General features: G+C 43.4%; 1 protein-coding gene across 2 annotated transcripts; it reads left to right on the top strand.

The window, feature by feature from the left end:
• Window positions 1-11,879: 11,879 nt before the first annotated feature.
• Window positions 11,880-15,104, top strand: LOC123771403 (uncharacterized). 2 transcript variants are annotated; one of them, XM_069305097.1, is made up of 4 exons: window positions 11,880-11,963; window positions 12,364-12,441; window positions 14,202-14,692; window positions 14,910-15,104. In XM_069305097.1, exons 2-4 carry the CDS (start codon window positions 12,364-12,366, stop codon window positions 15,034-15,036), a joined length of 696 nt encoding a protein of 231 aa, XP_069161198.1. In that variant the 5' UTR covers window positions 11,880-11,963; the 3' UTR covers window positions 15,037-15,104. The 2 variants fall into 2 exon arrangements, with proteins under 2 accessions (XP_069161198.1, XP_069161199.1); XM_069305098.1 differs by having other exon boundaries at window positions 11,884-11,963; window positions 14,202-14,681; window positions 14,759-15,104.
• The last annotated feature ends 56,985 nt before the right edge of the window (window positions 15,105-72,089 follow it).

Below are 72,089 nucleotides of genomic sequence, written 5' to 3'. Positions count from 1 at the left end.
ATGAAATGATAAAGCTACCCATTTCATTATGTATGAGGTCAATTTTTTTTTATTGGAGTTAAAATTAACGTAGATATATGACCTAACCTAACCAACCCTACCTAACGTAACCTAACCTATCTTTATAGGTTAGGTTAGGTTAGGTAACCGAAAAAGTTAGGTTAGGTTAGGTTAGGTAGGTTAGGTCGTCGAAAAACAATTAATGAAAACTTGGCTTATTCATATTATTTGATTATTCATATTATTTTGAAAGATTGATTTTATGATACGAATTTTATGTCCATTTTATTCATGTTTTGCTTTTCTAACGTAATTAAAATCTCATTGTTAAATTTACTTGTGTTTTGTGTGTCTTCCCATTACCTTACCACAGACGAAGTTCCAGATTTTCTCTTTTTGTTTCTGTATGTGACGAGGCCATACCCCTAGCTTTTGAAACAGCCGAACACCAACGCGTCACCGTCACAATATATATATATATATAATATATATATATATATATATATATATATATATATATATATATTATATATAAACATATATATATGTATATTTTGGTAGCAGTCATTCCTGTAGACATATATTATTAAATATGACCGAAAAAGTAAGATTAATAATTCTAACACAAATTTTCTGTATCTTTCTTACGTTCTTTTCACTGTTGATGGTAATTCAAAGATCAATTCTCCAAAATTAATTTTTTATTTCTAGACTGACGCGACACTTGAGCGCGTTTCGTAAAACTTATTACATTTTCAAAGACTTTAGTTTACAAACACACAACTGAAACTGAATAGAGCTTACACATCTTTCGAGTTTATATCTACATTTGGGTGAGGTGGATGAGGTGAAAACGAACTTTCAACAATGGGTATTGAATGGGTATTAAATTCCAACACAAGACAGAACACGAAACAATGGGAATTGAATGGAAGTAATTGTAGAAAGCCTATTGGTCCATATTTCTTGATGCTTCTATATTGGAGCGGAGTCTTGAAGTGGGTAAAATATAGTTGTGCATTAATTGGCTGTTGACTGCTGGTGTTGACTTCTTGATGTGTAGTGCCTCGCAGACGTCAAGCCACCTGCTATCGCTGTATCTATTGATGATTTCTGTGTTGTTTGCTAAGATTTCTCTGGTGATGGTTTGTTTGTGGGAAGAGATTATATGTTCCTTAATGGAGCCCTGTTACTTATGCATCGTTAAACGCCTGGAAATAGATGTTATTGTCTTGCCTATATACTGGTTTTTTTGAGGCTTACTGTCCTCAAGAGGGCATTTGAAGGCATAGACGACGTTGGTCTCTTTTAAAGCGTTCTGCTTTGTGGTCTGGAGTGTTTCTTATGAGTAGGCTGGCCGTTTTTCTGGTTTTATAGTAAATCGTCAGTTGTATCTTCTGATTTTTGTCTGTAGGGATAACGTTTCTACTGACAATATCTTTCAGGACCCTTTCCTCCGTTTTATGGGCTGTGGAAAAGAAGTTCCTGTAAAATAGTCTAATAGGGGGTATAGGTGTTGTGTTAGTTGTCTCTTCAGAGGTTGCATGGCGTTTCACTTTCTTTCTTATGATGTCTTCCACGAAACCATTGGAGAAGCCGTTGTTGACTAGGACCTACCTTACCGTACAGAGTTCTTCGTCGACTTGCTTCCATTCTGAGCTGTGGCTGAGGGCACGGTCGACATAAGCGTTAACAACACTCCTCTTGTACCTGTCCGGGCAGTCACTGTTGGCATTCAGGCACATTCCTATGTTTGTTTCCTTAGTGTAGACTGCAGAGTGGAAAACTCCGCTCCTTTCCATGACTGTTACATCTAGAAAGGGCAGCTTCCCATCCTTCTCCATCTCGTAAGTGAAACGCAACACAGAATTCTGCTCAAATGCCTCCTTCAGCTCCTGCAGATGTCTGACATCAGGTACCTGTGTCAAAATGTCGTCAACATACCTGCAGTATATGGCCGGTTTCAAGTTCAAGTCGACTAAGACTTTTTGCTCGATGGTACCCATGTAGAAGTTTGCAAACAGGACACCTAGGGGAGAACCCATGGCGACCCCATCTACTTGCTTATACATGTGTCCATCCGGGCTCAAGAAGGGTGCCTCTTTAGTACAAGCTTGGAGTAGTTTCCTTAGACTGTTTTATGGTATGTCAAGAGGAGTACAGGCCGGATCACGGTACACTCTGTCGGCTATCATCCCGATTGTTTCATCCTAAATGAAACAATGAAAGTGATTGTTTCATGTTTCATCCTGAATGAAACAATCGGGATGATAGCCGACAGAGTGTACCGTGATCCGGCCTGTACTCGTCTTGACATACCAGAAAACAGTCTAAAGAAACTACTCCAAGCTTGTACTAAAGAGGCACCCTTCTTGAGCCCGGATGGACACATGTATAAGCAAGTAGATGGGTTCTCCCCTAGGTGTCCTGTTTGCAAACTTCTACATGGGTACCATCGAGCAAAAAGTCTTAGTCGACATGAACTTGAAACCGGCTATATACTGCAGGTATGTTGACGACATTTTGACACAGGTACCTGATGTCAGACATCTGCAGGAGCTGAAGGAGGCATTTGAGCAGAATTCTGTGTTGCGTTTCACTTACGAGATGGAGAAGGATGGGAAGCTGCCCTTTCTAGATGTAACAGTCATGGAAAGGAGCGGAGTTTTCCACACTGCAGTCTACACTAAGGAAACAAACATAGGAATGTGCCTGAATGCCAACAGTGACTGCCTAGACAGGTACAAGAGGAGTGTCTTTAACGCTTATGTCGACCGTGCTCTAAGCAACAGCTCAGGATGGAAGCAAGTCGATGAAGAACTCTGAAGGGTAAGGCAGGTCCTAGTCAACAACGGCTTCTCCAATGGTTTCGTTGAAGACATGATAAGAAGGAAGGTGAAACGCCTTGCAACCTCTGAAGAGACAACTAACTCAACACCTGTACCCCTTATTAGACTATTTTAGAGGAACTTCTTTTCCACAGCTCATAAAACGGAGAAAAGTGTCCTGAAAGATATTGTTAATAAAAACGTTATCCCTACTGTCACGTGGGGGGTGGTGGGCCAGGGCTCTGCTAACACTTAGCTGCTAGGGGCTCAAAAGGCCCAAATACTCAGCCCCTCCGAACTCCCTGGATTCACCGGAGTCTCCTTGGTCACACAGGAGAGGACCAACAATGCCCACCTCCGCAGGTCTTTGCTTCCACCACAAAAAGGGTGCCACTGATTCACCCTGGAAGCCCTTCAGTCAAACATGGGGAAACTGCTGCTAACAGTTCCGGCCTAGACCCGTGGGGGAGTGAAGGAAGACTCAGGCTTACCTTATAACCATAACCTCCCTGAGTCTTGCCTGCCAGACAAAAAGGTTGCAGGAACTCCTTTCCCGCCTGTCTTCTCTATCTTCTTCTTAGCAAGGTCGCCAGCTGGGTTATTATATCTGCACCCCAGCAATGCAGTTCAGTGGGTGTATTATATATTGTTTGTAGCCAGAAGATTGCTACTCCCATAGATCTGCTACTAGACTGTTGGCCCAGGGTACTCTCCCAGGAAGGTCTGTGTGGCTTTACCTCTCTCTAGCCACTACGTTAATAGTTGCCACCATTCAGGCACCGATACTGATCGGATGGCTAAGGGTACACTTTTATGTAAGTCTGTGCTGTCTTTACCACTCTCCAGGCAATAAGAACTGCTATAGAGAACGTAGTGTTCCCTAGGTGGTACTATGATAACCTTCGTGTATGCTCATAGAGAAAATATCATAATGGAGGCACACTTAAACACAGTGATAAAATGTGTGAATTTACTGATGCAAATTACATGAACACACACACAATCACAAGTAATACATGAATATGGAAATAAGGATAATAAGTCTGGAGATCGTCAGCCTCTTCTTCCACGACCTCCAACACTCCTTCAGCTGGGCAGAAAAACAGGAGTCCCACACTCTCTCACAGGAGGGCCTCTTCACCACGTCGGCACCTCTTCTTCACTGTCCTGCCATCCATACACACTGTCCTCTCTGACAGTCCTGGACACAATCTGCCTTGCAGCCTATTCTACTACTAAAGTATTAAAGTCCTGCTGCCACATACATAAGTAACTATTGTGGCCTAACTAGCCTACTCACACAAGGGGTAATTGGAGGGAAAATGATCTACCTTACATTCCTGGCTCACAACGCCTGTCCGTCGATGGTGTGAGGTTCCCACGCTTCCTTGGGTCGATCCTTGACGATCCAGGACGTTCCACAGGTCCTCAGGTGTCGTGGAGCCTTCGCGTCGTCGCCGTTCCAATCCCTGAGATTCAGCTGCCCCAATCCTGGTTCATCGATGGGTGCTGAGCTAATCACTATTTTTCCCACACTCGCCCCTTCCTCAAGGCGTTGCTCCTTGTCCTAGGCACGGTGTCGTCCTTCCAAAATTCTCAGTGGATGTGACCTGGTCACAGCTAGGCTTGCCCGCCACACCTTTCCAGGCCCCCCAACGTCCAGCGTCGCCGCCCAGCGTCGTCGCCGAATATTTTCCAAGTTTGGCACTCTTTCGCTCAATAAACTTGGTTCCTTTTCGCTTCCCAGAAGCGCGGGGTCTCCAATATGTGAGATGGGCTGCGAGAGCCTGCACTATTCCACCGAGAAAGGCTTGTAGAGCCTCAAATCCTTGAGAGCAGACCGAGGCGCGTCCTCTCGCTTCCGAGGTTAGGTCAACTCTGACGTTGGCGCCGCCCGGGGCACTCGGTGACGTCATGGCGGGCCCTGATTTGTCGTCTGCGACCTAAGTCGGCAAATCCGCGATCGGCTAGTGTCCCTTCCAAAAGGTCATATCTGCATTAGGGGATACTCTTTCATTTTATAACAGGGCGCCAATTTCCCTTTATTTACAACTTGTAATGTAACTTCCTTCCCTTAACTGGCAGCCAGTCTGGTCGCCACATATATCATTAGACTCCCTGAACCTCAGAGAATCAGTAGGGAGAGCTGATATGACTCTTTAAGCCGGCAAACGAAAGAAATAGGAGAGGGCACCGTAACATACCCCTTCCCTTAAAATAAGAGTCATATCGGAAGAGCAGCACTCAAGAGGGCAACCTATACTCTTGCTCCCTCCGTTCCTGAAGTGTCACTCCTCCAGTTGGTGACGTGGCTCGTACCACCTTGCCAGTCACTTGCCTCATTATATGTCCACCTCGCATAGGAACGGGTGTGATGAGTGTTCCCTGAACACCTACAAGAAATCCTCTCTCCGTGGCTAAGAGTGTACTCCCACGGCTCGTTACCACTGTAAGATTCAGTGCATGCAGTGCCTCCACCGCGTCGTGCACTCCGAGATAGTCTTGCACTTCCACTGCGTCCTACAGGTACTCCACGTTTCCTCTCATGATCTCCTCTTCGCCAATCTTCTCTCTCCTCGGTTCCTCTTCTCCCATAGGTGCGTTGTCTCCTCATAGTGGCACTTGTCACCTGTACTCCATCCAGCAGCTTCCCCTTTTCCACACTAGGCTTTTGCGATGGCCCAATGCCCCTCTGGTTAGGCTGGCGCCTACCCTGGGTGTACCTATTCCCTGCTTTCTTCGTATTGCCTTTCCTATACCATTCGCTCCTTCGTTCCCGACGAACATCTTCACTCCTCCATGAGATTCTCTTCCCTGCAGACGTCTTCTTCGGTTCGTGGTTGGGCTCATCCACCTCCCTGTGGCTCACCTCACCACGGTGGTTCATCTTGCACCTATCACTATTCATCTGGCCGGCATAGGGTGCACTGTGTCGTGGCTCCTCCACTCTGCCCCTCACTGCCGTTCGCCCATCCATTGAGCTTACTTTATTCACGTTTCTGTATGGAGGGAGTGCGGTCTGCAGCCTCTTCACCGCCCGAGGCGTTTGTACAGCTGCTCCTCGCCACTCCTCCACACGCATAATCAGGTTTAGTCGGAGGTCCTCGTCGGGGTTCTCCACGACCTCCGACGACCTCTCTGCACTCTCGCCCTCGTTGTCGTCGTCTCTGGCGACGTTTCCCCTGGCGAAGTCGGCTTCCTCACTACCATCCGGAACGACCGATACCTCACCTGGCAGGGTTGTACCGCTGCTTGCAACATAGGCACTCCTGGCCCAATCGGGTTGTATTCTGCCTCCTCCGAGGTCATTACCCAGCACCATCTGTACATGCTCTAGGGGTAACTTAGGGGCTACAGCTACTATAGCTTTCTCGACTCCGCAGTCGGCAATCAGCTGTACTTCGTGAAGTGGCAACCTGTATTCCTCCCCCACACTGCGTATCCTCACCACTCCCATAGGTGAATCATTAAATTCCTTGGGGAGAATACTCCTGGTTACCATACTTATGTCAGCACCCATATCTCGAAGAACGGCAACCTCCACTGGGTCTGACTTTCCAAACTTCACGTTTGCCCCGAAAACGAAGGGATGTTCACCCAACTTCATTTCCCAACCATTCACGTTGGGTCCACTATAATATGGGGTGTGAACAAACATTCTCTCCTCTTCCAACATTAGTCCTATATTCCCTTGGTGCTCCTCACACTCGCGGGCATAATGTCCTCTCACACCACAGTTGAAACATCGGCTGCCTCCCCTAGGCGGCCACTCGCTAGTCCCCCTGGCAGTACCACTTGCAGACGTCCCCTGGGTCCTCCTTGGACTCCCTGTCGTCGTGTCCGGGACTGCAGCACTTGCTCCCGAGCTAGGTCCACTGCTCACAGCTTGGGGCTTCCTCCCCGCGTCCCTTGAGCTCTTGAACTGGGTTACTTCATAGGGCACATTACTCTTGGGAGAGTCCCCACCCGTCCTCGCTCCTCCTGAACTCCTAAGGTTCCCTCCCGACCTGGGGTAAGGCGATTGTCTGGGTGGCCCCTCCCTCCTGAGACGTAGGGCCTCCTCCAGCATATCGGCTCAATCCGCTGCAGCCTTCAGGTCCTTAATACCTGCTTCTCTCAACCTTACTCGCAACTCAGGATGGAGCACTGACATAAACTTCTCCATCACTATCAGTCGTTTGATATCATCCGCCGACTCCGCTTCCTCCGCCTTCAACCATCATAGGAATTTCCGTTCCATATCCCTGGCGGTCTCGGCGTAAGTCTTTCCCAACGCTCTTGTACACTCTCTGAACCGCTTCCGGTACATCTCCGGAGTCAGCCGGAATGAGTGGAGCACCGCATTCTTAATCGCGTCGTAACTAGTACACTCCTCTAGGTCCAGCATGTTGTATGCTTCCCGGGCCTCACCAGTCAACCTGCCCTGGACCAGAGCAGCCCAATCATCTTCCGGCCACTCCTTCAGAGTTGCTATCCGTTCAAAGTGTTCGAAGAACGCCTCAGCTTCTTGTGGTTCGAACGTAGATAAGTCACGTTCCCTTACCTTGAGGTCACCTCGCCGTGCAGGTAGTGAGAGCAGACCACGTTCAACGCGACACAATTCGACTTCTTTCTTCACCTTTATCTCCTCCAGTTGCAGCTGTCTCTCTCCTTCTTCCCGCTGCAGCCGAGCTTCTCGCTCACGCTCCTCTCGCTGCAGCTCAGCTGCACGTTCCTCTCGCTGCAGCTGCAGCCGTGCTTCTCTCTCCTCTCGTCGCAGCTGGGCTTCCAGTTGCATCTTCATTATTTCCAGTTGCAGGCTTCTCTTACTACAGCTGGACCTTCCACTGCTTCCATGTTCACTGTGAATTCTCTCCAAACTGGTAGGCGCTTGGGGTGGCTCTAGTCGGGACGGTTCACCTTGCGACGGCTCTCCTCGGGACGGCTCCTCTTGAGATGGCTCCTCTCCCGTCGCCTCCTCTCGAGCTGTGAGCTGTGCCATGATCTCTATCCTTCGCTCCGTTACCTTAGTCGTCCTCAACCTGATCTCAAAGTGGTTTGCCACTTGTTGGAGCTGGGCCTTGGTACACTCTTCCAAAATTCTCTCGTCCCTTGTGTCAATAAATTTCTTTACTTTGTCCTCCTCCATCTCTATATCATTGAGCATACACGACAACACAGACAAGTTAGTAGGTACTAATTTCACCGTTTCAGTCCCTTAGCTAGTTGAGTAACAGTACCACTGAATTTACTGGCCACACTGTATTAGTACCCTGGCAACACTTGTCTTGCAATTTGGGCAACACTGTAGCTTGATCCACGCTTCCTGGCGAAGTTCCCAGTTCTTGGCTACCGGGGTTCGAATCCTGGCAAGGTCGCCAGTTCCCTGTCACGTGGGGGGTGGTGGGCCAGGGCTCTGCTAACACTTAGCTGCTAGGGGCTCAAAAGGCCCAAATACTCAGCCCCTCCGACTCCCGGGATTCACCGGAGTCTCCTTGGTCACACAGGAGAGGACCAACAATGCCCACCTCCGCAGGTCTTTGCTTCCACCACAAAAAGGGTGCCACTGATTCACCCTGGAAGCCCTTCAGTCAAACACGGGGAAACTGCTGCTAACAGTTCCGGCCTAGACCCGTGGGGGAGTGAAGGAAGACTCAGGCTTACCTTATAACCATAACCTCCCTGAGTCTTGCCTGCCAGACAAAAAGGTTGCAGGAACTCCTTTCCCGCCTGTCTTCTCTATCTTCTTCTTAGCAAGGTCGCCAGCTGGGTTATTATATCTGCACCCCAGCAATGCAGTTCAGTGGGTGTATTATATATTGTTTGTAGCCAGAAGATTGCTACTCCCATAGATCTGCTACTAGACTGTTGGCCCAGGGTACTCTCCCAGGAAGGTCTGTGTGGCTTTACCTCTCTCTAGCAACTACGTTAATAGTTGCCACCATTCAGGCACCGATACTGATCGGATGGCTAAGGGTACACTTTTATGTAAGTCTGTGCTGTCTTTACCACTCTCCAGGCAATAAGAACTGCTATAGAGAACGTAGTGTTCCCTAGGTGGTACTATGATAACCTTCGTGTATGCTCATAGAGAAAATATCATAATGGAGGCACACTTAAACACAGTGATAAAATGTGTGAATTTACTGATGCAAATTACATGGACACACACACAATCACAAGTAATACATGAATATGGAAATAAGGAAAATAAGTCTGGAGATCGTCAGCCTCTTCTTCCACGACCTCCAACACTCCTTCAGCTGGGCAGAAAAACAGGAGTCCCACACTCTCTCACAGGAGGGCCTCTTCACCACGTCGGCACCTCTTCTTCACTGTCCTGCCATCCATACACACTGTCCTCTCTGACAGTCCTGGACACAATCTGCCTTGCAGCCTATTCTACTACTAAAGTATTAAAGTCCTGCTGCCACATACATAAGTAACCATTGTGGCCTAACTAGCCTACTCACACAAGGGGTAATGGGAGGGAAAATGATCTACCTTACATTCCTGGCTCACGACGCCTGTCCCTCGTTGGTGTGAGGTTCCCACGCTTCCTTGGGTCGATCCTTTACGATCCAGGACGTTCCACAGGTCCTCAGGTGTCGTGGAGCCTTCGCGTCGTCGCCGTTCCAATCCCTGAGATTCAGCTGCCCCAATCCTGGTTCATCGATGGGCGCTGAGCTAATCACTATTTTTCCCACACTCGCCCCTTCCACAAGGCGTTGCTCCTTGTCCTAGGCACGGTGTCGTCCTTCCAAAATTCTCAGTGGATGTGACCCGGTCACAGCTAGGCTTGCCCGCCACACCTTTCCAGGCCCCCCAACGTCCAGCGTCGCCGCCCAGCGTCGTCGCCGAATATTTTCCAAGTTTAGCACTCTTTTGCTCAATAAACTTGGTTCCTTTTCGCTTCCCAGAAGCGCGGGGTCTCCAATACGTGAGATGGGCTGCGAGAGCCTGCACTATTCCACTGAGAAAGGCTTGTAGAGCCTCAAATCCTTGAGAGCAGACCGAGGCGCGTCCTCTCGCTTCCGAGGTTAGGTCAACTCTGACGTTGGCGCCGCCCGGGGCACTCGGTGACGTCATGGCGGGCCCTGATTTGTCGCCCGCGACCTAAGTCGGCCAATCCGCGATCGGCTAGTGTCCCTTCCAAAAGGTCATATCTGCATTAGGGGATACTCTTTCATTTTATAACAGGGCGCCAATTTCCCTTTATTTACAACTTATAATGTAACTTCCTTCCCTTAACTGGCAGCCGGTCTGGTCGCCACTTATATCATTAGACTCCCTGAACCTCAGAGAATCAGTAGGGAGAGCTGATATGACTCTTTAAGCCGGCAAACGAAAGAAATAGGAGAGGGCACCGTAACACTACAGACAAAAATCAAAAGATACAATTGATGATTTACTATTAAACCAAGAAAACGGCCAACCTACTCATGAGAAACTCTCCAGACACAAAGCAGAACGCTTTAAAAGAGACCAATATCGTCTTTGCCTTCAAATGCCCACTTGGGGACTGTAAGCCTCAAAGAATTCAGCGTATAGGGAAGACAACAACATCTCTTTCCAGGCGATTAACGATGCATAAGCAACAGGCCTCCATTAAGGAACATGTAATCTCTTCCCACAACCAGACCATCACCAGAGAAGTCTTAACAAAAAATACGGAAATCATCGATAGATACAGCGATAGCAGGCGGCTTAATATCTGTGAGGCACTACACATTAAGAAGTCGACACCAGCAATCAACAGCCAATTAATACACAACTATATTCTACCCACTTCAAGACTCCGCACCAATATAGAAGCATCAAGAAATATGGGCCAATAGGCACTTTGCAGTTACTTCCATTCTTCCCTTTAACTTACAAAATATTATACCCATTGTTTCGTGTTCTGTCTTGTGTTGAAAGTCTGTTTTCACCTCATCCAAAACTGTTGTAACATATCACCTCACCCAAATGCAGGAATAAAATCGAAGCTGTTTAAACTGTGTTTAGTTATAGTTGTGTGTGTGTAAACTAGTCTTTGAAAATGTAATAAGTTTTACGAAACGCGGTCAAGTGTCGCGTCAGACTAGAAATAAAAGTGAATTTTGGAGAATTGATTTTTCAGTTATCATCAACAGTGAAAAGAAATATAAGAAACATTGAGAAAATTCGTGTTAGAATTATTAATCTTACTTTTTCGTTCATATTTAATAATATATGTCTACAGGAAAGACTGCTACCAAAATATACTAATATATATATATATATATATATATATATATATATATATATATATATATATATATATATATATATATATTATATATATATATATATATATATATGTATATATATATATATATATATATATATATATATATATATATATATATATATATATATATATATATATATATATATATATATATATATATATATACCCACACATACAAAAAGAATAGGGGTGGTAGGAGAATTCAGTGAGGATCCAAGAGGCCTTCGCTGAGTACTCTTTATTTTCTTTTCCGAGGCTATGGGTCCCTGCAATTTGACCAGAGGTGATACCCCCTTTTAGGTTATAAATACATATGTATAAATGTGTACATGATATATGTCAGTGGGTCGGGAGGTTATTGCATAACATTAAACTGGTTTACGAACGAAAAAGAACGAAGCGCCGTCTAGAAGGACTGAGGTCAGTCCCGCGAGACTCGTTATTGGTTTCACTACATTGTGGACTCATTTATGTTTAATTTGCTTCTATATAAGAGCTTAATCATGGTAAAAAAAGTAAAACTTTGTAATTAGTGAAGTTATTAACAAACTATTTAGCACGACATAATTAAGAAACAAAGAACTTTTACAATAATTCAAGAAAGTTAGTGATATAATGTTAATGGGAAGGGAATGAAACAGTACCACTTTCTCCTGTTGTTGGCGCACTCGTCAATAGATGGAGTTGTTAGGCAGGGCGAGCGTCGGGTTGGGTGATACAAGATCTATATATTTTATAGAGAGCTTTCCTATCCTTCTTCTATAGTCTCTTGTTAGTGCGAGTGTTTATAGTGTGTGGGGAAGGCAACGAGTCGGGCCACCTTCCTGCACTTGACATTCAATCCCTAACTTCCTGTGGTGATAACACTCTCTTTGACCTTCAAGGTTTGTGTGTAAATAGATTAGTTTATTGTTATTTGTTTAGGTTTAATAGTGTTATGAAAGTGGCGTTGGATAACGTTTCTTGGTATTTACTTTTTTTTTTTTTAACACTGAAGCTGGTATATGGGTGTTAATGTTCTATCCTGCTAATTTGCCAGACTTCCCGTCGTCAGTACTCTAGTTATTTACGAAGATGATAAATTTCTGCTTATGACTAATGCCTGCGAAAAAGAAACTAGTAAAATTATCTTCATTGTCTTGCTACATTCATTTTCGGTAAACATCCACCCTCCAGCACTTTGTGCAACTTGCCAAGCTTTCTTGTATACCAATGTTAACTAGAACGGTTTTGCCGCATTGGGGACGTAGTTATTGATTTAACATAAACTACATTATTTGTCAGATGACCAATAGTTCCTGGCTAATATTGTGGACAACCCTGGTAGTCTCCCAGGTGCTTGTCGTTGCCCAAGTTGTTAACGTGAGTAAACGTGTTTTTATTTTCCTAAATATTTTGGTAAAATATTTTATTTTTCCTATAAATATGTAATTATTGTTAAACACTAGTTGTACCCTGCCATGTTTTGCCGAGCCACAGCCTCGTTTTCCCCACCATTCTACTCTCGTCCCCCAAACTTCCCCTCCCACCCCCCTCCCTTCCCATTCCCGTTCTTCCAACCATTTCCCTGGTCCGATGCGTTCCCAAATAATTTGTTCCCATCAGGAAAATTGGAACGGTAAAGAAAAGGTAAAAGAAATGGTTAATACGGAAGAGAAGTACTCGCCAAATGTGGCGTGTTAAACATCACAGCTCGCTTCAAAATGCCATGTCGGACAATAATTAAGTCTTGCTTCCATGAAAATTAATTTCATCGATGCAGTCCGTAACATTGAAATCGAATTGTAATAATTAGTATAGTGTTGCAATTACCTACAACAGGTAGCACATTATATATATATATATATATATATATATATATATATATATATATATATATATATATAAAATAATTGTCACAAATGGGGCTGGCATATAAAAAAAAACCTCTTACATATTACAATGGAACGTAGTCAAAATTTCAAACCAATCGTTGAACTTTCAGATAAGGAAATTTGAACATAACTTACATTTATACTATAAAATCTATATAGCATGTCACGCAGGCGCTGTTGGACGACCTTGGCGAGTCTCGAAGTGTTTAGTTGTGTATATGCTAGTTTTTCTAACTATACATAAAAGTTTAAACTTCCTTGTTGGGCTTAGCTGAAATTAATGAGATCGAATATCAGATTCTAAATATTTAAGGGAAAGTAGCACTTGTATGAAAGATTACAATATAGCATGACTTCAGTCTGTCGTAACCCTTAATTGTCTAATTATTAAATACTATTCTGGTCTTGGGATCCTTACCAGCCGTCATTTAATGGGTACGGACTGACCTTTTAATTGTAAGATTACAAAAGATAAACCAAACGCTGGAATTTAGTAAACTAGCCTTGCTATTTTGAGGATGCCCTAAAGCTTACAGCTTTAGACCTTATTTTAACAATGGAACCATTTTAAATTATCTTTAGCTTTTACATGTAAAGGGTCTAAGTTTGTATAGCATTTTACACTATTCGTCAATGGGTTTCCCTAGAGTTTCTTGTTTACAGTAAAGTTGACCTGATTCTACCAGAGAGTTGATGAGACTAAACGTTGATCTTGGTTACTGTATTGGGGCTCTACAGAGTGGGTTAAAACGCCAATAAACCTTTTGGTTATTTAATAATTTTGTTAACTGCAGATTCTTAACTGATACTTTTATCTAAATTTAAAGTTAATAGATCTTGATGGCGGTAGCTTGGATACTTGGATGTCATCACTTCTCAAAGAACACATCGGGAATGTGGGGTTCTGTTTCCCCTAAAGTTTCTTGAACTCTATTAAAGTTGAAAAATTACCTGGTTGACTGTTTGGTACCTGTGACATTTAGTAATCATTATTACATCATATCTTGCACAACCTCTTAAACCCACTAATCTTCACTTACTAATAAAAAAGTTCTAGCGCAGTTTTCTGGTTTATTGCCATACTATAAAACTTAGTGCCCCTTCATAGTTAATTCTAACTTTTCAAATGCTTAATAATGTATTTAGTGTAGGTGCCTCAGACTTGAATTTTAAGTATTTTACAAATTTAAGTTTTCTAATGGCTCTTAAATATGCACTTCAAACTGTTTTCTTCATCCAACCCATCAGCCTGCCTCTCCTTATGGCAGTCAGACCAGAGGACCAGGAGGTGCGGGTAGTGCCAGCTCTCAGGGGTCATCAGGTCAACATGGCAGCGGTTCAGTAGTACGTGGCGGCCTGGGCAGCGGTCCAGTTCTGGGTGCTGGAATAGGACTTGGCAGCAGTCAAGGAGTAGGTATTAACCTTGGCCAAGGAATCGGCAGCGGCCCAGCTGGCAGTTCTGGTCAAGGAATTGGCGGGAGTGGTGACAGGCCTGGACAGGTTAGCAGTGGACCTCTCGCTTCCTCTAGCAGTAGCGGTCCGGCTCCTTACGCTGGAGCTAGGTATGGCAGTCCACAAGTGAGCAGAGTTGACGCAGTATTTAACCCCACTGTCACCCAGCTCTTCACCATCGACCGCTTCGTCACCCTCACTGATCAGGCTTTCCAGAGTGTGGCTGTCACCCTCACTTCACTCACCGTTCAGACTGTCAGCACTGGAACACGCGCGGTGAGAACTTGGTATGTATTGTGACAAACGATGGTCTGGAGGCTGAGCTTAGACTAGCTAATTGTTGTCTTACACAGGTGGTACAGACGCCGGTGGATGACCGTGTCGCCCTCCAGACAACGGTAGTTGTCAGACCTTCAACATTAACGGTCACGTACGTGCAGTCAGACTTAACATAAACTGATTTATGTAAAGGTACTGGCTAATTGACAACTTTACTCCCCACAGGCTGTCGTACACGACAACGCTGGTGAGAACAAACATAAATACTAAGAGCACAGTATTCACGGACTACCGCACAGTCACAGACACGGTCCTCGTCCCCGGAGCTCGCTACGGTTATAGACAGCTTTAGCACGTCCATCCATGCCAAGATTTTAAAGAACGAAATATAAAGTATATTCAATAAAATGGCTTCTGGGTGATCATATTTTTTTCCCCCTTAAATGGCTAGATTAGTAGTCGTCGATAAAGATTTGCAAACATTATTGCAAAACGGTTCAATTCAGCAACAGCTGGTGGTCCAGAAGTTAAGCATTGTCAACCTGACTGACAGGTTCAGGTTGAATAAACTGAGGCATTGGGTTAATTATCTTGCAACCTCCTAACCAAATTTATTAACCAAGAAGTGTTGTCCTGGTCAGCACAACTCTCATAGGTTAATAAGCACTTCAATTAAATCTTGGTTCTATAATTGAAAATGTTGTGGGTGTGAAGTCTAAAACCCTTGCTGCTCATGCTCTCAAAGCATGAGTCGGTACGTGTCTTCTCGGCGACGCGACATTATTGGATGCAAAATGTGAAAGAATTGCAAACTAGAGTGTAACCAACGATATTCGGAGGCAAAGTTGCCTGTGACGAAGTGTTAATTCGTAGTGAATAGTGACCCCTAGAGTGAAAGGGGGGGTTAGACTTGTAAACCGTTGTCGGTAGACATTGATAGATAATTATTTAATTATCTATCAGAGAATCTTGAACCAGTTGCATGAAGTACCCTAGTTTACCTGGCTTGCTCAGGAGTACTCGGACAGCTGAAAGCACAACGAAGACTCGTTCCATAAGACTGAGACGAATAAGACGCAGGATAAAATGGTTCAGAGGGTCAAGAGTGCATCTCTTCCACCCGACAGTAGAAGATTGCGTGGAGTGGGTCTAAATGGTGTGGTAAATATGATTATTACTATCATCCATACGTGAGTACTTTTTAAAGTTAGCCCCCTCCCCGCTCAGCTCGTTGTCGCCGTGTGGGGGCTTCGTGGGCGGCTGCCGGAGTGTGATGCTCCTTAGGACAGTCCTGTCCTTTTCTAGCCTTGTGCTCCTGCTGCCGTCCTCTCCAATTCTGCTGGGCACCTTTTCCTTTTCCTCCTCCTCCCCTTCCGGCCCGTTGGCGTCGTGAGGGGGCTTGGTGGACGGCTGCCGGAGTGTGATGCTCCGTTGGGCAGTCCTCTGTCCTTTTCTGGCCTTGCACTCCTGCTGCTGTCTTCTCCAATTGTGCCGGATCGCTTTTCCTTTTCCTTATGTTTCGTTTTTCTCCCCCCTCTTCTCCTATCTGCTTGTCGTTTCCTGCTGACCTTTTGCTTGTTTTGGATTATTTCTTTGGACTTCTTCTATTTTGACGCCCGGGTGCTTGAGGAGGCATACTCTTGCACCCGTAGAACTGTAGTACCCGACGTCTCGAGCGAGGGGAACCTTTTATTGTCAATCCCCCTTTCGTCGCTGAACCCGATCTCGACGGACTGACGGTTCTTAAGGTGGCGTTTGTGGGGCGTATACTCACGACGCACCCCTAGGGGGCCCCGGCATGATCGGCGATAGCTTCCTGTTGGGTGTCCTGCCTCTAATTGTGGCTCCATGGTGGGTATGGGGGCACATTCGTGGATGAATTTGTCACTTTTCGTCTCTGTCGTTGAATGTTTCCGTTGTACCCTCTCAGGCTCGTGGGGTGGGCGACCAAGCCCCAGAGTCGGCCTGTATTGGAAGACCAGGCTCTGTAGCTCCCGCTGCGTTGGGCCCCGACCTTGCTCCTCCTTTGACCGTCCTGACTTCTTCCCCCAGCTCCCCTCCCTCCTCTGAGGTTGGGTCGAGCCTCCAGCCCCCGGTGGTGACCACTTCGTCCCCTGGTGTGGCTAAGTCTTTCGTTGTGACTACTGCGCCTTTTGACCCCTCTCTCTCTAGGGGTTCTCAACGCCGTTCGCACCCCAACCGCACTCGCTCGATTCCTTCCCGTGCTGATGCGTATCAGGCCTTGTTTGGTCCTGCTTCATGGGCCAAATACTTTGATCTCCTCCCTCTTGATTCTGCGCCTCCTGACGATTTCTCCCTCCATCGGCATCTTGTAGATTCCGTGGATGCGTGTGTTACTTTCAACCCCACTCGTCTCGGTACACGTGTCGTTGCTGCTCCTTCTCAGGATGCGGCTTCCCGCTTGGCTGCCTTATCTTGCCTTGGCGAGATCCCTGTTCGGGTCTCCAAGAATGTTCAGATGAATGCCAGTGTTGGCACTATTCTCGTCCCGCCCCATGTTGCAAACCGGTGTTCGGAATCTGCAGATTGCCACGATGATATTCGGCATATCCTTGATGCCAAAGGCCATTCTGTCCTCCAGGTTGACTCGTTTACTCGTCCCCCTCGTGGTCGTCGCCGTCAACCCCTTCGTATTGTCGAAGATCACCTTGATGGTAGGACCCTTCCATCCTCTGTCATTCTTGCTGGTGCTAGGTACTCTGTCCAGGAGTATATTCCTTCTCCTTGGCTTTGTAACAAGTGCTGGAGGCTTGGGCATGGTGCCCTCCGCTGCTCTGGGACTGTCTCTCTGTCCTTTGTGTGGGGGTGAAGGTCACTAAGTCGGAGTGCACTTCTCCCCAAGCTCGCTGCCTCAACTGCGGTGAGGCCCATCCTACCTTCTCCCGTGCCTGTATCCATTACAAGCTTGAGGTGGCCGTCCTCAACTGAAGCACCGGGAGCGTTTATCTTTTCCTGAGGCGAGGCGCTAGGTTCGCCGGCTCCCGCCTTATGCTAACGTCTCTTACGCTCGCGTGTTGCGCTCTTCCTCTCCTCGTCCTTCCCTCCTTCCTCAGACTCGCAACCGTTTCCGGGCCTTGGACCCCTGATACACCCACTGCCCCCTCCTCTGTTCCTTTGATTTCTGTCCCGAAGGGTTCCCATCCTGGTCCTCTGTCTGGGGTTCCCCTTCTTTCTACCCGGTCTGTCGTGTCTCCTGTGTCTAGTCCCCTCGTCTCCCTCCGATCGTCCTTCCCATCCTCTTCCTCCATCTATTGGCTTTCCCCGCCGCCTGTCGGTGCAGGCGAATGTCCATCGCTCTCCTAACGGCCGTCGTGTGTGCTCTCATTCAGCTTCTCCTGTTGAGACACTGGAATCCGTTGCCTGGTATGTAGTTGCTGTGACACCGGTCTCTTTAAGTCAGAAGCGTAAGCCTGGCTCCTCTCCTTCCTCCTCCCTGGCAGGTAAGAAGGCTTCGCTTTCTTCCTTGGCCCCTACTTCTGGCTCTGTTGCTCCTTCCCCTCCCATTTCTGTGCTTCCGCCCCCTGTTCCTGCTATGGAGGTTTCTTTGGCCCCTGCTTCCGTTTCAGTTGCTGCCCATGCTGCGGTGCGCTCCCCTCTTTCTACTCCCCCTCTGCCTGCTGCTGTCCTTGACTGCTCCTCTCCGTTGTCTCCTCCTCTTCCTCCTCCTCCGGACCCCGCCCGCCGGCTACCTCTGGTCTGTTGTCCCGCTTCCTTCCCTCCGTCTTTGCTCAGTTTACCCATGCCCCCTAACCCTGACATTGCTGACCCTGATATTCTTTAACGTGCTGTGTTGCTCTTTCACCTTTGTTTCTTCCTTGTTCTCTGTTGTTGTCCTTTCCCTTCTCGTCGATGTCTATTCTTCAATGGAACGTTCGAGGTTACTACGCCAGTTTCCTCGAACTCCAACTTCTGATTTCGCGGTTTTCGCCCCTTTGTGTCTGTCTCCAGGAGCCGATGCTTGGTGCTCGTCCTGGTCGTTTTCGTGGCTATTCCTTTCTCTCTTCCCCCCCCCCCCCCAGCCGTTGCTGGGGCTCCAAATTCTTCTGCTCTCTTGATCCCCGCTGATGTTCCCTTTGTTCCTTTGTCTCTCCATTGTTCTGCTGCTCGTATCGTTGTGAGGAAATGGTACACAGTTTGTTCCATTTATCTCCCCCCCAAGTGTCCCGCTTTCTCTTCCTGATTTGAAACACCTCTTGGTCTCCTTACCGGAGCCTGTGCACCTGCTGGGTGACTTCAATTGTCGTCATTATCTTTGGGGTGATGTTCTGACGAATACGCGGGGTCGCCTACTTGAGCCGTTTCTCCTCTCTTCTTCCCTGTCTCTTCTGAATTCTGGTGAGCCCACTCATTTGGACTCTCGGACTCGCACCCTTTCCTGTATTGATCTTTCTCTCTGCTCTTCTTCTCTTTACTTAGATTTCACGTGGCAGGTTCTTGATGACCTCCATGGCAGTGATCATTTCCCTCTCCTTGTTTCCTTTTTCTCGTTTTGCCCTTCCCTCTCTTTTCCTAGGTGGCAGTTTACTAAAGCGGAATGGAACCTATTTACCCTCAGTGCTGCTCTCTCTGACCTCTCCCTTCGGCCTCTCATCCTTTTTCATGACACTGTCTTCGACGCTGCCCTCCGCTCTATTCCTCGCTCTTCCTCTCGGGGTCCACGGAAGTGCGTTTCCTGGTGGAATGCGGACTGTGCTCGGGCTGTCTGCTGTAAGCGTTCAGCCTGGAAGAGGCACCGCCGTCGGCAGAAGACCGATTCTTTTCTTTTCTTTCGGAAAGCGAGTGTGGTGGCCCATAGGGCCGTCCGTACGTCTAAACGTGAATGTTGGACTTCTTATGTCTCCACAATTACGTCCGAAACTCCCCTGCCACAGATCTGGAGGCGTATCCGCAAGATTGCGGGTAAGATCGTTCCCGATGTTTCCCCGGTCCTTCACCTCCGTGGTACTCTTGTGGCGGACCCGTTGCAGGTCGCTACCGAACTGGGTTCTCACTTTTCTTCTGTTAGCTCTGGTCTTCATCTTCCCCAATCTTTCCTTCTTCGTAAACCTGTCCTTGAGTCTCGTCCTTTAGATTTCTTACTGCTTTTGCTACGAAGACCTCCGTTGTTGCCGTCCTTTTTGACCTGGAAAAGGCTTACGACACCACTTGGCGGTATCATATTTTATCTCAACTTCATTCTTTTGGCCTTCGTGGTCATCTCCCACTCTTTCTCCGCAGCTTCCTCTCTCGTCGTTCCTTTCGGGTGCGCCTTGGTGCCGCTCTCTCTGCCTCTTTTCAGCAATACGAAGGTGTGCCCCAGGGTAGTGTTCTGAGCACTACTCTTTTTCTGGTTGGCCTCAATGGTCTTCTTTCCTCTCTTCCTTCAGGTGTCTTCTCTGCTCTCTTATGTCGATGATCTTACCCTTTGCTGTCATGGTGATGATTCGCCTCTCCTTCAGCGCCGGCTTCAACTTGCAATTGATGCAGTGTCGTCTTGGGCCACTGATCATGGCTTCAAGTTCTCTACTTCTAAGACTTGTGTAATGACTTTTACTCGGAAACGGGTCGTTCTTCGTCCCTCTTTGTCACTTCATGGTCATCCCCTTGAATACAAAGATTCCGCGAAGCTTTTGGGGTTATTCCTTGACACTCGTTTGTCTTGGTCTCCCCATATCTCTTACCTCCGTGTTGAGTGCTCTAAGGCCCTTACCCTCCTTCGGGTCTTGTCCCATACATCTTGGGGGGCAGATAGGCGCACTCTCCTTGCTTTACATTCCTCTCTCGTCCTGTCTAAGCTCGATTATGGTTGCCCTGCTTACTCGTCTGCTTCTCCTTCTACTCTTCGCCGTCTTGATGCTTTGCACCATACTGGGCTGCGCCTCAGTTCTGGTGCCTTTCGTTCGACTCCCGTCCTTAGCTTGTATGTTGACACTGGCTTCCTGTCTCTCCAAGACCGCCGTGATCGCTACTGTCTTCGATATCTTGCGCTGTCCATACAACATCCTTCCTCTCGCCTCTGTCGTTCTTTAACATTTACCCCTCCTGCGGTTCCTGTTCCTCTTCACCACCTCCCTCTTTCTGTCCGGTTATCTCGCCTACAGGATTCTCTTTCCGTTCATATTTCTAATGTTTCTCCTCATGTTATTCCTTCTTTGCCCCCGTGGAGATTCCCTCTTCCGCGGTTTTGTACTTCCTTGACCCGTATCACTAAAGCTTTTACCCCTCCTACGGTTCTAAAACGCCTTTTCCATGAGCACTTTTCTTCTCACTCCCGCTCCGTTTCTGTCTTCACTGATGGGTCTAAGTCTGCGGACGGTGTTGGCTACTCTGTTGTTTTTCCTGATCACACTTATATGTGTCACTTACCTCCGGAGACTAGCATCTTTACAGCGGAGCTTTATGCTATTCTCTATGCTCTTCGTCTCCTGCTTTCTCGTTGTCAGTCTTCCTTTGTAGTTGTTGTTGACTCTCGTAGTGCCCTCATGGCTCTTGGGTCCTTTAATCCAGTTCATCCAGTAGTTGTCGAGATCCAGCATTGGCTGTTTCTTGTTCACAGTAAATTTAAGTCGGTTGAGTTTTGTTGGGTTCCCTGCCATATTGGTGTGTCTTTAAATGAGCGTGCGGATGCTGCTGCCAAGGAAGCTGTCCGCTCTTGTCCCATCTCTCGTAAAGGCATTCCGTATTCCGACTTTTACCCGGTTATCCATTCCTCAGTCCTTACCCGTTGGCAGGCTTCTTGGTTGTCTCTTACTGGTAACAAGCTACGTACTCTTAAATGTTGTTTCCACGTGGCCGTCCTCCTTCCACCGTAACCGGCGGTGGGAAACAGCTCTGGCGAGATTGCGTATTGGCCATACTCGCTTAACCCATGGTCACTTGATGGAGCGCCGCCCGGCTCCTTATTGTCCTAGTTGCATTGTCCCTCTTACGGTTGTGCATGTCCTTCTTGAATGTCCTGACTTCCAGGACGAGCGTGTGTCTTGCTTTCCGACCGCCCCTCGCGGTCACCTGTCCCTCAATAGAATTCTTGGTGACTCGGATACTTTTGATATCGTTCGCCTTATGCGTTTTTGTTCTCGTATTGGCATCCTAGGTGATATTTAGCGCCCTCTGATTATTCTGTGCATTTGATGGTGCTACATAGTCTTCCTGGTTTGGTGCCTTCTTTTGATAATTACTTACTTACTCACGACGCACCCCTAGGGGGCCCCGGCATGATGTGCAATGACTTCTTGTTGGGTGTCCTGCCTCTAATTGTGGCTCCATGAGGGGTGTGGGGGGCACATTCGTGTATGAATATTTTTATCTTCGTACCTATGTCTAATTCTGTTCCTCATTTACTTTCTCAGGCTCGTGGGGTGGGCGACAAAGCCCCCGAGTCAGTCCGTATTGGAAGACCGGGCTCATTAGCCTCCTCTACATTGGGCCCTAACCTTGCTCCTGCTTTGGCCTCTCCTGACTACTTTCCTCGGCTCCCCTCCCTCCTCTGTGGTTGGGTCGAGCCCCAAGCCCCCAGTGGTGACTACCTCGTCTCCTGGCACGGCTCAGTCTCTTGTTGTGACTACTGTGCCTTTTAACCCCTCTCTGGGGGTTCTCAACGCCGTCCTCGACACGGCCGCACTCACTCGATTCCTTCCCGTTCTGATGCATATCAAGCCTTGTTTGGTCCTGTTTCGTGGGCCAAATACTTTGATCTCCTCCCTCTTGATTCTGCACCTCCTGACGATTTCTCCCTAAATAGGGACCTTGTTGATAAAGTGGAGGCCTCTGTCACCATCAACCCCACCCGTCTCGATACATGTGTCGTTGCTGCTCCTTCTCACGATGCGGCCTCCCGCTAGGCTGCTTTATCCTGCTTTGGCGAAACCCCTGTTCGGGTCTCCAAGAATGCTCGGTTGAATGCCAGTGTTGGCACTATTCTCCTCCCGCCCCATGTTGCGATCGGTGTTCGGAATCTGCAGCACTACTATGATATTCAGCATATCCATGAGGCCCAGGGCCATTCAGTCCTCCGGGAAGACACGTTTGCTCGTTCCCCTCGCGGTCGTTGCCATCAACCCCTTCGGGTTGTGAAGATTACCTTCGATGGTAGGACCATTCCACCCTCTGTCATTCTTGCTGGTGCCTGGTGCTCTGTCCAAGAGTACATTCCTTCTCCTAGGCTCTGTAACAAGTGCTGGAGGTCTGGGCATGGAGCCCTCCGCTGCTCTGGGTCTGTCTTTGTCCTTTGTGTGGGGGTGAAGGTCACTAAGTCGGAGTGCTCTTCTCCCCAGGCTCGTTGCCTCAATTGCAGTGAGGCCCATCCTGCCTTCTCCCGTGCGTGTCTCCATTACAAGCTTGAGGCAGCCGTCCTCAACCTGAAGCACCAGGAGCGTTTATCTTTTCCTGAGGCGAGGCGCCAGGTTCGCCAGCTCCCGCCTTATGCTAACGACTCTTATGCTTGCGTGTTGCGATCTTCCTTTCCCCGTCCTTCCCACGTTTCTCAGACAAGTAACCGTTTCCGGGCATTGGACCCTGATATGCCCACTGCCCCCTCCTATGTTCCTTAGAGTTCTGTCCCGAAGGGTCCCCTTCCTGGTCCTTTATCTGGGGTTCCCCTTCTTTCTACCCGGTCTGTCATGTCGCCTGTGTCCTCTTCCTCGTCTCCCTCCAATCCTCCTCCCCATCCTTCCCCTCCGTCTATTGACTCTCCCCGCAGCCTGTCGGTGCGGGCTGATGTCCATCGCTCTCCAAACGGCCGTCGTGTGTGCTCTCGTTTAGCTTCTGTTGAGACGCTGGAATCCGTTGCCCAATATGTGGTTGCTGGGACACCTGTGTCTTTAAGTGAGAAGCGTAAGCCTGGTTCCTCTCCTTCCTCCTCCCCACCGGGTAAGAAGGCTTCGCTTTCTTCCTCGTCCCCTACTTCTGCCTCTATCGCTCCTTCCCCTCCCATTTCAGTGGTTGTGCCCCCTGTTCCTGCTATGGAGGTTTCTTTGGCCCTCGCTACCCTCTCGGTTGCTGCCCTTGCTGAGGTGCGCTCCCCTCTTCCTACCCCCCCCCCCTCTTTCTGCTGCTGTCCTTGGCTGCTCCTCTCGGTTGTCTCCTCTTCCTCCTCCTCCGGACCCCACCCATCCACTTCTGGTCTGTTCTCCCGCTTCCTTCCCTCCATCTTTGCTCAGTTTACCCATGCCCCCTAACCCTGACTTTGCTGATCCCTGAGAACGCCGAGTCTACCCTGGCCACAGGTCAGCCACAACACAGGTCCACTGGGGGCACCGTCGTGGAGGCCGTCAACCACACGTCCAGCAGGTCTGCTGGCAGGTACTGAGCCACCAAGGCTGGTACGGCCACTCCACGAACGATATAAGGGGTACGCCCTAGACAGGAGTCTCGTGTGATATCACCAATCATCACCCTCCTGTCCTCAATACCCCAGTGGATTATCGTCTCCAACCGTCGGTCCCGGGTAAATCCTTCCACTGCCACTCCACTGGCAGGCTTAACACACCACAGTGTTCTTCCGGGGGGACGACGTCACGACAGCTGCAGCAAACTTCACTGTATGGAGACTGGCTGCCTCGGGTAGACTGACTCCACCTTCAACACAGTGGTCCCAGGTCGGCTCTGTAAGCAGACACGTCATTAATAACCGGGACACTAATACACCACACTCACAGGCTCAGATACAAACGCCCGACATATCCACTCCATAGACGTCTGATCTTCTTTTACGTGCTATGTTGCTCTGTCGACTTCGTTTCTTCCTTGTTCTTTGGTGTTGTCCTTTCTCTTCTCGTCGATGTCTATTCTTCAATGGAACGTTCGTGGTTATTACGCCAATTTCCTTGAACTCCAACTTTTGATTTCTCGGTTTTTGCCCCTTTCTGTCTGTCTCCAGGAGCTGATGCTTGGTGCTCGTCCTGCTCGATTTCGTGGCTATTCCTTTCTCTCCCCCCCAGCTGTTGCTGGGGCTCCTAATTCTTCTGCTCTCTTGATTCGCTCTGATGTTCCCTTTGTCCCCTTACTTTTTCCTTCACCTCTCCATTGTTCTGTTGCTCGTATCTTTGTGGGGAAATGGTACACAGTTTGTTCCATTTATATCCCCCGAGTGTTCCGCTTTCTCTTCCTGATCTGAAACGCCTACTGGACTCCTTGCAGGAGCCTGTGCTCCTTCTTTGTGATTTCAATTGTCGTCATTCCCTTTGGGGTGATATTTTGACGAACACCCGAGGTCGCTTTCGTGAGCTGTTTATCCTCTCTTCTTCCCTGTCTCCTCTGAATTCTGGCGAGCCCACGCATTTGAACTCTCGGACTCGCACACTTACCTGTCTTGATCTTTCTCTTTGCTCGTCTTCTCTTTACTTAGATTTCACGTGGCAGGTTCTTGATGACCTCCATGGCAGTGACCATTTCCCCATCCTTGTTTCCTTTTTCTCTTTTTGCCCTCTCCTCTCCTTCCCTAGGTGGCAGTTTGCGAAAGCGGAATGGAACCTATTTACCCTCAGTGCTGCTCTCTCTGAACCCTCCCTTCTGTTCTCCTTTTTCATTACGCTGTCTTCAACGCTGCCCTCCTCTCTATTCCTCGCTCTTCCTCTCGGGGTCCACGGAAGTGCGTTCCCTGGTGGAATGCAGATTGTGCACGGGCTATCCACTGTAAGCATGCAGCCTGGAAGACACCGCCGTCGGCAGACAGCCAATTCTTTTCTTTCAGAAGGCGAGTGCGGTGGCCCATAGGGCTATCCGTATGGCTAAACTTGGATGTTGGGCATCTTATGTCTCCACCATTACGTCCGAAACTCCTCTGCCACAGATCTGGAAGCGTATCCACAAATATAGCGAGTAAGTTCGTTCCCGATGTTTCACCTGTCCTTCTCCTCTGTGGTACTCTTGTCGCAGACCCGTTGCAGGTTGCTACTGAACTGAGTTCCTACTTTTCTTCTGTTAACTCTGGTCTTCATCATCCCCAATTTTTCCTACTTCGTAAATCTGTCCTTGAATTTCGTCTTTTCGATTTCTGCACTCGACTTCGATTTCCCTATAACGATCCCTTCTCTCTCTCTCAACTTCGTTCTGCCCTGGCCCACTGCGGTTCTACGGCAGCGGGCTCCGATGGCATTCATTATGAGATGCTATGCCATCTCCCTCCTTGCACGTTTCAATATTTACTGAGTTTGTATAATCGGATCTGGGAGTCGTCGTCAGTCCCTGAGGATTTGCTCCATGCCATTGTCCTCCCTGTTTGCAAACCAGGGTCTCTGGAAACATCCCCTAAGGACTTTCGCCCTATTGCCTTACAAGTTGCGTCTGCAAACTCTTTGACCGTAAGGGTAACGTTCGTCTAATGTGGTTCCTTGAACACCAGCACCACCTCTCCCTTCTCAATTTGGTTTCCGCATGTGCCGCAGCACAACAGATGTCTTGGTGAACTTGGAGGTCAATATTCGTACTGCTTTTGCTGCGAAGACCTCCGTTGTTGCCGTCCTTTTTGACCTGGAAAAGGCTTACGACACCACTTGGCATTATCATATTCTATCCGAGCTTTATTCTTTTGACCTTCGTGGTCATCTCCCTCTTATTTTTCCGCAGCTTCCTCTCTCGTCGTTCCTTTCGGGTGAGGCTTGGTACCGCTCTCTCTGCCTCTTTTCAGCAATACGAAGGTATGCCCCACGGTAGTGTTCTGAGCACTACTCTTTTTCTGGTTGCCCTCAATGGTCTTGTTTCCTCTTTTCCTTCAGGCATCTTCTTCACTCCCAATGTCGATGATTTACCGTTTGCTGTCAGGGTGATGATTCGCCTCTCTTTCAACGCCGGCTTCAACTTGCGATTGATACCGTGTCATCTTGGGCCACCGATCATGGCTTAAAGTTCTCTACTTCTAAGACTTGTGCCATGACTTTTACGCAGAAATGGGTCGTTCTTCGTCTCTCTTTGTCACTTTATGGTCATTCCCTTTAGTACAAAGATTCCGCGAAGCTTTTAGGGTTATTCTTTGACACTTGTTTGTCTTGGTCTTCAAATATCTCTTACCTCTGTGTTGAGTGCCTAAGGCCCTCGCCCTCCTTCGGATATTGTCCCATACTTCTTGGGGAGTGGATAGGCGCACTCTCCTTGCTTTTCATTCCCCTCTCGTCGTGTCTAAGCTCGATTATGGTTGCCCTGCTTACTCATCTGCTTCTCCTTCTACTCTTCACCGTCTTGATACTTTGCACCATACTGGGTTGCGCTTCAGTTCTGGTGCCTTTCGTTCGACTCCCGTCCTCAGCTTGTATGTTGAAACTGGCTTCCTGTCTCTCTAGATTCGCCGTGATCGCTACAGTCTTCGCTATCTTCCGCGATCCTTACAGCATCCTCACTCTCGCCTCTATCGTGCTTTGACTTTTACCCCTCCTGTAGTTCCTGTTCCTCTTCACCACCTTCCTCTTTCTGTCTGTTTGTCTCGCTTACAAGATTCTCTTTCGTTATGTTTTACTAATGTTTCTCCTCGTATTGTTCCATCCTTGCCCCCGTGGAGGGTCCCCCTTCCCAAATTTTGTACTTCTCTGACCTGCATCACTAAAGCTTTTACCCCTCCTACAGTTCTGAAACGCCTCTTCCTTGAGCACTTTTTTTCTCACTCCCACTCCGTTCCCATCCTCACCGACTGGTCAAAGTCTGCTGACAATGTGAGCTACTCTGTTGTATTTCCTGACCACACTTATATGTGTCGCCTTCCTCCAGAGGCTAGCATCTTCACAGTAGAACTCTATGCTATTCTCTATGCTCTTTGTCTCCTGCTTTCCTGGTGTCAATCCTCCTTCGTGGTGGTAGTTGACTCTCGTAGTGCCCTCATAGCTTTAGGGTCCTTTAATCCGGTCCACCCGGTGGTCATCCAGATTCAACATTGGCTGTTTCTTATCTCCAGTAAATTTAAGTCAGTTGTGTTTTGCGGGGTTCCCAGCCATGTTCGTATCTCTTTAAATGAGCGTACAGATGCTGCTGCTAAGGACGCTATCCGCCCTTGTCCCATCTCCCATAAAGGTATTCCTTATTCCGACTTTTACCCAGTTATTCATGCCTCCATCCGTGCCCGCTGGCAGACTTGTTGGTTTTCTGTTATTGGTAACAAACTGCATACTCTTAAGTCGTGTGTCCCAGTAGCCTTCCTCCTGCCACCGTAACCGGCGGTGGAAAACGGCTCTGGCTAGGTTATGTATTGGCCATACCCGTTTAACTCATGGTCACTTAATGGAGCGCCACCCTGCTCCTTATTTTCCAAATTGCATTGTCCCTCTTACGGTCGTACATATCCTTGTTGAATGTCCTGACTTTGAGGACGAGTGTGTGTCCTGTTTTCCAACCGTCCCCCACGGTCGTTTGTCCCTCGATAGAATTCTTGGCGACTCGGATACTTTTGATATCGTTCACCTTATGTGTTTTTGTTGTCGTATTGGCATCCTTGGTGATATTTAGCACCCTCTGATTATCCCGCACATTTGATGGTGCTACATAGCCTTCCCGGTTTGGTGCCTTCTATTGATAATTACTTACTTACTTGAAGATATGCACATGAAAGGCTTGAAGCAGCCAGAGGTAGCTAAACCCCACACGGTACCTTAGTCACAACACAAAACACCTAGGGATGCCCAAAACACTGGCTTAGACTACTCAATAACTACAACTTTTTCCAGAGACCGGATACACAGGTTTATACTTAGAGAAACACTGTAGACTAAGGTAAGGGAAGGGGAGGAGGAGGAGGAGAATGGAGACAGAGCCACACAGGGACGATGTTCCCACAAGCACAGCCGGACCAGAGAAGACCGGTTACACAGGGTTATAACCATGCTACCAGGTAGCATGGTTATGAGGTAGCCATGCTACCTCTTACTCTAATCACTGCCGGCCGGACACTCAGCTGATAGTACAGCAGCCATCATTCCAAGTTTACTCAGACATTTTTAACTATTTAGTTTAATCATTTCTAAACATTGCTGATAACTAGTTCAATATAATATTTAATAATCAACAAGCACGGAGTCTTAATGCTCTGTGAGAAACAAGATTCGTCTTACGTCTGGCAAGGAAGACTTGAACAAAGGTATGAAACGCTCCAAATATAAACGTTATGTTAACTAACTATCCTTCTCACAAGATTATTTGTAACTCAGTTTGACCTCTGGTTTCCACTAAGAACCAAAGGTCATAACACTATCTACCTATCTACCCCACTATTTTTTATACATCTTGATTCTAGTTGGTGGCCCTTCTCATTAATACTCCATACACCTCATAACAAGTAGCAAACTCATACAAGTGGTTGGCCTGACCGGGAGGAACTTTTTAATTGTAAAAAAATTGATGTTTGAGTGCCAAAACTAAAATTCTTGCTTTCTGCAGAAAGGTTGTGTGGTAGCCTAGGGTCCAGCTCAACTAGCAAAGGATATATCTTGCACTGACTGGACACCCAGCTGGATCACCTCACGATTGAGGTAAGTGTGGCCTTGTGATAGGGGCCGTGCAATTTTTTTGTTTTTTCCCAATTTTTATTTTTAATTTTTTACTTTGACTAGGAGCTAGATTAATTGGTGATGGCGGCAAAATTGCAGGAACTGGCAAATGTGACCCCTTCAGTGGTAGAGATTAAGAACCTCACCAAATCTAATTTAGTATTGTTAGGCAAGGAATTTGGCCTCAAGACACTGATAAAAAGTGGATTTGGTGAATGAAATCTTACAACATTGCATAGACCAAGAACTATTGCCAAGTGATACACCTTTATGCCAGGCCAGTCCAGCAGAAAATGTAGCTAGTAGGAATATGGAGCTAGAATTACAACTAGCCCAATTAAGACTGGCAGAGCAAAAGGCTGGAGTAGCAGAGCAAGAGGCAAAATTGTTAGAGGAAAATGCTAAAGTAGAGGAACAAAGGCTCAAAAATGAGGCGGAAAGAATTAGAGCAAATACCGTTGTACCACCACCTGCCGGAGACTCGAACACCAGGCATTATGATAAAAAGCATAACTTGCCTGAATTTTTAAAGTCAGACCCTGTAAGAATATTCAACCATTTTCAGAGATTGGCCATGTCCATGAACTGGCCAGAGGAAGAGTGGGTTTAAATCCTACAGGGAAGACTTAGAAGTAAGGCCCAGGATACTTTTATAAATGTCGTACCTAGTAGCCAGAGTGCACTTCTTGGCCTACTATGCAAGGCCCGATTTGGCTAATAGGCCGAGTTATTTTCTTTATTTTCAATAAATTGTTTCAAATTAGTTTATTTGAATTACTATTATTATATTATATTAGAAGCATAAATTATTGACTTAGTTGTGTTAGTTTAGGTTAGGTTTAGATAGGTTATGTTAGATTAGATAAGGTTGTTTAGGTTCGGTCATATATCTATGTTAGTTTTAACTCAAATTTCATCAACTTCACTTATAAATAATGAAATGGACAGATTTATCATTTCATAAGAAAAAAATGACAAAAATATATAAATTCAGGGAAACTTGGCTTATTAGGCAAATCGGGCCTTGCATAGTAGGCCGAGTACGACGTTCTGGCTACTAGGTACAACATAACCATGCCTGACGGCGATTGTTTTGATTATAGTAAAGTCAGGGAACGGATCTTGAGGGCATATGAAATTACACCTGAAGCTCACCGCCAAGCGTATCGCAACCTTAGGCCTACTCACAACCAGCCTCACTGAATTTGCTAATGACCAAATAAGATTGTTTGAAAAATGGATTCGCTCGGCTAAAGCCGAAACATACGAGGCACTCAAAAATTTAGTTTTAGCGGAGAATTTCATAGATAATATGCCAGAGCCTGTAGCACGGTACCTTTGAGGAAGGACAGAGGTAGATTCTAATATTATGGATTTGGCAAAGATGGCAGAGAACTACCAATTGGTGGGCAAAAGGCCAAATAAAAATAATTATAGCCCACATATTAACAAAACTTGTACCCACAGTCAGTCCAGACCAGCCCCTTCTAACCCTATAACTAATACATCTTCTGTTTCAGACATAACTAACTCTGTTAAATTGTCTAACTCTATGGCACCTAAGGGTGAACCAAAGGGCAATCCTGTTAGTAATGTCTCTTCTTCCCGACGAGTCTGTGGTAACTGTAAACGTGCAAACCACATTACTAGCTGTTGTTGGTTAGTGCACCCAGAAAAAAAAAACATTGCACTTGTTGTGACACAGAGCTTGAGGCCTTCTGAAGGGTTAAGGAGTAAGACCTCCAACCCACAGTGGTTGGACCTGCTTACCCCATTCTTATCGAAAGGGAGACTTTTGTTATCGGAGGGCTCTTCCTGGAAGGACGTGGTGATCTTCAGAGACACTGGTGCCATCCAGACTTTAATCTTGGAGAGTGCGTTGCAAGGTGCCAACACTCTCGACACTGGAGAGATAGTACTGGTCGAGGGTGTCACTAGTGATACTCGAGCAGTACCCCTCTGTAAGGTTACCCTGGTATCTGATTTCCACAAGGGTATTTGTAGAGTCAGAGTCACTTCTTACCTACCTTTCCCTAATGTTGATGTAATATTGGGTAATGATTTAGCAGGGAATATGGTAGGGGACTCCAGACTGCCTATTATGTTGCCTACCCCTAAGGTTTTCACTCATCGCAGTGGATAATGTTGTGTACCCTGTGTGCACGGTGACCAGGTCTATGGGACTTAAATGTAAAGGCAGCCCTGTAATTGCCAAGGTGGTAAATCCCGTGGACACGAGGAACTTTCCGAGTGGTGAAAGCCAAGTGGACCTTGCGGACACATTCATGGCCCGACTCGATGACGAGGCAGAGGACATTGTGGAGAGCCTACCTTTGCCGCCTACCGAGAGTAGTGAGGTGGTGGAGGAGAACGCTGTTGAGCCTCGGCGAATGGCATCTGACCAAAGCATGGCCTCCTCCTTCAGTGATTTACAGAAAGCTGATCACAATCTTGCAGAATGTCACGATGTAGCTCTCTCTAAGGAGGAGATTGTAGATGCAGCAACCGGGTACTATTTTAATGATCAGATTTTTGATGTGAAAATGGAGACCACAGAGTTCTCCCTTGTCAAATAAGTGGGAGGTAGTCCACCAGGTTATGGTGCCTACCTGCTATAGAAAGTTTTGGCAGCTGCTCGTGACGATCCTATGGGTGGGAGGGACCTCAAGGTATTAATATCACTTATCACAAAATCTTTAAATATTTCTTTTGGCCCAAACTGAAAAGTGATGTGGCAAAATTTTGTAAGGCATGCATTCCTTGTCACCTTGTTGGGAAACCAAACCAGACACCACCTAAAGCTCCTCTAAGGCCTATTATCGTGCTGGAGGAACCATTTTCTCAAATGGTAATGGACTGTGTTGGTCCATTACCAAGAACTAAGTCTGGAAATATTTACTTAATCACGATGATGTGTATCACAACCCGTTACCCTGAGGCTTTTGCTGTAAGGAACATCCGAGCAAAGACTGTTGATGCTCGTATGTTGCAATTTTTTTCTACTTTTGGACTGACTCGGATCGTGCAAACCGACAATGGTACTAATTTTAAGTCTGACATTTTTTAACAATTCTGTAAGGACCATGGAATAACTCATAAGGTTTCAAGCCCATACCATCTACAGAGTCAGGGGGTAATTGAGGGGTTCCATCAAACCCTTAAGCTGATGCTGAAGACATCGTGCGAGAATTCTCACCAATCTTGGGATGAGAACTTGCCTTATGTTTTGTTTGCTGTTCGAGAGGGGTTACAAAGTTCACTGGGTTGTTCTCCTTTTGAGTTAGTCTTTGGCCATAAGGTTCGTGGACCCCTGCAAATTTTACAGGAGAATCTGTAAGGGAACGTAACGTTGACCAAAGGTTCAGCTTTCTTTGCACAACACCCCCAGAGACTCAGGGACTGCAAGGCGGCTGCACTAGAGTATCTTGGGAGGGGCCCAAGAAAATATGAGGGAACGACTCGATGCTAAGGCTAAGTTGCGGGTATTTCAGCCTGGTGACCCTGTCCTGGTATTAAAGCTTCGACTAGGGAACAATATGTCTCACAAGTACGAAGGCCCCTATATTGTGACAGGAAAGGTTGGGGACCTCACATACAAAGTAAGGCACTCTAACAAACGTGTCCATTTGATGCTCATACACTTGAACCGGCTGAAGAGGTTCCAGGGCCCCAGGCCCGTCGCTCTAACCAATGTTTCCTTTTCTAGTGATGGAGGGGATGATTGTTCTGGGGACCCAAGTAATCTCATTCTCAATAATTCTAGTTCTGTGAATGCTGTGGAGGACGGACTGTCCCATTTGCAGATGGCCCAACGTGAGGAGGTGCAGTCGTTACTTGACGAATTATCCAGTCTGTTTGGGGAGGTCCCGACTCAGACTGATGCCATCTACCATGATGTCAAGTTGACGGACTACACCCCCATTTGCCATCAACCCTATCAGATGAGTCCGGAAGAAAAGGCCATCGTGCGGAATGAAGTCGCCTTCCTGCTCCAGCACGGCCTCATCCGGCCGAGCCAGGGCTCTTGGTGCTCGCCCTGCCTTTTGGTCCCCAAACCAGACGTCTCCTGGGGATTATGCACTGACTATCGGCAACTCATCAAGGTGACCATCGTGGATGCTTATCCGCTGCCCCTCCTACAAGACTGCATCGACGAGATCGGAAATGCCACATACTTCTTGAAATTCGATCTCTTGAATGGATACTATCAGATCCCGGTCATCGAACGTGCCAGGCAACTAACTGCATTCGTAACACCCGATGGTGTCTTCGAGTATCAAGTGTTACCGTTAGGCTTGCGTAATGCCCCTGACACGTTCCAGAGTCTAATGAACTCTCTGCTCGCTAATGTGCCAAATTGTCTGCCGTATTTAGATGACATTGTGCATTTTGATAGTAATTGGACTGACCACATAGCTAGGTTATGCCAGTTGTTCACAGTTCTAAATCGTGCAAACCTAACTTTAAATGCTAAAAAGTGCCATTTTGGCCAAGGCACAGTGACGTACCTTGGTTATGAAGTGGGCCAAGGAAAAGTGTTACCTTGGCAAGATAAAATCAGTGCCAATCTGGAGTATCCAGTGCTTCGGTCTAAAAAGGACGTTCAAAGGTTTATCAGGATGTGTGCGTACTACCGGCACTTTTGTCAGAACTTTTCCAGTGTTGCCACTCCTCTCACGCACTTGTTGTGGAAGGCCATTAAATTTCAGTGGTCAACAAACTGTGCAGAAGCATTTAAAAATTTGAAATTGATCCTAACTTCCGCCACAGTGCTCGATTGTCTAAGGTTTGACCGCTGTTTAAAATTCATGTTGTCACATCTGACTCGGGTGCTGGTGCAGTGTTGTTGCAAACTGGGGGTGATCAAGTGAACCACCCAGTATACTATTACTCTGAGATATTTGACAAGGCGCAACGCTATTATTCATTGGTAGAAAAAGAGTCGTTGGCATTAGTGTTAACATGTAAAAGTTTGAAGTATATCTAACAGGTAATATAGTGGAAGTATACATGGACCATAACCCACTAGTGCTCTAAAACCAGATGAAGGCAAAAAATAAATGCATCCTCAGGTGGGCATTGTACCTACTGGACTTCAATCTTTCCATTACCGTTTATGCCCGAAACGCTTTACGTAATAGTGGCTTTAGGCATTGTATGTACTAGCTCTACCTATAAGTCAACCAATCTTTGTAAAAATTTCTTGTATGTATGTACCTTACCTAAATAAACATTTATTTATTTATTTATTTATTTAATTACCCACCTAACGGGCCGGCTCAACATGATAGCCTATGCACTGTCCTGGTTACCTGAGTAATATTCATCAGAGCCACAGGAAGCCATATACCAGCTGTCATGCTTTAGTTATTTTTTTTTTAGGTTCTTCTGTGACTTTAAATATTCCGTGTCAAATTTATTTACTTCCCCGTTTTTTTTTTTTGTATGTGCTTTTTTCTTTCACAGAATTCCTTTGTGTGCTTTTCTTTCAAAAAACTTATTTTTGTGTGCTTTTTCTTTCTTTCCCAGAATTCCTTTATGCTTTTTCTTGCAGAGAAATTTTTGTTTTGGTTGATTTTCTTTTATTACATAGATTTTCCACATTATTCTCGGTATGCTCTTACAAAAAATATGACTACTATTCTAGTAGTCACATTTTTTTTTCTCTGATGAGGGGGAGGAATGTTACGATCCTGGGTTCTTAGTGGAAACCAGAGGTCAAACTGAGTTACAAATAATTTTGTGAGAAGGATAGTTAGTTAACATAACGTTTATACTTGAGGCGTTTCATACTTTTGTTCACGTCTTCCTTGCCAGACGTAAGACGAATCTTGTTTCTCACAGAGCATTAAGACTCTGTATTTCTTGATTAATAAATATAATATTGAACTAGTTATCAGCTATGTTTAGAAATGATTAAGCTAGTAAAGAATGTCTGAGTAATCTTGGAATGATGGCTGCTGTACGATCAGCTGAGTATCTGGCCGGCAGCGATCAGAGTAAGAGGTAGCAGGGCTCTAGGTTGGTCTTCTCTGGTCTAGCTGTGCTTGTGGCAACATCGTCCCTGTGTGGCTCTGTCTCCATTCTCCTTCTCTTTCTCCCCTTCCCTTACCTTAGTCTACAGTGGTTCTCTAAGTTAAGTATAACCCTGTGTAACCGGTCTCTGGCAAAAGTTGTAGTTATTGAGTAGTCTAAGCCAGTGTTTTGGGCATTCCTAAGTGTATTGTGTTGTGACTAGGGTACCACATGGGGCTTAGCTACCCCAGGCTGCTTCAAGCCCTTCATGTGCCTCTCTTCAAGTAGACTTTACCCTAATTTTGTCCAAGTGTAAGCCTTGTATCCTGCCTAGGTGGACCAAGGTAGTTAACGTAAGATAGTGTGGTAAAGTGTTGTTATTATAGTAATGTATATGGGGGTTGTTATAGGGTTTAATAAATAAGTTAGTTTTTGAGGTGTATCCATTAATCCTGTTGAAGTGGTGTAGATGATTTATACTAGACAGCAGGCCTGTAGTCTAAAACCTTGAAGCATTAACAGGAACCTATGTTCCTTGGGGGCCTGGCCTATCTACCCCGCTATTTTTTATATATCTTGATTCTAGCTGCCGGCCCTTTTCATTAATACTGCATACCCCCCATAAAAAGTAGCAAATTCATAATACCTTCCAATATTACTGCTCCACATTTCATGTTCTTCAATGCTTTGCCTGCTTATGTTCATATCAAGTCTGTATCTAAAGCTCGAATCCATTGCACGGCACCACACATCAAATTTACAAATTCGGTGTAAGAATCCAATGGTTACCCTTTATTAGTTTGTTAACTAGGAAGAGCCAACGACCTAAGTGATAGGTGATACCCGTGTGGTTTTGCCTGGCGGTTTGCTCTTGCTGTCCTATGATCTTAGGCTTTTAGACAAAATATGTGCCACTAGCAGCTCTTGCTGTTTAAAGTCTGCCTCTCTTGCAAGGTAGTTACGATTAACATAACATCAATAGGAGTTAATTCTTATATATATATATATATATATATATATATATATATATATATATATATATATGTTTATATATATATATATATATATAAACATATATATATAAACATATATATATATATATATATATATATATATATATATATATATATATATATATATATATATATATATATATATATATATATATATATATATATATACAACTTTAGAACACTTTCCCACCAGGAGACTCGAACCCTAGCCAGCACAGAAGCCTTCCAGCAACTGGCATAACAGGTACGCCTTAACCCGCTCCACCACCTGCTCAGACCCTTAAAAGAGATGGTAATTTCGGAGTATTTATACACTCTTTATACAAAACGCACAAATGACCCCTCACTTGCTCTAGTGCTCTTGGGAGGTTGTATATTGTGGAATGTATGTTGTATATTGTGTATGTTGTATATTGTGTATGTTGTATATTGTTGTATATTATATATCAATATATAGTATATTGTGAGGTTGTATGTTGTGGAATGACCTTCCCAACCATGTTAAAGACTGTACCTCTCTCAACCAGTTTAAGTTAAAAACGAAGCTATACCTAATAAATTCCATGTAACCCACCTTACCCCCCTGTTGTCAACCCATGTATATTTTTTGTTTTTTTTGTTTTTCAAATAAACGCTGTTTGAATGTAATTTTCTTTAATAATTTGTAATTGTATTTGTGCTGCTTTTTCAACAATGTTCCCCCCTCTTTTACCTCTATTTTTTATATGTACTCATCACATCTTTTCTTTTTACCCATTACTTTTAAGCTGTAGTCATTAATGTTTTTCCTGCCCGAAACGCTTTGCGTAATAGTGGCTTTAGGCATTGTATGTACTAGCTCTATCTATAAAGCCAACAAACTTTGTAAATCTCTTTATGTATGTACCTTACCTAAATAAAGATTATTATTATTATTATTATTATTATTATATCTTTTGAGTGTATAAATACTCCGAAATTACCATCTCTTTTAAGGGTCTGAGCAGGTGGTGGAGCGGATTAAGGCGTACCTGTTATGCCAGTTGCTGGAAGGCTTCTGTGCTGGCTAGGGTTCGAGTCTCCTGGTGGGAAAGTGTTCTAAAGTTGTATACTTCACTCTCGTGTTTAGGAGAGTTGTGCCTTATATATATATATATATATATATATATATATATATATATATATATATATATATATATATATATATATATATATATATATGACAATGTCAGACCACAGAGGAAAAATGAAACAGGAATTTCCTTAAGTACTTTCGTATATTAATACATCTTCAGAAGGAGTTGACTCCTTCTGAAGATGTATTAATATACGAAAGTACTTAAGGAAATTCCTGTTTCATTTTTCCTCCGTGGTCTGACATTGTCACATTTTTAATCACGTGTTTATTTTCGTGATATACACACACATATATATATATAAATATATATATATATATATATATATATATATATATATATATATATATATATATATATATATATATAAATATATATATATATATATATATATATATATATATATATATATAAATATATATATATATATATATATATATATATATATATATATATATATATATATATATATATATATATAAATATATATATATATATATATATATATATATATATATATATATATATATATATATATATATATATGTCGTACCTAGTAGCCAGAACTCACTTCTCAGCCTACTATTCAAGGCCCGATTTGCCTAATAAGCCAAGTTTTCCTGAATTAATATATTTACTATAATTTTTTTCTTATGAAATGATAAAGCAACCCTTTTCTCTATGTATGAGGTCAATTTTTTTTTATTGGAGTTAAAATTAATGTAGATATATGACCGAACCTAACCAACCCTACCTAACCTAACCTAACCTATATTTATAGGTAAGGTTAGGTTAGGTAGCCAAAAAAAGCTAGGTTAGGTTAGGTTAGGTAGGTTAGGTAGACGAAAAAACATTAATTCATGAAAACTAGGCTTATTAGGCAAATCGGGCCTTGAATAGTAGGCTGAGAAGTGCGTTCTGGCTATTAGGTACGACATATATATATATATATATATATATATATATATATATATATATATATATATATATGTCGTACCTAGTAGCCAGAACGCACTTCTCAGCCTAACATGCAAGGCCCGATTTGCCTAATAAGCCAAGTTTTCATGAATTAATGTTTTTTCGACTACCTAACCTACCTAACCTAACCTAACCTAACCTTTTCGGCTACCTAACCTAACCTAACCTATAGAGATAGGTTAGGTTAGGTTAGGTAGGGTTGGTTAGGTTCGGTCATATATCTACGTTAATTCTAACTCCAAAAAAAAAAAAATTGACCTCATACATAATGAAATGGATAGCTTTATCATTTCACAAGAAAAAAATTAGAGAAAATATATTATTTCAGGAAATCTTGGCTTATTAGGCAAATCGGGACTTGCATAGTAGGCTGAGAAGTGCGTTCTGGCTACTAGGTACGACATATATATATATATTATTTATATATTAGTATATTTTGGTAGCAGTCTTTCTTGTAAACATATATTATTAAATATGACCGAAAAAGTAAGATTAATAATTCTAACACGAATTTTCTCAATATTTCTTATGTTTATTTTCACTGTCCATGGTAATTGAAAAATCAATTCTCCAAAATTCATTTTTATTTCTAGTCTGATACGACACTTGAACGCGTTTCATAATAACTTTTTACATTTTCAAAGACTTTAGTTTACACACACACAACTATAACCTGCAAACACTAAACAGAGTTCTACTGTGCTACAATTTAAACGGCTTTCATTTTATATGCCTGCATTTGGGTGAGGTGATACAACAGTTTTCGATGACGTGAAAATAACTTTCAACACAAGACAGAACACAAAATATTGGGTAAGGTAAAGGGAAGAATGGAAGTAACTGCAAAGGGCTTATTGGCCCATATTTCTTGATGATTCTATATTGGTGCAGGGTCTTGAAGTGGGTAGAATATAGGTGTGCATTAATTGGCTGTTGATTGTTGGTGTTGACTTCTTGATGTGTAGTGCCTCGCAGGTATCAAGCCGCCTGCTATTGCTGTATCAATCGATGATTTCTGTGTTTTTTTATAAGACTTCTCTGGTGATGGTCTGGTTGTGGGAAGAGATTATATGTTCCTTAATGGAGCCCTGTTCCTTGTGCATCGTTAATCGCCTCGTAAGAGATGTTCTTGTCTTGCCTATATACTGAGTTCTTTGAGGCTTACAGTCCCCAAGTGGGCATATGAAGGCATAGACGACATTGGTCTCTTTTAAAGCGTTCTGCTTTGTGTCTGGAGAGTTTCTCATGAGTAGGTTGGCCGTTTTTTTGGTTTTATAGTAAATCGTCAATTGTATCTTCTGTATTTTTGTCTGTAGGGATAACGTTCCTATTAACAATATCTTTCAGGACCCTTTCCTCCATTTTATGAGCTGTGGAAAAGAAGTTCCCGTAAAATAGTATAATAGGGGGTTACAGATGTTGTGTTAGTTGTCTTCAGAGGTTGCATGGCGTTTCACTTTCCTTCTTATGATGTCTTCAACGGAACCATTGGAGAAGCCGTTGGTGACTAGGACCTGCCTTACACTACAGGAAGGGTAAGTTGTGTGTGTGTAAACTAAAGTCTTTGAAAATGAAATAAGTTATTACGAAACATGTTCAAGTGTCGAGTCAGACTAGATATAAAAATGAATTTTGGAGAATTGATTTTTCAATTACCATCGACAGTGAAAAGAAACATAAGAAATATTGAGAAAATTCGTGTTAGAATTATTAATCTTAGTTTTTCGGCCATATTTATTAATATATATATATATATATTGTGACGGTAATCTCTTTCAAGAGAGATTGAGCCTGCTCTTCCCTACGTAAAGTTACTTATATATATACAACACTAAGATGCTACCTTCAAGATACCTCTACCAGTAGCACAAAACGTTTTGACCAGGGGGCAAATGTACCCTAAACTCCCCCTTCTCCTCACTCCCTCCATGCCGGCACGCCACCGTCGTCAACCAGCAAACTACCATTCCAGCCTGCCTGCTTCTGATTGGTGACCCGCCGACTGCACACCTGCACCTCAGCGCCCTCTACAAAGTCGATGTCTGGGCTTGAACCAGCCATTGAAGTTAGAATATCCTTTTGCTCTCAAGCTGTGAACAACCAACTGATATACGCTCTGTTTATTGGTGGAGGTTCTCTGCTAGCGCTATATTCTCAGCACCTGTTTAATCATTCTTTTGTCTATATTTTATTTGTAGAGTAACGTCACCATTGTTCTTAATTTTTATGTTATATGTTTTAACGTGTTTGTTTGCACTGTACATAGCCAAGGGATTCTCTTTATTCATAATTTTTAAAGTTAATTAAAGTTTCATTGTTCATACTATGTGTTTTGCTTGTCTTCCCTTACTTTACCACAGACAACAGCCAAGCAGTCGGTCTTTTTTTTCTAAAATGTGATAGGCATTGACACCAGCCATTAGGAGGACTGCCGAACACCTACACTAATACACTTTCCCGTCACATTTTTATGGGGGCCTGCCCAAGGAGCTTCACTCAGGTACTAGTACCAGAACATCAATTTGTGGTAAGAGTACTTGGCTTTGATACAGTTGCTTTTCAATATTTCATTACTTTTAATATTTATATGGTGCTGTGTATTTTGTGCATTCCGAGGGTAGCATATTGTGATTGTTGGATAACTTTGGATTACGTGGTGACTGTAGGCCACAGTCATTCTCCTAATTGGTCATCCCTCCCTCAGTGTTATTACTCGTGTATTCCACCTTTTGTCCCTAGGATATTTCTCAAATTGAGACAGACAATCATTTTGGTACCCTGGTACTTTGATTTGTCTTCGGGTCAAAGCACCCTATCTTCTGCAATCCGACCAAAGGAGGATAAGAGGGCCATAGTTCCTCCAGCACAGACTACGTTGCTGAGTTGGGACCTCAACAGCAGTTCTCGTCAACAGTTGACACTCGCACCCCTACACGTCGGTCAGAGATGATGATATTTACTTAGGTAGGGAATTAGGTTTCTTTTCTCAGAGCACAAAGATCGCTAATTCTGTAAGTATCATATTTCATTTAGTAGGAAAATCCTTGCTTCTGTCCTATAGAGACTCGGCTAGGTATCCCTACATTCTTAGACTACCTTATTCACTTTTGAAACAATTAAATGTTTCATGTTTTGTTGTTAAAAACTGTTTTGTTTTAGAAACTATCGGTTTTTTGTGTTGTTAAATGTTTTGTTTTAGAAACTATCGGTTTCATTTATTTAGTAGGATTTTCTTGCCCTTATTCTGTTACATTGAGTACCGGGTACAAGATTTCCTGCAATTTTGATTGACTAATCATTTACCATACTAAAATTAACGTTAATTGTTAACAATTAAATTACCACAGGACAGTTACCAGTTGCCACGTCATCCTGTTACTGACACTTACCATATCGCAAGTATATTCATTGTACATATATTTGCTATTTTTCACCATGTTTCGTCTCCAAGCATTTCGTAACGACCCAGCAAGTGAAGTAGGGAACTTAAGTCGTGCCAAGAGGACCGAATTACAAACTCTTGCACACGTGTATCAATTAGATGTTCCCCATGGAGCCAACAAAAATGACTTGCATAATTTAATCTTGGATTATCTCTTAGATGAAGGAAAGATAGACTCTGAAGCTCACGAAAACTATTCTATTACAGATAAACATGCTCTGACAGCTATGAAATTGAAGCTCGAACTATTCAACATAGAGCGGGAACAACAAAAAGAAGCTCTCCAGATAAGAGAACGCGAGATAGCCCTAAAGAAAGAAGAGGCGGCCCTAAGGAAAGAAGAACAAGAACATGAGGTGGCCATAAAGAAAGAACAACAAGAACGCGAGGTGGCCCTCAAGGAACGCGAGATGGCCCTAAAGAAAGAACAACAAGAACGCGAGGTGGCCCTAAAGGAACGCGAGATGGCCCTAAAGAAAGAAGAGACGGCCCTACTTCAAGAGCGTGAGCGAGTACAGCTTGAAGCAAGACAACGTCACCTGGAGATGCAACGCGAGCATAATAAGAAGCAAGCTGATATGGCTCTAGCATGTCGTCAACAAGAACTCACGTTGGAAACTACACACCACACTCAGCGCCAACAAGCTACAACTAGTCTTCCCGTAAGTTTCAATGTCTCCCATGCAAGTAAGTAATGCCACCATTCAATGAGACAGAGATCGATGTATTTTTCACCACTTTTGAGACCCTAGCTAAAAAACTTACCTGGCCTGCAGATCAATGGTCTACCCTTCTCAATGGCCTGCAGATCAATGGTCTACCCTACTGTGAGTGCATCTCACAGGTAGAGCTGCGGTTACTCTCAGTACCTTAGCGTCTGAGAATGACTACCAGATCCTGAAGCAAGCAGTTTTGGACGCCTACCTTCTCTCCACCGAAAGCTTCAGACGAAAATTCCGTGATTATCTAAAGGCAAGTACCACCACCTTTTTAGAATTTGCCAATACAAAGAAAAGATATTTCATGAAATGGCTGGAAGAAGCAAATGTCTCCACATTTTCAGAACTCGTCAACCTCATTCTAGTTGACGAATTCTTTAGACGTGTTCCCCCTCCTATCCGTTTATATTTAGCAGACAAAGAAGAAACCGACTACATCAGATGTGCGAAGTCGGCTGACACCTACAGCCTCATCCATCGGTTAACACCAGATCCACCTTCCAGTAAGAAGTCTTGGTATAGTTATGATAAAGTGAGTACCGATCAAGCGAGCTCTCAGTTGTATTGTAAGTATTGCAAACTATATGGACATACCATGGATAAATGTGGAAAAGTTCAATACAAAGGCAATGAAACTCCTAAATCCAAACCGACTCCTCCTAAGTCCGGTATGCCTGTGATGAATGTTGGTGTGCCTGTTAATGATCTTTCTCTCTTCAGCAAACACCTGTATCCTGGAACTGTCTCTGCCAACAGTGCAGATTTGGATTGACGTTTCAAATTGAAGATCTTGAGGGACACAGTGGCTCTTCAATCAATAATATTGAAATTGGCTGTGCCTAACGTCACCTACACCGGGGAAACCGTCCTTATCACTGACCTCACTGCTACTACTCCGTATGAACTCGCCAGAGTCCACCTGGATTGTCCTTTCGTGACCGGTGAAGTCCAAGTCGCCATCAGGGAAAAGCCTTTTCCCATGTCTGGAGTGCAACTTCTCCTGGGCAATGACTTGGCAAAAGATCTGCATCTTCCAACCTCATCATCATGGACAAACCTCAGGTGTGTAACACTGTAGTGGACAATCCCATCTTTAAGTATATTACAGCAGAGTTCCAAGAAAGTGATGAAGGTTCTCCTCCGGTTTTGGTGACCACCCGTGCACAACCTGCACGCCCGCAACAAGCTGACTCTACTGCTACCGCTGTCCCTTAAGACCATCAGAATCTACCACCGAATCTTACTATGTTGGATTTCCGTAAGTTACAGAGGGAGGATCCTTCATTAACAACATTATTCTTCCAGGCTGAGACTCAACCTGACAGTTTTCCTGGGTTCTTCCTAGAGAATCAGTTGCTCTACCGCAGGTACAGACCCATTAAGCTGAAGGAGGATGACGATTGGGCAAATTTCGAACAACTAGTGGTTCCCACCAGCCTACATTCCGATATTCTACACCTGGCCCACGGAGCACTTTCTCACTACGGTTTTAGCAAAACCTACAACGGAATCAGACAAGACTACTACTGGCCAGGTATGGTTAAAGACGTCAAAAGTTACGTGCAACAGTTTCCTACAAGTCAGAGGGCAGGTAAACCTAGCAACTCTATTCCCAAGGGTCCATTGACTCCTATCCAGGTGCCTGCAGAACCTTTCCACAGACTCATCATAGACTGTGTTGGTCCTTTACCCTGGACCAGTTTTGGAAACGCCTATATACTAACTATCCTGTGTCCTACCACCAGATTCCCCATAGCAGTTCCAGTAAAGATCATTACGGCTGCTACTGTAGTGAAACAACCATTGAAGATCTTCACCCAGTATGGATTTCCAAGAGAGGTTCAAAGTGACTGTGGCACCAACTTCACCAGTGATCTCATCAAGAAGACACTGGAAGAGTTCAACATCACACAGGTATTGTACACCCCCTATCATCCTGCTTCACAGGGTTCTCTTGAACGTAGTCATCAGACTATTAAAGCACTCCTAAAGAAATTTTGCAATGAAACCTTGAAGGACTGCGATAAACAACTAGACCTCATCATGTGCATTTTCAGAAGTCTCCCTAATGAGTCTCTAGGAATATCTCCTTATGATATGCTCTACGGACGTAAGTGCCGTACTCCTCTCAAAGCTTTTAAAGACTCTACGTAATGACACCTTCAGTGACCCTTAGAATGTGCCCCAGTTTCTTCAAAACTTAAAGCACCTTCTAGAGAGAGTACGTAAATTTGCTAATGACAATCTATTGAAAGCTCAGGAGAGGATAAAGACTCATTTCGACCAACACAGCAAAATAAGGAAATTTAAACCAGGAGACTTCGTTTTGGCATATTTTCCTATCCCAGGTTTTCCATTGCAAAAAAAGTTTACAGGACCCTACCGCATCAAGGAGTGCAGAAACAACCACAACTACGTTCTTGAGACTCCAGATAGGCGGCGGAAGACCCAATTGTGCCACGTCAAGCTCCTGAAGCAGTATCAAGGTACTCCCCCCACTATGTTGGTATCATTATCCACAATTAAAGGTCCATACCTCCACAGTGAGACCTTCCCCGCTTCTCCTCCCGAAAGCACTGAGTCAGTGCCTTCCAACTCGGAAATCCTAACTGATATTCATACCTATTTGCAGGACAGTAATAGTGCTCATCTCATCAGAATCTTCAAGGAACATCAGAAGTTGTTCAGCGATGATCCACAGGAGTGTAATATGGTTCAGCACGACATCCAGCTACTCCCTGACACCCGGCCGATTCGTCATCCTTTCTACCGAATCAGCCCGTGCAAAAAGGAAGTTATGCGTGCTGAAGTACAGTACCTCCTGGATCATGGGCTGGCCACCCCTTGTGAGTCCCCTTGGGCCTCACCCTGCATCTTGTTGCGGAAACCGCACGGTAAAGTGAGGCTGTGTACCGACTACAGGAAATTGAATCTTGTGACTGTCAAGGATGCTTATCCATTACCTAGAATAGATGACATCCTTGACGCCATTGGTAATGCTTGGTATTTATCCAAACTAGACTTGCTCAAGGGATACTACCAACTGTGTTTGACAGAGCAAGCTAAGGAAATATATGCCTTCACCACTCCTTTTGGCCTTTGCAGATATGAACGCCTTCCATTTGGACTATGTAATTCCCCGGCCACCATCCAGCGAGCTGTCAACCGCGTCATCCATAGCTTAGTTCACATCTACGCCTACTTGGATGATATCGTTTTGGCAACTAACACCTGGAACGAACATCTGCTCCAGCTGCAACGATTGTTCGCCAAGCTCCTGACAGCCGGCCTCACCATCAACTTGGGCAAGTTCACCTTTGCTAAAGGTAAAGTGCGTTATCCTGGTCATGTGATAGGGAGCGGCAGCCTAGCTCCATTAAACATACACACTTAAGCCATCCAACATTTCCCACAGCATACCACCAGGAAGCAGCTCCTGCACTTCCTTGGTCTTGCCTCCTACTACCGTAAGTTTGTGAAGAATTTTAGTACGGTAGCGACACCACTGATCACTTTAATCAGCCCCAAGCAACGGTATCATTGGACCATTCAGAAAACCATTGCTTTTGAACAACTTAAATCTCTGCTCTGTTCTAATCCCATTCTCGCCTTGCCAGATATCACGAAGCCTTTCATCCTCCATGTCGACGCCAGTGGTACCGGCATCGGAGACGTCCTGATGCAACAACGAGGCGATAAGGTTCTACCTGCTAGCTACTACAGCTACAAGTTAAAACCTCACCAGAAGAACTACAGCACTATCGAAAAGGAACTTCTCTCCATCGTCCTGAACATACAGCACTTTGCATCGTACCTACAAGGTGCTCAGTCTACCACCATCTACTCGAACCACAATCCCCTACGCTTCTTGCAGCAAGCCCAATTCACCAATCAACGACTTCTATGATGGGCTTTGTATCTGCAGAATTTCAACCTGGAGATCTTCTACATCAAGGGTTCTGACAACATCATAGCAGAAGCCCTCTCCAGAGTCTATGAGGTAGAGGCAGTTTCACATACCACTCTACCATCAGAAGTAACTTGCCCTGTTAGAGCAGGCTTTAGGGGAGAGTTGTGACGGTAATCTCTTTCAAGAAAGATTGAGAGTGCTCTTCCCTACGTAAAGTTACTTGTATATATACAACACTAAGATGCTACCTTCAAGATACGTCTACCAGTAGCACAAAACATTTTGACCAGGAGGCAAACGTACCCTAAACTCCCCCACTCCTCACTCCCTCCATGCCGGCTCGTCACCGTCGTCAACCAGCAAACTACCATTCCAGCCTGCCTGCTTCTGATTGTTGACCCGCCGACTGCACACCTGCACCTCAGCGCCCTCTACAAAGTCGATGTCTGGGTTTGAACCAGTTATTGAAGTTAGAATACCCTTGTGCTCTCAAGCTGTGAACAACTAATTGATATACGCTCTGTTTATTGGTGGAGGTTCTCAGCTCGCGCTATATTCTCAGCACCTGTTTAATCATTCTTTTTTCTTTATTTTCTTTGTAGAGTAATGTCAACCTTGTTTTTAATTTTTTTTATATTTTTTGACTTGTTTGTTTGCACTGTACATAGCCAAGGGATTCTCTTTGTTCATAATTTTTAAAGTTAATTAAAGTTTCATTGTTCATACTATGTGTTTTGGGTATCTTCCCTTACTTTACCACAGACAACAACCAAGCAGTCGATCTTTTTTTTTCTAAAATGTGATAGGCATTGACACCTGCCATTAGGAGGACTGCCGAACACCTACACTTTCCCGTGACAATATTTATATATATATATATATATATATATATATATATATATATATATATATATATATATATATATATATATATATATATATATATATATATACATTATATATATATATATATATATATATATATATATATATATATATATATAATGTCGTACCTAATAGCCAGAACTCACTTCTCAGCCTACTATTCAAGGCCCGATTTGCATAATAAGCCAAGTTTTCCTGAATTAATATATTTACTATAATTTTTTTCTTATGAAATGATAAAGCTACCTTTTTCACTATGTATGAGGTCAATTTTTTTTTATTGGAGTTAAAATTAACGTAGATATATGACCGAACCTAACCAACCCTACCTAACCTAACCTAACCTAACCTATATATATAGGTAAGGTTAGGTTAGGTAGCCAAAAAAAGCTAGGTTAGGTTAGGTTAGGTAGGTTAGGTTGACGAAAAAACATTAATTCATGAAAACTTGGCTTATTAGGCAAATCGGGCCTTGCATAGTAGGCTGAGAAGTTAGTTCTGGCTACTAGGTACGACATACATATATATATAAATATTGTCACGGGAAAGTGTAGGAGTTTAGATGTTCGGCAGTCCGCTTAATGGCTGGTGTCAATGCCTAGTCACACTTGCAAAAAGAAAGATTGACTGCTTGACTGTTTATCTGTGGTAAAGTAAGGGAAGACACGCAAAACACATAGTATGAACAATGAAACTTTAACTAATATAGAAAACAAATTAAAAACAAAGACAATCCCTTGGCTATGTACAATGCAAACAAACAAGTCAAAAACATATAATATAAATGATGAATAAGGATGAAGTTACTCTACAATAATATAAATACACAGTGAAAAATAATCAGGTGCTGAGAATATGGCGCAAGCTGCGAAACATCCACCTGATACACAGCGTATATCAGTTAGTTGTTCACTGCTTGAGAGCACAAGGATATTCTGACTTCAAGGGCTAGTTCAAGCCCAGGCATCGACTCAGGTAGAGGGTGTGTGGGAAAACCTGACTCCGATAACTAATAATTAAATATATACTTCGATAGCTATGAAGGACCACCACTTTTTGAGAAATAGTGGAAAACAAAATAAGGCAATGGAAAAAAACTGATCCCAATAACTAGTGTCCTATGGATCTTAGTGAAACTTTATATCTGATATAAATGGAGTCAAATTAACTTACACAAAATTGGGGGGATACATGCTAAAAAATTAATACATCCCTAGCATTATTCTGGTGCTGATTCTTCACCAGCGTAAATAAAATATGAATGTAAATAAGGTTGAATAATAAATATTATTTGGAGGTAAATGCTCCTCATTATACTACTGAAATGTTGAACAGTATCAGTAAATCAATGGGTTAGTGTAATTGATCTCCTTGGGAGATCACTACTGTAATTACAGAGTTATTGCTACAGATAAAAAAGGGACAGCTTAGCTGTAAATCTAGTGAGGTGTAATCAGTTGCTACGCTCCACCGACGACGTGTTGCATAGGGTAAATTGTTGCACGGAACGGAACGGTGGGAAGACTAGCACCTCGGTTGGCATCGCCTTGGTACTGAAAGGCAATTACATTGTAGAAATCTTCTACATAATAAGTAACTACAAATAAATCCTAAATCATGAGGATATCTGTAGGAAATTTCAGCCAATATCTGTGCAATTTATTTTCAAGCACTGTAAATTTCTTCTATAGAGAAATAATAAATAATCATCTATTTAGATTGTAAAATTACTCAAGACACGTACAGGATTTATTTGTTTGTTCTACGGCCTAACGACAACTTGCCTAAATGTTAATTGTGGCCACATAATAACAAAAGGGTACACCTAGCTGCCGAGCCACGTGTCCGTTGATGTGGAGACTTGAGCAATTCATTGTCTTCCAGCTGCTGCTTGAAAGGCGTTGACTTTGGAATTGCTCATATGCTAGTCGGGGACACGGCTATTGTGGCAGATAACGTGGCACCGCTCTACTGGTCGTTGGAGCGAAATAAATGGAATCAAAACGTAGCTCTGCTACACGCTGTCAATGGCGTCCACGTCATGCTCTCTCGGTCTCTCGTGTCTAGTGACGCTCTCCCGTCTTCCTCCTCTTCCTTATTGCACATGCACGGCTCTCGATAGACATCTCGAGTGTAAATGTATATGTATATATTGCAACTGACTAAGAAAGGAAGAGGTAGTGACGAGTATTAATATCACATTAAATTCTTCTGTGATAAAATAGAATTTCTCGTAACATAAATTGGCTTATCAAAGTTGTGCAGCCAATCGAGAAAATTAAAGTAAAATTATTTACATCAAAGTAATTTCCTCTAGAATGTTTGATATCAACTAAATAAGGAGTTCTAGTAAGTAGTAGTATACTACGAAATTAAACTTATTAGTAAGTAACTATTTTTAGTAGAGGAGGTGATAAACTGGATTTTTGTTATAAATCCAACTAAATGTGGAGAGAATTCATGTTACTGCCTGTCGTTCCTCACGTCGTCACTCTGACTAGGAAGAATCTGGCAATATGTCTAAATAAATCATGATAATGATTAAATCTACAAGTTAGTAATTTTAGTAACTACTTGTGGTTAATACAAAGGTTGCATAAAATACAAAGATGTATAAAACTGTTGGTTATTTCCAACATAACTCTGGGGAGAGAAAACTCGGGTCGTAGTTCAGGTATTAGTACTAACGCACACCTGTTCCTCTATCCTGAAGTTATATTCATGGGTTAGTAGGTTAGTAAACACCTACGAATGTCCCGAATCTGTAGTAGATGACTCTAAGTCAACATGGGAACGTAAATAAACATTGAAAATTATTGAATAATTCCTTTGTAAGAAACAGAAGGACATTAACAAAAAATAAATTATGAATAATTGGTTCATTTAAGATTAAGGAGACCTCATCAATACATTGAGGCAACTGTCCAGGGTCACTATGACTCGTAACTAATTACTGGACATCAACTCATCACTGCATCAGCGTGGTCACCTCAAGTTTAAATGATAAGTTATCTACTCTTGAATAGAATCAAAATATTGTTTAAGTTTCTGTTTGCAGTTCTGAGCAGCGACTCTTGATGGTCTTGTGCTCGATTGAGTAGAATCATTGTTCTCTGAAACTTGGGTTTACCGGTATATCTGTAGAACACTCGTGTTCTGCTAACTCTAAAGGTACTAATTTCTCTAGTGTTTTCAAGGTAGTAGTGCCTCGACACTGAACTTTAACAATTCGTAATACACCATGGCGGTCAGGATGGATGTCAACAATTTTACCTATAGGCCAATCTGACCTGGGTCCATCACTGTCTACTAGGACAAGATCACCTGGTTTAAGTTGAACTTTATTGTATGGGTTTGCAGCTCCATAATGATATTCTCTTAAAGCAGTTAAATATTCATGTGTCAAGACCTCATTCCATTTCTCTATTACTCTTGAAAGGTGTCTATAACTCTCCACCAAGTCACTTGCTTTGACACACGAAGGGTCAGCTGGATCCTCGTCTCCTAGAGATATTAGAGGTCTCAGAAGACCACCATGAATCAAATGAGAGGGGCTTAGGGGTTCTCTTTGGCAGAAATCTTCTGTTAAGTAGGTTAGAGGTCTGTTGTTGACTGTGCTTCAATTTCCACGACAAGGGTCTGTAACTCGGTGAGATTAATTTTCTGCCGGTGTAAGGTTTTTCTTAGGCATTTCTTAACAGTTCCCACCATTCTTTCGTAAAAACTGCCGTGCCATGGTGCTCTTGGAGGAATAAATTTCCAATAGCATTGTCTCTGTTTGAGCACAGAGTGTACTTCTGGATGGTTCCAGATTTCTTGTAAGCAAGCTTCTCCTGCCACGAAGTTAGATCTATTATCTGAGATCATTAATTTTGAGCAAGATCTTCGTGCAGCAAATCTGCGAAAGGCTTGCAGAAAGGCTTCTGTACTCATGTCAGAAGTGACTTCTAAATGTACTCCGCGTGTGGTAGCACACGTGAAAAGACAAATGTAGGCTTTCACTGGAATCTTGTCCGGTGTGCCTGTTAAAATTAGTGCTCCTGTGTAGTCGACACCTGTGGTTTCAAAGGGACGAAGGTGGACGACTCGCTTCTTAGGTAGGGGCGGTGGCCCTGGATAAGGACACACTCGAGCATCATATCTCTTGCAGATTACACAAGATTTGATTAAAGATTTGACAGTTTGGCGACCTTGGGGAAGCCAAAAACGTTGTCTGATTTCAGTAAGAGTATCTAATACTCCACCATGCAATGTATTATGCTCAGGGTAATGTAAAACTATGAGTTTAGTAATGATGTGGTGACGTGGAAAAGTATAGGATTCTTCGTAACTAAATTTATTTCTGCGTGAAGCAGACGTCCGCCGCATCTCAAAATGTTATAGTTGTCTGAGTCAAGCCAGATACCCAGAGACTTACTCAACTTTTCTGGGAGATGTTCATATTCCTTCCCATAAGTCTCTTGTTGAGCTTGTTTGACCCAATATTTGATGGAACTAGGAAATCGATACTTGATCCACATCTTGTTGATGAAATCAAATACCATTTATGTAACTCTTAGTAATTTACTTAAATTGGAATAACTATGAGGATTGATAGCTAAAATTCGAGGGGGTTCTGGATCCACAACAGGGGTAGTGACATTGGTCACAATGACTTGCGGCTTCTGTTGGGGCCACTGACCACTAACTAGCCATTGGGGTCCATTAAACCACATCTCGGTTTTAACTAATTGCTTTAAAGTCAAACCTCTGGATAAATAGTCAGCTGGATTGTCTTTGGTTGGGACATGTCTTAATTTATAACCAGCAGACAATTCTCGAATTTCCCTTACTCGATTGCTGACATAGGGAGTTTTGTTGTTGTCAATTTTTACCCACTGCAATACTGCCTCATTGTCTGACCACACTACTATTTCACCAAGGTGAACATTACTGAGGGTTTTGATCAGGAAATGAGCCAGTCTTACACCTACTAATAAGACAGATAATTCCATTTAAACGATTCTTCGCGGCAGGGGATCGTATTCCAGGGACCATAGGATTAAGGACTTGCCCGAAACGCTACGCGTACTAGTGGCTGTACAAGAATGTAACAACTCTTGTATATATCTCAAAAAAAAAAAAAAAATTGGGGTAGTGACCTCCTTTTAATCGGGGCTACCCTTGCCTTAGATGTAAGCACAAATGATTGTTGTGTATTAACTAGATAGGCTACTGAGCCATACGCTTTGCCTGAAGTATCACAGAATACATGTAAATTTGTGGGTAAATTTAGTCCTAAGGAATTTCAGGGAAACTGTAGAATACTAAGTTTGTTGTAATCAGGAATCAACTGCTGCCGTTTTTCTTGGAGATCCTCCGGCAACGTTTCATCCCACCTCAAATTCCTTTGCCAGCACTCCTGCATAAAGAGTTTACCCTTAATTAGAATAGGACTGAGTAGGCCTAAAGGGTCAAATGGCTTATATTGAGGTTATCTTGAGATTATTTCGGGGCTTTTAGTGTCCCCGCGGCCCGGTCCTCGACCAGGCCTCCACCCCCAGGAAGCAGCCCGTGACAGCTGACTAACACCCAGGTACCTATTTTACTGCTAGGTAACTGGGGCATTGGGTGAAAGAAACTCTGCCCATTGTTTCTCGCCGGCGCCCGGGATCGAATCTGAGACCACAGGATCACAAGTCCCGCGTGCAGTCCGCTCGGCCGACCAGCTCCCAAGTGAATGCCGGTCTCGGCCGACCGGCTTGCTGACATGGGAGAGTAGTTTTCTCCTGGTTAGAGGTGAATGATTGAAATCCACCGACTTGATATTCAATTTGTCTGTGGAAGTATTCCACTCCATACCTAAGACTTTCAATTTGTGAGGTACCTTATAATCAGGGAATTCTTCCTCGATTATTTGGTTAAGTTGTTTATTATTGGAGGCCCATGACTGTAGGGGCATGTTAACTCCCAACAGTTCATGATTAGCCTCATGGTAGATTTCCACTAGTTTATTCTCATCATTAGTGGTTCCTTGAAATTTGTCAATGTGTACATTGTTGTTAATCTCAGTCTTGTAGGGGCTATTAGACTTTTTAAGATGTGTATCCAGAGTAGCCTGGAGTAAGAATGGTGAAGATGTCGCTCCAAACAGTACTGAGGCAAATCTATAAGTAATGATTTAGCTGTTAGGATCCTGTGGATCTTTCACCCAGAGAAATTTAGTAAAATCACGATCCGTCTCTTGTAAGCCTACTCTTAAAAAGGCCTTACTAATGTCGGCCGTATAGGCAAAAACACCAGAGCGAAATCGTAATAAGACATCTTGTAATCTTTGGGTTAGGCTAGGCCCAGTTTGTAGACAATCATTTAGTGACACGCTGCCTGCCTTTAATTTGGCACTACAATTAAATACAATCCTGATTGGTGTTGTAACTGAATCTTTCAGGACAGCATGATGTGGCAAATAATGACCTGTCTTATGGTTGTCTTCTTCAACAACTTCTATAAATTTGTTAGCAAGTTGTTGCTGTATTAAAGCATGATACAGTTGCAATTTATCTGGTTGCTTAGCCTAGTTAAATGAGAATTTAATTGGGTTGAGGCCATGACATAATTTACTGGAAGCTGTGGGTGGTTCAGCTTCCATGAGAGTCTCACCCAATATTGATTATCTTGGAAAATCACAGTATCAAGATATTGTTGATATGTCCATGTGTCATCTGGACTGGGTTGATCAGGGACTATGCCTAAGGTGTCCAAATCCCATAATTTGTGAACAGGGGGATTGGACTCATCATCCTCAGTTTCGTCTCTGTCATGTAGTGGTGACTGCTCTAGGCCTAGTCATGCCACTATTAAATTAGTTGGTTGATTACTAGTAGATTTAGAATGTTGTTGGATCAACACCGGTCCTGTGAGTAGTTTACCCCCAGCTGACAGTAACAAGTTTACACCTCGTTGCCTGGTGCATCCAGTAATAAATCTAAAATAAAAGTCAGCTCCAATAAGAATACCTACATCATTGAGACAGTCTGTATTTATTTTATGATCCACTAGCCTAATACCACTGCGTTTAAGAAATTTGACTGTTTGAGCAAGACCTGAAACATGTAAATCTGAGGGGATCGTGTCAACGACTATGGCTTGAATTGGGCTGGTGCAGCCTCCTAAACGTACCAAGACCTTAACAACCTGGTAGTCTCGAGGTCCACTATTGGTTAGGAATCCAGAGATATTCAAATTCACTCGAGCAATAGGCTTCAGTTTCCACTGATCAACTAGCTGTTGAGAAATAAAGGTTTTCTGCGAACCTTGGTCAAAGAGACCACGAGTGGAAATTCTAGATCCCTTGGTAATTAATTTTAATTGAGCTGTTGGTAACGTAGTTGTGTTATTCGACTCTGTTGCAAGTACACTTATGTCTTGATGCACCTTGCAATACTGTACAGAAGTAAATTTTGTAGTCTTCTTATGAGGATTGGTTGTTCTTGATTGATCACTACCACACAAGGAATAATGGTGTCTACCCTTGTGGCACTTGTTGCACATACGTAAGGAAACAGTACAGCTATTGGTGTCATGAGGACCCGTGCACCTTGTGCATCTGTGTAATTCTTGCAAACGATAAATTCGGGTGTTATGGTCTGGATAAGTACTACACTTATAAGTAAGATGTTCATTATTTCAGAATAAACACCTTTTCACTGTAGAAGAAGTCCTAGGAGTGGGGCTCACTACAGGGTTTATAGGGTTCACTGTATATGTACCTACATTTCCAGATTTCCATTTCAGAGATGATTTATTGAGATCTGGTTTTACTACAGTAGTTGCAGTACGTTGGGGATTATGATGAGAGTTAGTAGAGAAGTTTGAAACACTCTTCCCATCTTGGTTGGCTCTTTGTCTTTCGACTAGGGTATGTAAACCTTCTGTAATTTCATTCATGGTCAGAGAGTTTTTATTGTTCATAGTACACAATTTATCTAAAGTTTCTCTTGGTAATATGCACCTTACAACTACTTTTGTCATCCATTCAGCAGTCTGAATTTGGACTTTAAGGCTTAAGGCCTAGAGTAAAGATTCTAGCTCTAATCTGAAAGTTTGGAGAGAATCTGTAGAATTATTAGCAGATGGTAAATCCAGCAATTTTTGGACTATGATAGTAATAGTCCTTTCCTTGTTATCATAGTTGCTCTTAAGCAATTGAACAGCTAGGTCATAACCATCACTGGTCAGTGTTTGTCAGGGGACATATTTTCCCTGCTCTCTCGTGCACTGAATTAAGTACGAAATTGCATAGTGCACCAGTGATGTGCACCGTGATTCAACTTTCTGTATATAACTTTTCCACAGTCGTGTTGGGTGTCGTTGGACAGCCCATGACATTTGCTAGCCATTAATGTCATTCTGATCGCTGTATCAGGTCTGTGAAGGAAATTACAGGAGGGAGTTGATTTCAGGGAAATTTTGTACAAGTCAAGTGTAGAGAGGGAGGTATGGGGGGTTAACGGCCGTAGACCACCCCCCCCTATCACGTGTCCACCTCGTGTGAGAGGGGGTAGCGTCATGGGGCAGGTGCGGCATTGGCTAAGGCTCTAGGGCCTCAGAAATGCTGAACCGTGATTGGCCAAGACTCTGAGGGGTACCGCATGGTACCCCAGGCATAGTGTTGGCGGGAAAGACATTCTTACCTAGGACGTTGCTTTGGGGAGGACGACATTTCCCGTGCTAGGCCAAGCATCGGGAAATACCGCCTGCAACGTTACTAAAGTCACGCCTACATCTTGCTATCTTTCCGTGTGCCGTGCGTAAGAATTCGGTAATCGGAAAGGGGCTTGTATCGAACCGTGTGAACTTGTCATCTAGCCGCGTAATTGTGGGACGCCATCTTAGAGGAACTGGACTGAGTAAGGCGTTAATTATCGGGCTACGAAAACGACATCCGCCGTCCATCGTATCTGTGCTTGGAGATACTGCTGTGAGACGTGCTAGAAAAGGTTTCAGTGTTATGAGAGAAACCTTAAAAGTTCTAATTCTGAGGAACAGTGAAGGACTCCTTCTCAGGTCTCGTGTACCGTGTAACACCGTGTACCGTCGTATCCTGGGGTACCGTGTCAAGTGGAAGGGGCGTGGTACCGCATGTGTGTGTGTGGAGCTAACCCCGTGGTCTAGGATCCTGTGCTCCACCTGACCACGTGTAGGAAGTGAGGACGCCTACGTCATCATCCAGCAGTGGGAGTGTGATTGACGTGTATGTGTGAGTGAAAGAAGGTTGCGGGCCCTGCATTATTGATGTAAATACACTGCTTCCGTTTGGGTAATAAAACTCTGAAGCTGGGTTCGCCCCCAGTGTTCCGTCTGTCCTTTGTCCCTGTGACCACCTGGGGAGGTGAATGGGAATTGGAGACGTGTGAGTCTACCCTGTTGCCGTAATAAAGTTGAGATTGGGCCCAACTGTGATTTATGACGTGTGTGAAGACACCTAGTGACACATTCAGAGGTAGAGTAAAGTGAGTTATTTGCTTCTATTTTTTTTCTGTGTCGTGTATGTATTCCTGTAATTTGATTCCCTTTTTCAGCAGTGAAAAGTGGTAACAGGGAGATTTCCCTTGGTTATATATTTTACTGTTGTGTTGTGGTAAAGTGTGAATTATTGGTGGATAATTTACTGGGGGAAGTCATTTACAAGTTTTGCAGTGAGTGGCAAGGATGTACTGTGTTGTACTGTGATGTACTGTGTTGTACCATGTGTAAACCGTAGATAAGTTGTCATTGGTGGAAGGCATTGTGTACTGTGAAGGATTCCGTGAGAATTAAAGTCAGTTAACGTCACCGGGGGTCACGATTTACTTAACGAGGTCACTTGTTCGTTGAACATTGTTGTGATTAACGTAGGGACCTGTAAAGGCAAAAGTCACAGTGAAGTTCACGCAGTGGAGGAATTGTCAAGTGAAGACTAACGTAGTGTTAACGATTTAACGAGCTGTCGTTAATTGAGTGATTAACGTAAGGGGTTGACGGTCTGTTATGATCGGAGTCAATTGCGCTGTAATTAAGCTGTTGTAATTCGTTGGACTGATCAGCTCTGTCTACGGACAGAGCGATTAAGCACTCGTAGCTAATTAAAGAAAATTAGTAACCGCCACTTAGTGAATTCACCAGGTGTTGATGTTGTTGTTTACACGGAGTGTTGTAACCTTGTGTGTGGTACAGTAGTCTACCCTCGTTAAGGTAATCTTGTCATAAGACTGGAAGTAAACTGTCAGTTGAGAGACAGTAGGCTTTATCAATACTCGTCTGAATTAATAGGCTGTTGTATTCAGTAATTAATTGGGAATTACTCACCGAATGTTTGACTTTCAAGTTGATGTAATTAATTGATTTACGAGTTATTGCTGCCATTTAAGTGTCGTAGAGACACGTGTGTGTTAACGTAATTGTTTAAATTCAATTAGAGTAACTTTTGTTTTGATTGTCCTGAGAGACAAGTGTTAACGTAAGATTTTTTATAAGGGGTTATCATTCTTGGATTAACCGCCTTGTTACTTGGTACCTCGTTGAGGGCAGCGAGCGCCAGTCAAGTCTTTGTGATTATAGTATTGGTCACCGTGAAGCCGTGACAATTTTGATTGCAAGCTTGCGTCACCAGTGGGCACCACTGTGTTCAGTTAGTGTCATTAGTCAGTCAGCGACGACGGGATAAGGATACCGTGGGTCCATCAGGCTGTTGATTAGCTGTTCTTTAATGTGCCACTGGAGTGACAGTAAAGTAACGTAAATTCAATGTGTAGTAGTTTTAGTCTTGTTTTGTGAATAAATTGTTTTGTTATAGAAAACGGTCGTTTACGTCAAACCTTCCAATATTACTGCCCCACATTTTATGTTCTGCAACGCTTTGCCTGCTTATGTTCATATTAAGTCTGTATCTAAAGCTCGAGTCCATTGCACAGCACCACACTTCTATAAATAAGAAGTGAGAATCCGTCGGCTACCCTTTATTAGTTGTCAAACTAGGAGGAGCCAGCGACCTAAGTGACAGGTGTTACCCTTGTGGTTTCGCCTGGCGGTTTACTCCTGCGGTCCTATGATCTTAGGTTTAAGATTAAATATCTGCCACTGGCAGCTCTTGCTGTTTAAGGTCTGCCTCTCTTGCGAGGTAGTTGCGATTAACGTAACATCAATAGGACTTGATTCTTTTGATAACCTGTCAAAGAAAAAAATCTCACAGTGTTATGTTAGAGATTACCTTCAAGGCTTCATTTCGTAACAAGCCTTGTAAATAAGTGAACTTGGTTGTTTGAGGGATATTAGTTTTAGAGTCTACTGCATCCACGAATTTACTCCAGAAGTCATCCCAACTCTCATTCTCGTTACCAGAGAATGTGGGTATATTGATCTGAGGTAATTTGACATCAGGATCTGGATGTGCAGTAGAGGCTGTTGTTAATTTGTTTTTAGTAATTTGCTTTTTAAAGGGTTGAAGTTTAACCTGTACATCATCTTCATACTGGGCTAAATCATTTACAATGTCCTCAAGTTCAGTTTCACCTATTGAAGTTTGGTAAAGTTCTGTCAAGTACAGATTATATGTTGCTTAATATGCTCGAATTTACCTTCAGCAACTTGAAGCAAGTCCTCTAATTCAATGTAGTCAGCAGGTGACTGTTGTGACAGATTTTGACACTTGGTAATCTGTCGGGTCAAATGACCTTTCAGACCGATAAGGGTCTTTTCATTTGTCAGCCGCTTCCATCTTGCTGGGTAAGGGCTGGTCTGATAGTAAATAGTTGTTACTGATGTAACTGGGATATTGGCTCATTCAATGGAGTTCAATATCAGTATAATAGCCTAATGTATTTGAATAGACTATACTACCTCACTTAGAGGTCAATTTACCCACCTAACAAATAGATAGCTAATGTTTTGAATTGTACTCGAATGCCACTTTTGGATTTTCGTCCAGCCAGCTCATCAATTATCACCATTCGATCCAACAGTGAACAATCGGCAGTACTCGAAATATAATACACGAAATAATATGTTAAAAGCACAAAAAGGGTTTTGAGGATCCCACCCTAAATCAGGGTCAGGACAATCTAAATTATATGCATGAACACCAGTACTGTCTAGTACAGTACTTGCTAAATAATTCCTACCTAGGAATGTCTAAATGGTTTAGGCTGCATTTGTACAAACATTAGTACAATTACAATCTAAATATCCTACCTCATCAAAGGTTGGCATATATGCAATGGTGCAGTAATATAGATATATAGTGCTATGTTTTTGGAATTTTTTGTTTTGATATATATGTTTGTGCTTAGAAATACAAGTGAAAATTTATAAATATATGGCACTAAGGCTACTTTATACATAAAGTATTAATAGAAATGTTGATAATAATTAATGAGTTTTAGGCTGTAATATGGGCAGTCTGCTGACAGTCATAAATAATGAAATATACTGGTAAATAGCCTAATAATGTTAACACACTAGTTGGTGTTAGTAAATAAGCAATTATGTGGGGCCAGTAATTTGGATGAATATACTGGACCCTTAATGATTAATGGTACATCCGGTTTGGTGGACCAAAATCTTGTTTTGGGCTCTGAGAACCGGTATAGATTTTAATATTAATTGTGATTCATCAGGTCCGAAGTGACCAAAATTTTGTGGGGAAAACCTGACTGCAATAACAAATAATTAAATATATACTTCGATAGCTATGAAGGACCACCACTTTTTGAGAAAAAGTGGAAAACAAAATAAGGCAATGGAAAAACTTATCCCAAGAACTAGTGTCCTATGGATCTTAGTGAAACTGTATATTTGATATATATGGAGTCAAATTAACTTACAGAAAATTGGGGGTTACATGCTAAAAGATTAATACATCCCTAGCATTATTCTGGTGCTGGTTTTTCACCCGAGTAAATAAAATATGAAAGTAAATAAGGTTGAATATATAATATTAATTGGAGGTAAATGCACCTCAATATACTACTGAAATGTTGAACAGTATCAGTAAATCAATGGGTTAGTGTAATTGATCTCCTTGGGAGATCACTACTGTAATTACAGAGTTATTGCTACAGATAAGAAAGGGACAGCTTAGCTGTAAATCTAGTGAGGTGTAATCAGTTGCTACGCTCCACCGACGACGTGTTGCATAGGGTAAATTGTTGCACGGAACGGTGGGAAGCCTAGCACCTCGGTTGGCACCGCCTTGGTACTGAAAGGCAATTACATTGTAGAAATCTTCTACATAATAAGTAACTACAAATAAATCCTAAATCATGAGGATAACTGTAGGAAATTTCACCCAATGTCTGTGCAATTTATATTCAAGCACTGTAAATTTCTTCTATAGAGAATTAATAAATAATCATCTATTTAGATTGTAAAATTACTCAAGACACGTACGGGATTTATTTGTTTGTTCTACGGCCTAACGACAACTAGCCTAAATGTTAATTGTGGCCACATAATAACAAAAGGGTAAACCTAGCTGCCGAGCCGCGTGTCCGTTGATGTGGAGACTTGAGTAATTCTTCGTCTTCCAGCTGCTGCTTGAAAGGCGTTGACTTTGGAATTGCTCATATGCTAGTCGGGGACACGGCTATTGTGCCAGATAACGTGGCATCGCTCTACTGGTCGTTGAAGAGAAATAAATGGAATCTCTGCTACACGCTTTCAATGGCGTCAACGTCGTGCTCTCTCGTCCTCTCGTGTCTAGTGACGCTCTCCCGTCTTCCTCCTCTTCCTTATTGCGCATGCGCGGCTCTCGATAGACATCTCGAGCGTAAATGTATATGTATATATTGCAATTGACTAAGAAAGGGAGAGGTAGTGACGAGTATTAATATCACATTAAATTCTTCTGTGATAAAATAGAATTTCTCGTAACATAAATTGGCTTATCAAAGTTGTGCAGCCAATCGAGAAAATTAAAATAAAATCATTTACATCAAAGTAATTTCCTCTAGAATGTTTGATATCAATTAAATAAGGGAGTTCCAGTAAGTAGTAGTACACTACGAAATTAAACTTATTAGTAAGTAACTATTTTTAGTAAAGGGGGTGATAAACTGGATTCTTGTTATAAATCCAACTAAATGTGGAGAGAAATCATGTTACTGCCTGTCGTTCCTCACGTCGTCACTCTGACTAGGAAGAATCTGGCAATATGTCTAAATAAATCATGATAATGAATAAATCTACAAGTTAGTAATTTTAGTAACTACTTGTGGTTAATACAAAGGTTGCATAAAATACAAAGATGTATAAAATTGTTGGTTATTTCCAACAGAGGGCACTGAGGTGCAGAAGTGCAGGTGTGCAATCGGCGAGTCACCAATCAGGAGCAGGCAGGCTGGGAAGGGTAGTTGGCTAGTTGATGACGAGCCAGCGTGGAGGGATACCTTGAGGTTACCTTGAGGTGCTTCCAGGGCTTAGTGTCCTCGCGGCCTGGTCGTCAGTAGTGTAATATGTGACTATGACCGCGCGCACCAGCTGCCAGCTGGCACTCCATGGAGTGCCAGCCGACAGGTGGTGCGCAGGTGTGTAGTCACACAGGTTTTTTGGGGGATTTTCGGGGAATTTTTGGGGTGTTTCGGACGCGTGTGAGCGTGTTATGGTAAGTGGTCATGAAAGAGAGTAAGTTGATGAGTGGCAGGTGGTGCGCGAGGTCGTCGTCGCAGCGCGGGTGTCTAGTCACAGGGGGTAAGGGAATTTCCCGGAAGTTTGGCGCGTGTCGGTTTTGAGTGGCGTGTGAGCAGGTGTGGCCCCCCACCCCGCGCTCGCGCGGGTCTAGTCGTCGGGGTTTATGGTAAGTGGTCAGGAAAGATGGGAGTAGTGTGAGAGTACGTGGTAGAGTAAGTGATAGAGTAAGAAAATAGAAGGAATAGGGAGGAATGAGTAAAAGAATATGTATGCGTGTTTTTGCGTAGCCTTAATCGTGAGTTAGTGTGTAGATGTGAGGAGAAGGCAACACAGTCTGTTATGTTGTTTTGGGTGGGGGCTGGATGGAGCTTCCCCTTCGTCTGGAGAGAGTGCTCTGGGCCATTATGTGGTTAGACAAACCATTAGCTCCCCTACAGGAAGTCGCAAGTGCGAGAGGAGGGTATGAGAGAGCACCCACCTGTGGTAGTTGGCCATTCCCTTGGACCATTTGTCTAAAGGGTTTTCCTTGTCTTCAGAGTGGAGATGTTCGTCCCACGACGACTTCCCATACACTGTGGATTCTGGGAAGGAGGGAGCGAGGTACTTACTCCTGCCGACAGACCAACACCTGTCAGCCATCAATCACCCCCACCCCCCCATCCCCAACCGCTCCCATACCATCAACCATTGTTCTGTGCAAAACCTTTTAGTATGTGTAAGCTATATCGCAACGTGATCAACATGGTGAGAGCAATAACGAGGGAAAAGTAAACACATTATATAAATTTATTCCGCGACGGGGTAAGCGTACTGGTCGCAGGTTGGAGCCCGACTGATCAACTTTCCAACTAGTCCGGGTATTTCTCCCCCGACACCGGAAGTGGTGGGGCAGCCATTACCATTGCGTTTCGCCAGGGTCCGCGACTCTCTCTCTATCTGTCTCTGTCTCCCTGTCTCTCTATCTGTCTCAGTCTCTCTGTCTCCATGTCTCTCTCTCTCTATCTGTCTATGTCTCTGTCTCTCTGTCTCTCTCTCTCTCTCTCTCTCTCTCTCTCTCTCTCTCTCTCTGTCTCCCTGTCTCTCTCTGTCTCTCTGTCTCCCTGTCTCTCTCTATCTCTCTCTCTCTCTCTCTGTCTCTCTGTCTCTCTGCCTCTCTCTCTCTCTCTCTCTCTCTCTCTCTCTCTCTCTCTCTGTCTCTGTCTCTGTCTCTCTCTGTCTCTCTCTGTCTCTGTCTGTCTCTGTCTCTGTCTGTCTCTCTCTCTCTGTCTCTCTCTCTCTCTGTCTCTCTCTCTCTCTCTCTCTCTCTCTCTGTCTCTCTCTCTCTCTCTCTCTCTCTCTCTCTCTCTCTCTCTCTCTCTCTCTCTCTCTCTCTCTCTCTCTCTCTCTCTCTCTCTCTCTCTCTCTCTCTCACCCTCTCTAAAGTCCACCACACGGCTCTTCACTTAGTAAACTCAGTCAAAGTCAGTAGGCTAGCGTTTACTAAAAGAGAGAAACATTCCATATCGTCACGAAGACGCGATCTCTACCTACAAATTGTTCATGCCTCTCTCTCTCTCTCTCTCTCTCTCTCTCTCTCTCTCTCTCTCTCTCTCTCTCTCTCTCTCTCTCTCTCTCTCTCTCTCTCTCTCTCTCTCTCTCTCTCTCTCTCTCTCTCTCTCTCTCTCTCTCTCTCTCACCCTCTCTAAAGTCCACCACACGGCTCTTCACTTAGTAAACTCAGTCAAAGTCAGTAGGCTAGCGTTTACTAAAAGAGAGAAACATTCCATATCGTCACGAAGACGCGATCTCTACCTACAAATTGTTCATGTTAACTGTGATCATTGAAATGTATGCATGTTTACTCAATCTCCATCACCTCTTCATCCTACAGGCATTACTGTTGTGTGGAGCTATCTTGTCAAGGTCTCACCTTCGCGGCGGATTGAGGCATAGTGAGATAGCCAATGTAAAGGGATGGTCCTTACCCTCTCCCCGTCCACCCCACCAAACCCATACCCCTACTACCCCCTCCATGGCCAAACCATCACTGCCCCCTTCCCAGACCAAGTGTTCTGTGCTAAGCCTTAGTAACAACATTCTTTGCTCAAATAGCATTTTTTTTTAAGAATATCCAGTCATAAGATGGTCTTCAATCTTATTATTATAACAAATCTTAATTTGATGTAAACACAACTGCGTGGGATATACATAGCACTCAGTGGACTCTCTCTCTCTCTCTCTCTCGCTCTCTCGCTCTCTCTCTCTCTCTCTCTCTCTCTCTCTCTCTCTCTCTCTCTCTCCAGATCATTTAATAGTTGGGGAAAGTAACATCATTTCCTTTCTCCTGCTGCCGCTGTTCACGTATCTTTCTCCATTTCACTTAGACTAATGGCAATTTTCGAGACCCATCGCTCACACCCTTATAACCTTGTAAGGTAACACGACCAACATGATGACAGCATTCTTTGCTCAAATATCATTAATGTAACGTGGACAATATACTAACTTCGTTCTTTGCCCAAATAACATTTTAAGAGTAACGAGCAACTTTCCGTCGATGTCTGAATAATGAAATGTAAAACCATGTTTAGCCATTACTGTACATCCAAACACAATAAAATATTTTTTTTTGTTCCACACATACAAATTCCAAGCAAGTAAGCGTATATACGATAATATGGAAAAACACAGTATTGATACTATTATTAAATTGTCTTGTTCATTATCCCCGAGTTCAAGGCTGTCTCTCTCTTAAGACCTACATCATCCAATGTAAAACACCAATCGATGAGAATAAGACCGGTGAGTCGATAGTGAAATAGCTCTGGGTTAAGTCTGTTTTTCAGTTCTTGTAACACAGTCAATGTAGCGTAATGGGAAACCAGTCTTTCTACTGCCTACATAAATAGCGTTTGAAAATGTATGCAAGTCTAGACAAACTCCTATAGCCCTTACATTCTAACACAAATAAAATATTAGCACATGATTGCATCGCATTATATCATCATTAAGTAACATGGAGATCAACTTTCTGGCTGTTGTCCGAATATCATTATTGAAATGTGAACTCCATTTAGCCAAACACTATATCTCCATTACATCTCATAGCATATGAATATTACGGTATACCAGTTTTAACCCTCTATAACACAATGTAACATAACTTTCTACAGACCAAATATTGTTTTTAAATGAAAGTATGACTTAGTCCTTATTCATTACATCTCTCACCATATAAAATATTGGCGTCTACCCCTTTTAGCCCTCTGTAACGCAATGTAACGCAACGTAACGTAACGCAAATCAACTTTTGCAGACCAAAATGTCATTTTGAAACGGAAAGTGAGGGATTAGTCCTTATTCATTACATCTCTCACCATATAAAATATTGACCTCTACCCCTTTTAGCCCTCTGTAACACAATGTAACGCAACGTAACGTAACGCAAATCAACTTTTTGCAGTCCAAAATGTCATTTTGAAACGGAAAGTGAGGGTTAGACCATCTCCATTACATCTCTTACCATATAAATAATTGATGGCTACCCCTTTTAGCCCTCTGTAACACAATGTAACACAACGTAACATATCGCAAATCGACTTTTGCAGTCCAAAATGTAATTTTTAAATGAAAGTATGACTTAGTCCATCTTCATTACATCTCTCACCATATAAAATATTGGCGTCTACCCCTTTTAGCCCTCTGTAACACAATGTAAAGCAACGTCGCGTAACGCAAATCAACTTTTTGCAGTCCAAAAGGTCATTTTGAAACGGAAAGTGAGGGTTAGCCCATCTCCATTACATCTCTACCATATAATTAATTGTTGACTACCCCTTTTAGCACTCTGTAACACAATGTAACACACCGTAACGTATTGCAAATCAACTTTTTGCAGTCCAAAATGTCATTTTTTAAATGAAAGTATGACAGCACATCTCTTACCATATAATATTGACCTCTACCAGTTTTAGCCCTCTAACACAATGTAACGTAACGCAATCAACTTTTACAGCCCAAAATGACATTTTTAAATAAAGTAGGACTTAGTCCATCTCCATTACATCTCCTTCCATAAGAATATTACGGTCTACCAGTTTTAGCCCTCTGTAACACAATGTAACGTAACGGGAAAAATCATCTTTGTCGGATGAGCAAATAGCATTATTGAAAATGACATCCGTGTTTAGCCATTACATCCAAACACACAAGAAAAATATTACCGCTTTTCTTGAGAAACTTATATGTGGAGATCATATCTCCAGAGTCCACACAATAAGCCACACATCACACATCTTCTGTTTTCAAATCGGTGCTCGCATCTAATTTAATGTTATTTTTTTTGCAGAAACTATGTTTTTGAGATTATGCTCAATGTCGGCAATTACTATTCTTATCATCAAACTCCTTTCAGTCAACAAATTCACATTTCATATCGCGTGTGTAGATTAGAGAGAGAAGGCAAACATAGCGTGCAGCTAGTCAAAACTTATCATAACAGATATGATTTCACAGAGTTTTTCAACCTTTGCCAGTTTTTTCAATGTTATCTCTTCACTCGTGCTAAGTGAGTCAGACAAAAATGTGACATTTCATTTCATTATTAGCCATGCAATATGCTATTAGCTAGGTAGTCAAAACATATAACAAGCGTTATTTCACAGGAATTTTTTCTAGCAAATATGCTTCCTTTAAACAGTTCAACACATCAAACACCAGCAGTCTGCGAAATTCCCTTTAGTCAATAATCATCCTTTACAGTATTTCTTGACTAGAATAGCACTCCAAAACATAAGTGGTCATTTTTATTCTCACTGTCGCACTGTAGTCAATAATTTGTTTCGCAGAGTGACAAGTTATGCATAGTGACGAGATTTCATGGTGTGCATAGTTTAAGAGAGTTCACACTGTATTAATTACGGTCATGGATATCTTATGTTATGTTTATGAAGACCATCTCTTCTTATTTTTTATCATTTTCGCGCCCCACAGCTTTACAGTCTTCTCATATTCTTTTTCAAATAAAGTTTGCTTACTGTTTTCCAGTAGATCGGCCTCACATTACATATATTAATCAATTTTCAAATTCAGTTCAGTTCTTTTCAATATCGCAGCTTTGTTGCCCCCACAGCCCGTATCTAGTTCAAGACCTCTTATTATCAATGTCATTAATACGGATATCATCAACCACGTATTGGATGTCTCTGTCATTCAGTCATCAACGTAGTATGTGTTTAATGAACGTGAGAATCACTTCATGTACACTCATTTTAGTTTAGTTTAGTTTTAAGTTTTACATCTTGAATTAATACTGCTATTGGATAGCTCAGACATTCAGTTAACATCTCAGTAAGTGAAAATCTTTTCATGTGAGCTCATTTTTAGTTTAGGATAAGGTTTTTCCATCGTGAAATGCTATTATCAGTAACAAGGTATTGGATGACGTTACCATTCAGTTTACATCTCAGTAACCGTTTACTGAACATTGTTATCCATCCATGCAACCTCATTTTTTAGTTTTAAGTTTCTACGTCGTAAAAATAAAATATTACTATCACCAGCCATGTATCGGATAGCTCAACCATTCAGTTAACATCTCAGTAAGTGAAAATCTTTTCATGTGAGCTCATTTTTAGTTTAGGATAAGGTTTTCCATCGTGAAATGCTATTATCAGTAGCCAGGTATTGGGTGGGTGGACCATCCAGTTTACATCTCAGTAACAGTTTACTGAACATAGATATCCATCCATGTGACCTCATTTTTAGTTTAAAGTTTCTCCATCGTAAATAAAAATAAAATATTACTATCACAAACCTTGTATTGGCCTGCTCCGGCATTCAGTTTACATCTCAGTAAGTGTTTACTGAATGCAAAATCGCTACATGTGTGGTCATAAGGTTTTCTCATCGTGAAATGCTATTATCAGTAACCAGGTATTGGATGACACTACCATTCAGTTTACATCTCAGTAACTGTTTACTGAACATTGTTATCCATCCATGCAACCTCATTTTTTTTAGTTTTAAGTTTCTACAACGTAAAAAATAAATATTACTATCACCAGCCATGTAACGGTAGCTCAACCATTCAGTTTACAGCTCAGTAACTGTTTACTGAACATAGACATCCCTCCATGCGAGCTCATTTTTTAGTTTAAAGTTTCTCCATCGTAAAAAATAAAATATTACTATCACAAACCATGTATTGGGTGGGTCAACCATCCAGTTTACATCTCAGTAACAGTTTACTGAACATAGATATCCCTCCATGGGACCTCATTTTTAGTTTAAAGTTTCTCCATCCTAAATAAAAAACAAAATATTACTATCACAAACTTTGTATTGTCCAGCTCTGGCATTCAGTTTACAACTCAGTAAGTGTTTACTGAATGCAAAATCGCTACATGTGTGGTCATTTAGTTTAAAGTTTCTCAATCTTAAAATATTACTATCAACATCAACCATGCATTGGCCGGCTTAGTCTTTCAGTTTACATCTCAGTAAGTGTTTACTGAATGCAAAATCGCTACATGTGTGGTCATTTAGTTTAAAGTTTATCAATCTTTAAATATTACTATCATCATCAACCATGCATTGCCTGGCTAGTCTTTCAGTTTACATCTCAGTGAGTGTTAACTGAATGTGGAAATTATCACGTGTTAGCATTTAGTTTAGTTTCAAGTTTCAATTAAATACTAACACCATCCCCGTATTGGGCTGTCGGGCATTCAGTTACACACTCGGAGAGTGTTTACTGAACGTCGAAATCATTTCCTGTAGGTCCGTTTTTTACTTAAACCCGTCTCCACTCCAAACCGGACCTCCGGTCCAAGTCAGGACCGCCGGTCCTGACTGGTTTGGAGTGGAGCAGGCTCAATCTCTCTTGAAAGATTATCGTCACAACTCTCCCCCGAAGCCTGTGCTAACGGGTGAAGTTACGTCTTCAGGTGGTAGAGTGGTAGGTGGAGCTGCCTCTACCTCATAAACTCTGGAGAGGGCGTCTGCTATGATGTTGTCAGAACCTTAGATGTAGAAGATCTCCAGGTTGAAATTCTGCAGATATAAAGTCCATCGTAGAAGTCGTTGATTGTTGAATTGGGCTTGCTGCAAGAAGCGTAGGGGATTGTAGTCAGAGTAGATGGTGGTAGACCGAGCATCTTGCAGGTATGATTCAAAGTACTGCAAGTTCAGGACAATGGAGAGTAGCTCCTTTTCGATAGTGCTGTAATTCTTCTGGTGTGGCTTTAACTTGTAGCTGTAGTAGCTAACAGGTAGAACCTCCTCGCCTCGTTGTTGCATCAGGACGCCCTCGATGCCAGTACCACTGGCGTCGACATGGAGGATGAAAGGCTTCGTGATATCTGGCTAGGCGAGAATAGGATTAGAACAGAGCATGGATTTAAGATGTTCAAAAGCAATGGTTTGCTGAATGGTCCAATAATAACGTTGCTTGAGGCTGGTTAAAGTGATCAATGGTGTCGCCACCGTAATAAAATTCTTCACAAACCTACGGTAGTAGGAGGCAAGACCAAGGAAGCGCAGGAGCTGCTTCCTGGTGGTAGGCTGTGGGTAATGATGGATGGCTTCGGTATGTATGTTTAACGGAGCTAGGCTGCCACTCCCTATCTCATGACCAAGATGACGCACTTTACCTTTAGCAAAGGTGGACTTTGCTTTTGTCCTATAGAGACTGGGCAAGGTATGCCTACCTTCTTGGACTACCTTATTCACTTTTGGAACAATTAAATGTTTCACTTGTTTTAAAAACTATCGGTTTCATTTATTTAGTAGGATTTTCTTGCCCTTATTCTCTTACATTGAGTTCCGGTACAAGATTTCCTGCGATTTTGATTGACTAATCATTTACCATACTAAAATTAACTTTAATTGTTAAACATAAAATTCCACAGGATAGTTACCAGTTGCCACGTTATCCTGTTGCTGACACTTACCATATCACAAGTATTTGTTGTACATTTATTTGCTATTTTTCACTATGTTTCGTCTCCAAGCTTTTCGTAACGATCCAGCAGGTGAAATAGGGACCTTAAGTCGTGCCAAGAGGACGGAATTACAAACTTTTGCACACGAGTATCAAGTAGATGTTCCCAATGGAGCCAACAAAAATGAATTGCACAATTTAATAATGGATCACCTCTTAGATGATGGAAAGATTGACTCTGAAACTCACGAAAATTTTCTATTGCAGATAGACATGCTCTGGCAATTATAAAACTCAAGCTCGAACTTGCAATGCTCGAGCGGGAGCAACAAGAAGAAGCCCTCCAGATGAGGAAAGAAGTAGCTTCAATGAGGAAAGAAGAACAGGAACGTGAAGCTACCCTCAAAGAACGTGAGCTGGCCCAATTCAGAGAGTGTGAGCGAGTACAGCTTGAAGCAAAGCAACGTGACCTGGAAATCCAACGGGAGTACAGTAAACAGCAAGCTGACAGTGCTCTCGAATACCGGCGACAAGAACTCGCGTTGGAAACTACACACCACACTCAGCGCCAACAAGCTACAGCTAGTCTTCCCGTAAGTTTCAATGTCTCCCATGCAAGTAAGTTAATGCCACCATTCGTTGAGACAGAGATCGATGTCTTTTTCACCACTTTTGAGACCCTAGCTAAAAGACTTACCTGGCCTGCAGATCAATGGTCTATCCTTCTCATAGTGCATGTCACAGGTAGAGCTGCAGTTACTCTCAGTACCTTAGCGTCTGAGAATGACTACCAGACCCTGAAGCAAGCTGTTCTGGACGCCTACCTTCTCTCCACGGAAAGCTACAGACGAAAATTCCGTGATCATCTAAAGGCAAGCACCACCACCTTTCTAGAATTTGCCAATACCAAGAAAAGATATTTCATGAAATGGCTGGAAGCAGCACATGTCTCTACATTTTCAGAACTCGCCAACCTCATGCTAGTTGAGGAATTCTTGAGATATGTTCCCCCTTCCGTCCGTTTATATTTAGCAGACAAAGCAGAAACCGACTACATCAGATGTGCGAAGTCAGCTGACACCTACAGCCTCATCCACCGGCTAACACCAGAACCACCTTCCAGTAAGAAGTCTTGGTATAGTTATGATAAAGTAAGTACAGATCAAGCAAGCTCTCAGTTTTATTGTAAGTATTGCAAACTCTATGGACATACCATAGATAGATGTGGGAAGGCCCAATACAAAAGCAATGAAACTCCTAAACCCAAACCGACTCCTCCTAAGTCCGGTAAGCCTGTGATGAATGTTGGTGTTCCTGTTAATGATCTTTCTCTCTTCAGCAAACACCTGTATCCTGGAACTGTCTCTACCAACGGTACAGATTCGGAGGGACGTTTCAAATTGAAGATCGTGAGGGACACAGTGGCTCTTCAGTCAATAATATTGAAATCAGCTGTGCATAACATCACCTACACCGGGGAAACAGTCCTTATCACTGACCTCACTGCTACCACTCCGTATCCACTCGCCAGAGTCCACCTGGATTGCCCTTTTGTGACCGGTGAAGTCCAAGTCGCCATCAGATAGAAGCCTTTTCCCATGTCTGGAGTGCAACTTCTCCTGGGCAACGACTTGGCAAAAGATCTGCAACCGTCCAACCTGATCATCATGGACAAACCCCAGGTGTGTAACTCTGTAGTGGACAATCCCATCTTTAAGTATGTTTCAGCGGAGGACCAAGAAAGTGATGAAGTGTCTCCTCCGGTTTTGGTGACCACCCGTGCTCAAGTTGCACGCCTGCAACCAGCTAACTCTACTGCTACCGCTGTCCCTCAAGACCCTCAGAATCTACCACCGAATCTTACCAGTTTGGAGTTCCGTAAGTTACAGAGGGAGGATCAATCATTAACACCATTATTCTTCGAGGCTGAGACTCAACCTGACAGTATCCCTGGGTTCTTCCTAGAGAATCAGTTGCTCTACCGCAGGTACAGACCCAGTAAGCTGAAGGAAGACGACGATTGGGCAAATGTCGAACTAGTGGTTCAAACCAGCCTACGGCCCGATATTCTACACCTGGCCTACGGAGCTCTTTCTCACTATGGTTTTAACAAAACCTACCACGGAATCAGACAAGACTACTACTGGCGAAGTATGGTTAAGGACGTCAAAAGTTACGTGCAACAGTGTCATACATGTCAGAGGGCAGGTAAACCTAACATCTCTATTCCCCAGGCCCCATTGACTCCTATTCAGGTGCCTGCAAAACCTTTCCACAGACTCCTTATAGACTGTGTTGG

Source organism: Procambarus clarkii, chromosome 54 (assembly GCF_040958095.1).
Source record: "Procambarus clarkii isolate CNS0578487 chromosome 54, FALCON_Pclarkii_2.0, whole genome shotgun sequence".
Lineage (NCBI taxonomy): Eukaryota > Metazoa > Arthropoda > Malacostraca > Decapoda > Cambaridae > Procambarus > Procambarus clarkii.
Note: the sequence above shows the minus strand (reverse complement) of the source record. Positions and strands in the feature narration are given on the sequence as shown.

Coding starts and splice junctions, on each gene's coding strand:
- LOC123771403 (XM_069305097.1), top strand. CDS start 12,364: ATGACCAATAGTTCCTGGCTAATATTGTGGACAACCCTGGTAGTCTCC. Junction 12,442..14,201: donor TCGTTGCCCAAGTTGTTAAC/GTGAGTAAACGT, acceptor CCAACCCATCAG/CCTGCCTCTCCTTATGGCAG. Junction 14,693..14,909: donor ACACGCGCGGTGAGAACTTG/GTATGTATTGTG, acceptor TACTCCCCACAG/GCTGTCGTACACGACAACGC.